General features: G+C 39.2%; 2 protein-coding genes across 3 annotated transcripts; one reads left to right on the top strand and one right to left on the bottom strand.

Annotated features, from left to right (window-relative positions):
• Positions 1 to 21081: 21081 nt before the first annotated feature.
• Positions 21082 to 37269, bottom strand: CDNF (cerebral dopamine neurotrophic factor). Its single transcript, XM_061181570.1, has 4 exons — positions 37085 to 37269; positions 26652 to 26779; positions 25442 to 25583; positions 21082 to 21469 (listed from the first exon to the last, which is right to left on the bottom strand). The coding sequence occupies exons 1-4, from the start codon at positions 37197 to 37199 to the stop codon at positions 21291 to 21293; spliced, it is 564 nt and encodes a 187-aa protein (XP_061037553.1). The 5' UTR covers positions 37200 to 37269; the 3' UTR covers positions 21082 to 21290.
• A 273-nt stretch (positions 37270 to 37542) lies between these two features.
• Positions 37543 to 71669, top strand: LOC133081910 (heat shock 70 kDa protein 14). 2 transcript variants are annotated; one of them, XM_061178232.1, is made up of 14 exons: positions 37543 to 37744; positions 38928 to 39008; positions 39084 to 39166; positions 47338 to 47386; positions 47507 to 47612; positions 48730 to 48820; positions 49756 to 49860; positions 50942 to 51103; positions 52313 to 52468; positions 54364 to 54466; positions 67744 to 67956; positions 68366 to 68539; positions 70557 to 70627; positions 71495 to 71669. In XM_061178232.1, the coding sequence occupies exons 1-14, from the start codon at positions 37688 to 37690 to the stop codon at positions 71571 to 71573; spliced, it is 1530 nt and encodes a 509-aa protein (XP_061034215.1). In that variant the 5' UTR covers positions 37543 to 37687; the 3' UTR covers positions 71574 to 71669. The 2 variants fall into 2 exon arrangements, with proteins under 2 accessions (XP_061034215.1, XP_061034211.1); XM_061178228.1 differs by lacking the exons at positions 37543 to 37744; positions 38928 to 39008; positions 39084 to 39166 and adding exons at positions 41301 to 41984; positions 42494 to 42992.
• Positions 71670 to 72089: the final 420 nt, after the last annotated feature.

Genomic DNA, 72089 nt, shown 5'->3' with positions numbered 1-72089 from the left:
TCTGTTTGAAAATTTGTCAAAGAGCGCTCAGATACGACGTGCTTTCTCTAGTCCCTGCAGCCAAGGAACTGCTCCCTCCTCATCCCCCACAGAAGACTAGACTGTTATTCGCTGGATAATTAAATCAGAAAGTTTCTGGGCTTGAGTCTAGGGAAAGAGGAATGCATGGAAATGAACAATAAGAGAAAAGACAGAAGAAAATGAGAAGATCAACCCAGGACGTTTAATGTCTGGTGAATAGATATTCCAAAAGGAGAGAACATTGAAAATGATGGATAAGAAATTATTAAGAAAGGAAGGAAGAATGAAGGGAGGGAGGGAGAGAAGAAAAAATGAACTCTCAGCCTTTCATTGTCTTTCTCCAAATCATTGATTTTCTCCAGCAATAACTACCTCTTTCCATATTCCTTATAATTATTAATCCCCCTTTTTAAAAATGCCTAAAACATTGCACACACCCCATTATCACAGAAAGTTTTTATCAGACAGCACCATTCTAACTATTGCTTTAGATGTGACCCTCAGAATTTTTGACATATGCTGTTGCCATTGTTTTTCATTTCTAGGTATCTCAGAATTTCCCTATTTTTCTTCTTACCAGGTTATTGGTAATATGTTATTTAGTTTCTAGACATAGGTTTGTTTGTTTTAGATATCCTGTTGTTACTGATTTCTAACTGTTTTTCTTTTTTTTTTATTTTTATATTATTTATTTATTTTTGGCTGCGTTGGGTCTTCATTGCTGTGTGCGGGCTTTCTCTACTTGCAGCGAGCAGGGGCTACTCTTCGTTGCGGTGCGCGGGCTTCTCATGACGGTGGCTTCTCTTGTTGCGGAGCACGGGCTCTAGGTGGGCGAGCTTCAGTAGTTGTGGCTCATGAGCTCTAGAGCGCAGGCTCAGTAGTTGTGGTGCACGGGCTTAGCTGCTCCGCCGCAAGTGGGATCTTCCTGGACCAGGGCTTGAGCCCATGTCCCCTGCATTGGCAGGTGGATTCTTAACCACTGCGCCACCAGGGAAGCCCTCTAACCATTTTTCATAGTAGTCAGAGCACAAGATTTATATGATATTTGTTCTTTGGAATCTACTGAGGTTTCTCTCATGACCTAGTATGTGTTCAGTGTGTATATATTATATGTGTACTTGGGAAAAGTGTGTATTCTCTGCTAGGTAACAAGTTCTAATTATGTATCTAAGTTAGGCTGAATAATGGCCCCTAAAGATATCCATGTCATAATCCCCAGAACCTGTGAATATTATCTTACATGAAAAAAGGGACTTTGCAGATGTGATTAAGTTAAGGACCTTGAAATGGGGAGTTTATCCTGGATTATCCATTTGGGCCCTGGATGCAATCACAAGTGTCCTTATAAGAGGGAGATTTGAGTACAGAAAAGGAGAGGGCAGTGATGATGAAAGCAGAGATCATAGTGATGCTGCCACAAGCCAAGGAATGCCAGCAGCTCTAGAAAGAAGCTGGAGGAGACAGGGAACTGAATCTTCCCTGGAGTCTCCAGGAGGAACAGGTTAAAGACATCTTGACTTCAACCTCCTAAGACTCATTTTGGATCTCTGGACTCCAGAACTGTAACAGAATTCAGTGGTGTTGTTTTATACCACTAGGTTTGTAGTAATTTTACAGCATCTAATAGTTTGGTTCTTATTTGCATCATTCTGATCTATATCCTTCTTACTTTTAGTCTGCTTGTTTTTTTATCAATTTCTGAGATAATAATTTTAAAACCTCTAACTCTATGTGTTGATTTATATATTTCTCCCCCCGACACTATCAGTTGCTTTTTATACTTTGAGGGTATTTTGTTAGGTGCATATATATTCATGATGATTATATCTTCTTGCTCTATTTATTCCTTTTGTCAGAATATAACATCCCTCTTTTTTCCTTAATATGTTTTCATGCTTTTAGTACTATTTTATTGGATATTAAAATTGTCTCCCATGTTAAAAGTTTGGCTACCCTCACTAGAACAAATTTGAGGTAGTATCTACTTCTTTACTCCACTGCCTTCCAATTCAAACTCATACATACATACAAATATACACATATGCACACACAAATAGATACAGAAATAAATACATATATGTGTGTGTATGTGTGTATATATGTATATGTTTATAATAATTCATATGTATACATGAGTTAGTATAAATACAAATGTTTCTTGGCTCTGCCACTGAGAGGACCTAGAAGTAGTGACACCCTAGTGGCAATGAGCACACCTGGTTCCAACATCCTGGTTTCTAAGTACCATTCTCCAATAAAAGGAAACAGGGCTCTTTACAGGAGTGATTGGGGCCAAGAAAATACCAGATGAGCCTAGAGCACCTCAAGGTGCTAGAAAGTAAGGAAGTACTAAAAAGGATGGTGGCGTATTAAAAAGAACACAAAAGTCAACTTGGAAGAGCTCTCAATGGCTAAAGCTGGAATAAATTAAGCAATAAAATAAATAATAATAATGTTGGATTATAATCCAAAAATTAAAATTAAGATTATACTAATATAAATAACTGAATAAATAAATAGAAGAGAAGGAGCAACTCTTTCTTATAGAAGAACACAAATTAATAAAGATAGAAATGAGGGAAATAGAAAATTGCCATTAGAATACCACATGGATTAAGGAGAATTACTATGGAATAAAGGATTATAATTTCCCAAAGGACAGGATTGTCCACCATAACATTTACCTTTTCCCAAGGCAATATATTTTGGTTACTGTATCAATCAGGGTCTAAGCAGGCAACAGATGGTATACTCACAATGTGATATTAAAGGGACTGAATGAGGGACCATGTACAGAGATGGGGGCAGGTTTAACAAGGGGAAGGCAAAGCATCCTGACCCATGGATTTGAAAGGTCAAGGGGAGAGTGCCACAGGCCAGAGATAGCTAGAGCCCTGGAAGCAGGGTTGCCTGACAGCAGCTGTGAGAAATGCACCCACTGCCAACACTGAGGTGACACAGGCAGGGAACAGGGAAGATAAATACCCGACCTCTCACTCTCCTGCCCTCTGATCTCCTGCTGGTGCCTCCCATTGGCCAAACCCAAGGCCAACAGGAAGCCCAAAGGCAGACAGACCACAGAGGCCTGTCTCCTGGGATACATGACAGGGCAAGACGCATAGAGAATGGTTCTAGGAGGACAAATGGAGAATGTTTACATAGATAAGGGAAAAAATCATGAATTTTAATTTCATTAAGATGTGTATGGGTTGAATTGTGCCCCCCCAAAAGATATGTTGAAGTCCCACCCCACCCCAGTACCTCAGAATGTAACTTTATTGGGAAATAGGGTCATTGCAGATATAATTAGTTAAGATGTAATCATGATGAAGTAGGGTGGTCCCTTAATCCAACATGACTGGTGTCTTTAAAAGAAAAGAAAAAGGAGAAGAGACACAGAAACAGACGCACAGGGAGAATGTCACGTGACCACAGAGGCAGAGATGGGAGTGATGTATCGACAAGCCGAGGAACAACAAAGATTGATGGTGAATACCAGAAGCTAGAAGAGCCAAGGAAGGGTTCTCCCCAAAAGGTTTCAGAGGGAACATGTCCCTGCCTACACCTTGATTTTGGACTTCTAGCCTCCAGAACTGTGAGACAATACATTTCTGTTGTATTTAAGCCACCCAGTTGGCAGTACTTTGTGATGGCAGCCCCAGTTAAAATACAGTGTGTTTACATGAATCAGGAAAGAAATCAGGATTTTTAATTTCAGTCACATAGAAAACTTTTCATCTAGTGAAACCCACAATTTTCCTGATAGTCTTTATATTTCAGTCTTGGGACAGCAGCATTTGAAAAAATAAATAATTTCCAAGACTTCAAGGACGTATTTTGAAAGCATATTATCATCTAGGTTTTGCATGTACATCATCAGTATTGTGCAATGAGAATTAATATTCATATTAATCTCTGTTAGAGAATCCTTTGCTTCATATAGCAAATTATACTTCACATACTTCATTTACTTGTGCAGGAAATGGACTGAAAAACACATCTCAAACATCAACAGCTAAGTTTAGGATAGAACGGCTTTTTATGTTTACTCACATTTAACCAGAAAGTTTTAAATTTTAAAACGATTGCCCACAAAGTTAATAACTATTATTATATCACAGCTATCCTCACTCTTTATTTGATGAGGTGTTGCTTTTTTTTTTTTTTAATTTATTTATTTATTTTATTTTTGGGTCTTCGTTGTGGTGCGCGGGCTTCTCACTGCGGTGGCTTCTCTTGTTGTGGAGCACGGGCTCTAGGCGCGCAGGCTTCAGTAGTTGTGGCACGCAGGCTCAGCAGTTGTGGCTCACGGGCTCTAGAGTGCAGGCTCAGTAGTTGCGGCACACGGGCTTAGTTGCTCCGCGGCATGTGGGATCTTCCCGGACCAGGGGTCGAACCCGTGACCCCTGCCTGCATTGGCAGGTGGATTCTTAACCACTGCACCACCAGGGAAGTGTTGCTTTTAACATCGCAAGCATCTTGTGATGTCTGATAGCATAGCTGGAGAGAGGACGGGGCCAACCACAGGCTGCATCTGCTATCTATGGGAAATAATCAGAGTAGCAAACTATCAACCTAGAACAGGACCAAATACGTTTTTGAGATTTCTCAGTAGATTGCCACCTGCTGGTTGGAAGATCACATCTCTGTATGAACTTGTTCCTCTTACTACGCAGATGAAAAATAAAACAAGTGTGGCTGGGGCCATAGTAATGCGTTTCAAACAGCAGTGGGCTATGAGTCAGAGATGTCACAAGGGCGTCCCAACTCTGTCTCTGCAGAACTACTTGACCATGAACAAATCGTGAAGTGTCTGTTGGCTTTCATTTCTTCAGGTAGAAAATAAAGGTCTAGTGCTACTTCTGCTCTGGGACCATTCTGGGAGGGTTTCTCTGTCAGAGATCAATGAATTAAGGTCCATTATTAAATAATTTTAATGAATAAGATTATATCTAAATCCCTGATCTGTAAATACACCAGCCTTCAATTGTTGTGATACATGAGAAAATCAGGGAATTATGATGTGTGTGGATTTTCAGACGCTTAAGAAATGCTTCAGACTGACCAACAGACCGTGCTCTGAGCGTTAGGGTCACTGAGGTCGCCTTGTCGAGGACAGCTGTGAGTTTGTCCAGGAGATCCCCCTTCTTTACCTTGGGGGTTCCCAGTTCCCCCTGCCTTTAGGAACAGTCTGTCAACCGGTTAGCCTGCTTTTCTAAGATCACTTTCATATCACCTTTAAGAGTTGAGCTCAGAAAACAATAACAGAAGCACTCTTGCTTTTTTTTTTTTTTTTGGTCTCAATATCCTTGGCTTTCTCTTCTTCCACCTGAATTAATTGTACCAGAATTAATTCTGTAACCAGAAGCATATTAGGGGGGCCGTCAGGCTTCTCAAGCAGCCTGAAGCTTGCTAACAGAGACTGTAAGTGGATGCAACGAGCATCTATTAGATTTCCTCTCACATTACTGTACTTCAAAGCCCCTTCCTCCACTGCCTTTGTAAAAGTGTCTCCCCTGCACATTGAAAGGTCATTGCATCAGTTTTCATAACCGTCAGTTATAATGGTTTGGGCAGCAAGAGAAAAACAGCTCAAGACAAAATGTGTGCAGCAAAATAAGGAATTTGTTGGCTCACATAGGAGAATGTAGAACTGGCTTTGGACGAGGTTATCCAAAGGGAATACACAGACGCACTCCGCTCTCCCCCGGCCATTTCCAGCCACCACTTGAAAGCTCTCAAGTCATTCCCATAAAGGAAGGAACTCAAAATTTTACGCTTTTAGGTACTCAGTAGTTAGGCGCCCTTTTCTAAACTTGTCCTGGGTATCCAGGATCTAAATACACCTTGTGTCTGAAGGTTACTCATAGAGCACTTCCCCGGTTTAGCTTTTTGGATCTTGGCCAGCTTCTCACTTCTGTCAGAGTAATCTATCTTTGCTCACACATTAGCAGACCTAGCTTCAGATGTTACCAATTGTGACCAAGGTTATACTGAACTCTGTACTGAAAACTAATATTATTAGGAGGGGAAAGAAAAATATAACCAAAGGAAGGCTAGCAACTCCTAGCCTTATTCTCATCCATGCTAAGAATTGTATTCCGGGGGGCGAGACGTGGGATGAATTGGGATTGACATATATACACTACTATGTATCAAATAGATAACTAAGAAGAACCTGCTGTATAGCACAGGGAACTCCACTTCGCTGTACAGTAGAAACTAACACAACATTGTAGAACAACTATACCCCAATAAAAAAAATTTTTTAATTTAAAAAAAGAATTGTATTCAAGATACCAAAACAAAAAACAAAAAACCAAAGACTCAATAAACGCCAGAGCAGAGAATGGGAATAGGAGGCAATATCTATTCATTTTGTTCTCTGATCCCAAAATATCCCGAAAATAATTTTAAATACGTATTTTTGAGTTTTAAATATACATGTACCTACATATATATCTACACATATCTCTACATTTTTACATGCAGAGATAGAGAAAATTCTGGAATACGTGGAACCAGAACGTGTCAGACATAGAATAAGTCACCAAAGTTCCCTTGAACTATTCCCATTCCTTTGTGGTGTTATGTTGCTTAAGATGTTAACGGGATCACTCAAAATAATGCTATAGGTACCTCCCACCCTAATACAGTAACAACTTAATTACTTCCATGATGTTGCTATATAATTTATAAAAGCACTTTTGCTTCTTAGAGCTGTCTACTTTCTTAAATATTAGATATTTCTAGTAAATTTTAAAATTATTTATTACATATTTAATGTTACACAATCTAGGAAAACAGGTATTCAAAACATCTGTAATTTCACCACCCTACAACGAATATAAATTCTAGTCATTTTATTTTAATAATTTCTCCCATATCATAGATAATATACAATTTTATAATCCTATTTTTTCACTTATTATAGCATATATTTCACACTGCTACAAAGTCTTGACATAATTGTTTTCAGTGGCTGCCTGTTACATGTTATATAGCTACTTTCTGCTTTTCACTATAATAAATATACTGGGAGGAGAATTTTCATGAATACTGCCTTTTCTCTATATTTTAGATTACCCCAAGATAATAGCACAAAGTCTATTAGTCAAGATATTAGCACAAAGAATATAAACATTTTCATGGTTCTTGAAGTTGTCAAATCTTCTCCAGAAAGAGTGAATTTTATTTCTTTTTAACAGTAGTGAGCGGACTCATTGGATAAGACAAAAGCACTAAGGGGAGGGTTGCAGAACAAGATTCTGTCAGCCAGTAATGCTTTTTTCTTAATGTGACTCAAATTCTAGGTTTTGAAAATATTTTCATTTTATTAAAAATAATAAAACATGTATTAGGTGTTTAAAAAATTTTTTTTTATTGAAGTATAGTTGATTTACAATGTTGTGTTAATTACTGCTGTACAGCAAAGTGAGTCAGTTATACACATGTATACATTCTTTTTTTTTATTCTTTTCCATTATGGCTTATCATAGGATATTGAATATAGTTCTCTGTGCTATACAGTAGGACCTTGTTGTTTATCTATTCTCTATATAATAGTTTACATCTGCTAACCCCAAACTCCCACTCCATCCCTCCCCCAACCCCCTCCCCCTGGCAACCACCAGTCTGTTCTCTATGTCTGTGATTCTATTTCTGTTTCATAGATAGGTTCATTTGTGTCATATTTTAGATTCCACATATAAGTGATATCATATGGTATTTGTCTTTCTCTTTCTGACTTACTTCACTTAGTATGATAATCTCTAGGTCCATCCATGTTGTTGCAAATAGAATGATTTTGTTCTTTTTTAGGGCTGAGTAGTATTCCATTGTATATATGTACCACATCTTCTTTATCCATTTATCTGTTGATGGACATTTAGGTTGTTTCCATGTCTTGGCTATTGTGAATAGTGCTGCTATGAACACAGGGGTGCATGTATCTTTTCGAACTATAGTTTTGTCTGGATATATGCCCAGGAATGGGATTGCTGAATCATATGGTGATTCTATTTTTAGTTTTCTGAGGAACCTCGATACTGTCTTCAACAGTGACTGCACCAAGTTACATTCCCACCTACATTGTAGGAGGGTTCCCTTTTCTCCACATCCTCTCCAGCATGTTATTTGTTGACTTTTTAATGACGGCCATTCTGAGTGGTGCCAGGTGGTACCTCATAGTTTTGATTTGTATTTCTCTAATAATTAGCGATATTGAGCATATTTTCATGTCCCTATTGCCCATCTGTATGTGTTCTTTGGAGAAATGTCTGTTTAGGTCTTCTGCCCATTTTTCAATTGGACTGGTTGCTTTTATTGTTGTTGAGTTGTATGAGCTGTTTGTATATTTTGGAAATTAAGCCCTTGTGGGTTGCATCATTTGCAGATATTTTCTCCCAGTTCATAGGTTGCCTTTTTGTTTTGTTTATGGTTTCCTTTGCTGTGCAAAAGCTTGTAAGTCTGATTAGGTCCCATTTGTTTATTTTTGTTTTTATTTCTATTGCCTTGGGAGGCTGATATTAGGTGGGGTTTTTTTTTTGTAATTCAGAGAAATACTAAGGGAAAACAAGCAAGCAAAATTAGACCACAATTGACCTGCTCAGATTACTCTTGTTGACATATTTTAATAAAAGTAATATAGGTGTTCAGTTAGAAAATGCAAACTGCATTTTAAAAACACACGCAGGGATGAACATGGACTGATTTTGGTTTTGTTTTGTAACAAAAGAGGAAGCAAAGTGTCTGTTACAAAGGCAAGGAGGTGGGTAGATTTGGTGGGGAAAATCCAGGCTGTTCTCTTGGGATCACATCTATTTTATCAACTGGAGTCAAGGTCATCAGCTGAGAGGGTGGACCGGTGAGGAGATGCTAGAATTTCAGGAAAGGACAGAAGATGTGAAGTGGTCTTCTCCGAGAAGAGAAGAGTTCATTGACTAGGGGAATGAGGTAGGGCTGCCAGGTGTGTCGAGGGCTCCCTAAGGTTAACAGTCATGCTATTAATGTGAAGTAGTCTTCACGGTTGGGAACATCTCTGCAGCCACATTCAGTTGCTCAGGTGCAGGGGGAGAGCCCGCCAGAGAGAGGTTTCGTCAGGGTCTTCCAGAAGAGCACAGGGCAAAGCATCGATTATAACATTGCTAAGCTTGGGGAGAGGGGAAGTAAAGACACAGGGCAGAGGTAATGGATTTGAATAAAGTAATGAGCTACATCCAAATGTTTGCTAAATGATGAAACCACATGATGCTTGGCTTTAGTTCCTCCTGGGTCCCTATCACCGCCTCCCTTGGTGTGTTCCTCCCCTCCTTCCCTCCATGTAGGCCCTACACAGAGCTTGTATCAACTAACACACAACAATGCATTCGCTGAAAAAGCTCAAGGGCTATTTATGGTTTAATAAGACACTTGCTTTTTGGCCAATAAAATCTTCTAGACACAAAGGTCTCAAATCTCTAAGGGTGAAAATTGAAAACACTAATAGATAGTGAGGAACAAATTTGGGGCAGAATACCTAGCACAGATTAATATGTTTATTAAATGAATCAAAATATGAAGATGTCAGTGCCAGAACAGGGCCCAGACTGGTGAGTTTTGATGGACATAAGTGCTGGGAAGATCAGTGGATCCTTAGGGGAGCTGCTTGAAGGTTCTTCAAAGCCATCTTGAACTTGGACTAGTATCTATTCATTAGTTATATGGTAAAAATTCTGAGGGAATAAAGCTCGCTTTTATATATTCTCCCCCTTTTTCTCCCCAGGCACCAATATAGTGTTAGGCAATCTTTGAGAAAATATTGACAAAATGACCAAGTGTATGGTCAGTGGACCAGCCAGACAAGCTGACACCAACATCAAAGGAAGGGCAGAAGGGATGGGAAGCCCGTGAGTCAATGTGTGCACATCTCTCAGAACGATGACCCTCCACATCCTCTGAACCTATCCGCTTTCCCAAACACCTCAACCCAGAGAAGCTGCCACGGGGTAGCCCTCGAATAGAAAAGGCTTGCACTGCTATTTCCCCTGGAATCTGGGCTGCAGGCAGCTGCCGCAGCAGGTGACTCATTATGATCAAAGAGTGAGAAAACCTGTTTCCTGGCCTCCAGCACCTGGGAAGGAAGAAGCACGCCACCACCCCCGCCCCGCCCCGCCCCGCCCCGCCCCGCCCCAGGAGGCGTGCGCGGTGCGAGGTACCCTGGCTGCACACATAGACCTGGCCTGGCCTGCCTGCTGCCTGCTTTGTGGGGATGTTGTACTGCTGGGTCCAGGCCGCGAGAGGCTCAGGGGTATCCGGGAATGGTCCCCAGAAGGAATCTGGTCCTCACCTCGTACAGGGAGAAGAGAAGGGAGCGGGAACTCCATAATCTTAGTACCTTACGACGATGTGCCCAGAAATAAGACTGGAGGGACATATTCCCAAGTATAAATGGTTATCTTTGCCTGATGGGGTTACCAGTGACAGCTAATACCTTATTTTTGCTTATATTGGTTTTCTAAATTTTCTGCAGTGAATATGTATTGGATTTAAAAGGGGGTAAGGGTGGGAAGTGTTCTTTAAACATCTCCCACTTCATGCACTGGGGAGCACTAGCTCAGTCGAGCCTCACACAACAATTTCCTAAGATCGGGAAGCCCAGAGCACCACCCTCAGTTTGCGGATGAAGAAACTAAGGCCGCGACTGGACATGATTCTGCACTGGGTTGTAGTTATCCCAAGTGTATTGATGCCATAGGCAATCCCTCTTTATGATACTTGGTCCACCTGGACAGCCGCCCACTCCCCGCAAGCCCTCTCGCGCCCCACCCCCGGGGCCTGCTGAAGGCTGCCGCTCCTTGTTCAGTCAATGGCTACTTGACCAGCGAAGGCAGAAGCCTTTATTCTGAGACTCCGGATCTGTACCCAAGTCAGCAAGAAGCAGCAGGGTGGCCTGCTCTCTCCTGCTATGGCCTGTCTTTGAAGAGAGGGATCTTAGAGACGAGAAGAGGTTAACTAGTTTGCCCAGGATCACACAGCTATCAAGTGGCCCAGCTGTTCTGTAAACCTGACATTCTGACTGTAGAGATCTCACACTTAACCACTAGATTATAGCCCCTCAGTAAAATAGTCAAGATTCATTCAAAACCATATGGGTGAGGGACTTTCAGCTGGCATACCACCAGGGCTGGGGGGAACCTCTTGGCTCTCGCCCTGCACTGGCCACTGTCAGTCAGAAGCACTGGAGATGAGGGAAATGCCTGGCGGTCCAGGGGTTAGGACTTGGCACTTTCACTGCCGAGGGCCAGGGTTCAATCCCTGGTTGGGGAACTAAGATCCCACAAGCCGTGCAAAAGCGTGGCCAAAAAAAAAAAAAAAAAAAAAGAATCACTGGAGATGAGTGGGAGTTACATCTGAAAGAATTAATCAGATACGTTGAGGAAAATGGGAGCCAGGCTTCTCACTGTTGGAGAGAGAGGTACAAATCTGGGAAATGAAAGACTAGAATAACTAACCCGTGTAATGTTGGATTGTAATTGGAGGCATTGGCATGAACATAGGGTTTCCAGAATACATAGATATAGATAATGTATGTATGTGTATATATAGCTCTACCCATAGAGAGGACATGGAAATGATGACACCCTGGTAGCATCGGGCACTTTCAATGCCTAAATCTTGATTTCTAAGTACCATTCTCAGCTAAAAATGACTAGGGCTTCTTGCAGAAATGGATGACTCCAAGGCTGGGGCAGCAAAAGTATCAGACGTGCTTGTATTTCTTGTGTGAGGAATAAGGAAGTTCTCCAAGAATGATGGAGACTGTCAAAAGTCACAGGAGCTTGAAAAGGCTCTCACTGGCCAAATCTGAGCCAGCTGAAGCATCATAGTAAGTGTAATAGTAATAGCAGTAGTACCAGTAATGGATGATAAATCATTCAATGAAACAGGAATCCATGAATCCATACTGACATAGATAAATAAGAAGAGAAAGCTTTACCTTATAGTAGGATGCCAACGAATATGTAAAGAAGGAATGGTAGCATATATAATTAATTACCAACCATCTTAATAATGATTGGGTCAGGTGAAAAGCATCCGTAGATGCCAAAATTGATGGATAAAGGTTTAATGAGGGATTAGATATTTACACAGTCTTAAACTATCTCGCCACAAAATACTTACTAACATTGTAATGAATATTTATCAATACTTATTAATATCCCACCACAAATTTCTTATTAACTTTACTGTGGAGAAACCCGACAGACACCATCTTAACCAAATGAGAAAAATTAACATCACCAATAATAGGTTAAATCAACATCACGTACCTGCTGATAATACGTACTGAGAACACAGAGTCGTTTCTGAGACATTCCTGTGATATACCTGAATGTAATCATGAGAAAACATCAGACAACCCCAAATTGAGGGACATTCTTCAAAGTAATTAGCTTGAACACTTCAAAAATGTCAAGATCATGGAAGACAAGGGAAGACTAAATAACTGGTTCCAGACTGAAGACGACTAAACAGACGTGCCAGCTTCATACAATGCATGATTCTGGACATATAAAGGACATCATGGGGACAATCAGTGAAATTTGAATGGGGACCTGCGATCCCCATTGAAGATTGTACAATATCAATGTTAATTTCCTGATTTGGATGGGTGTCCTGCGGCTATGTAGGGAATGTTCTTGTTACACGTTGAAGTATTTAGAGGTGTAACAGAGCATCACACCTTTTGCAACTTAATTTCAAAGGGTTGAGAAGAAATAATATGTGTATATGTAGAGAGAGACGGAAAATATGGTGGAATATTAACAAATGGTGAATCTGGGGAAGGGTATATAGGACTTATGTGTACTATTCTTGAAACTGAAATTTCTCTGTGTTTAAAATTATTTCAAAGTAAAGCCTACCCCCAAAAGTATATGATACTAAGTCACTCTAAAAATATTAAATCATCAATTCATCATCATTCTTACAGCTGGGGAAAAATTCCATCTCGGTTAATTGCAATGATTAGTGGAAGCATTATGTGGCCTTTTTTATATATATAGAATTATATATTTTAATTTTATATATATATAAAATTATTTATATAATTTTATATATAAAATTATTTAAATTAAATAAATATATATAATTATATATATAATTATTTAAATTATAATAATTTACTCATAGAAGGCCTAAGTTTAAAATTAAGGTGTAAGTTGGCTTTTAACCAAAGCATATTTATAAATAATCATTTATTTTCCTGAACACTATATTACACATTTTCCCCTCTCTCCAGCAGAGAGATATATAATTTAGAGTGTGTTCCAATAGGTGTAGGTCAGATGAAAATAGTTGATATTACTGTGAAAATAGGAAAAGGATATCAACCCTTACATTTCTAACAATTTAAACAAGTGAAAAGCAACTCTTCAAAACAGAACAATAGGTTATCACATTCTGGTATATTATCTTTTTTGTCTAACAGAAAAAGGAAGGCAGATGGGAAATTTACTAATAGTCAAACTCGTCAAATCAAGCACAACTCACAAAGTGCTTCATTTGAGATTGCTGAGTTTCAAAAGTTTTTATAGGCTTTCTAGAGACATGCTGATGAATAAATTTTCCAGGTGTTTCCAGAGAACTGGTAGATGTGGCTGCAATAAAAATACCCATGAACATACTCAGATTTTTTTTTTTTTTTGGACAAGATAGTTGACCTATATTTTCCTGCATCCTGCAAAATGCAACAGCGTCATGGAGGGGTGTAGAATTAAAGGATGCTCCAGAAATATCGAGTCACCCCAAATAAAAGAGATAGCCCACTACTGATCACAGGTGACATCCTAGACTACATTATATTCATCATTTATCGAATTCCAACCACTTTATTTGCCATCCCTTTAAGAACTCTAAGGCATGAGGTGTGAATAGTCCTACTTCCCAACAATTAAAGTCCAAGTTTCCAAATCATCAAACTCTCTCACCCCTGAATTTCTCAGCCTAAAAGTTACATCCAGTCCAGAAGCCGGGTGACCTGAATTCATTTCCTGGCCTCAGTAAACAAGTTGCTAAATGTCTCCTCACTTCCTCATCTCTAAAATGTCTTCACGTACAATGCTGTGACAATAAATGAAATCTTTAAAAGTGCAATTCAGATTCAACTAATATCTACTGAGGTGTCCACCCTGAGCTAGGCACCCTGTTACATATTTTACCTATATTTTTTTCCATTTAATCCTCACAATAATGCAATTAAGTAGATAGCTGAATCCTAAGATGAAAAACAGAGGGCCAGAAAAGTTGAATGACTCTTCTCAGGTAGCACAACCAGCCATAGGCAAACCTAGAATTCAAATTCCGATTCACTACTCTTTCCATCTTATTATTTCTATCTTTGTATAGTCAAGATGCTATTACAGTAATAAGATTTTCCAATAGAATGAAATTTGGGGGAACCACCAATAAACTATATTAGAGAAAGTAAAGGAAACTGCAAAGATCATTTGCAAAGTCTGGGTCTGAACTAAGCTTTTGAGCACTTACAGCCCAAGGTCAAGGTGCTATGACACTGAACTTTCCGGGGAGGCACAAACATAAGGAGAAAACTCTGGATTTCTTTTTCGAAGGAAACAAGGAACTTATTCATTTAGGATTCAGGAAGAACAGAGGTATATGAGAAGTAAATATCTGGCTGTCAGTGGAAGACTCAGAAATAGGGAGAAATGAATTCCTGGGCCAGACACACACATTCTTAGATAATATCAAGCAGGTGAGCAAGTTTACCTCCTGCTAGAAATTGCATGGTCCAAGATCCCTCAGAATGCATTTATAGCTGCTCCGTCACGAAGGCGCCACCATCTGATCTGTTCTTTCCAAAATAGGTTTTAAAAAATTCAAAAGGAAAAAGGCAAGAGCCTGTAAACAATGTCTTCTGCAGCTGATTGTAAGACAGGACAGTGGGTTGCAAAGTCTGAGCAGACTTTCAGTCTGAGGAAAGAGGGCTCTTAAGGCAGTGGGGGGCTGCAGAAAGGCCCAGCCGCTCCTTTCGGCTTCTTGGCTACCATGACCTGAAGAGGAGAAACCACTGCTGACCCACCTTGTTTGGAAGGAAGACAGCCCAGTGAGCACTGGTTTCCTGGGTGGGTGTTTCATGCTTACCACACACCATGCTCCTGGAAGGCGTGTGGCCAAAAAAGAAAGAAAGAAGGCACCAAGAGTCCTAATTTTCTGAGGCCCCCGGGTGCTTTTCAACTCCTTTCTAGAAGAAAGAAGTTCTGTCTATGGGAGACTAGTCTATGGGCAGTAGAGGTTTTATCAAAGAAGGGCTGAAGTCTTAATTCATGATTGATAAACCCTAGATTGGAGTCACCACAGAACTACAGTGCCACGCTCTCTCATCTAAGACTCAGAAATCCGAAAAGCTCTGAAAATACCAAGTTCTTTTTTGCAACTCCTTTGACAAGCAAAACCTGGCCTGATTTCTTCTAATGACAAAACCTGACCTGGGTTTATGGAAGGGCACAGCCACAAGCCCAGAGGAGATTATGAAATATTTAGTATATGCATCATATTATCTTTCCAGCATCAGAAAAATTATGAATTCCAAGAATACCTAGCTCCAAGTATTTTTGGTGATGGGTCATGGCCCTGTATTATATATTTTTGTGAGTCCTTTTTGCTTTCTTCTCTTGTTCTAAATGTGGGTTGATCCATCTCTTATGCAGTATAATCGACTAGGTGTCTTCAGAAGTAGGGATACATTCACAGAAAATGCACAACATGCCAGACTATGTATGTTGGCTCGCAAAGTCTGCCAGCAAATTCTGGAAGAGCTGAATGCACAGGCTGAGCTTCCCACAGCAAGGAACTATCACCGTGGGGAGGCAGATGTCAGAATTATGAGCAGAGAACCTAGGACAGCCTCACGGGGAAATCACCCAAGAAGCTTAAAAAATACTGCCTTAAAGTTGATCCACTTCATGGACAACCAACGACCTTCCCTCTCTTGACAATCACATTTAAATTTCTGATTTGTTGGTCCCACGCATTAAAATTTTAATTTAAATCCTGGTGAGCTTTAGAAATTCAGCACCGGATATGCCCACACAATCCCAAATTCTCAAAAGTTTTTGTCAGTGAAAAGCATACCAAACACAAACAAACTTAATCATACATACTACTCATTCCCTTTCCTACTTCTCTTTTGGTGGAATTGTTTTTCTTTCAAACACACTGTGAACGAATGGGCACCTGACAGTAATTTCTTCTGGATGAGACTCAGAGGATAAAAACTCAGATATCTGCTTAGAAAAGACTCTTAAGAAGAGCTGCTCAAACCCACAGATAGGGTCTCTGGATCACAAAATGCTCTGCTTTTTTTAGGGATCTGATAATCCAATATTTTCTTGTCCTATATGTCAAGGTAACTCGTTCTAAAGTTAACACTGTTTAGTGGAATGTAGATTACAAATATCTATACTCAAATGAATAACTACAACTTTTAAGTCGTGCTCTATCTAGCCTCTCGTGTGTATTTAGGAACCAAATTAAAGGGTCATCTGCTTGGAGTTTTTGAAATCTAGAGTAGATTAGGAATAATGTCTGCCCCAGACCACCACTGTTTAGATGAGAGTTTTTAGCCCAGAGTTTTGTCACTCTTTGAAGTCAGAATGTCTGATTTCTAACTTGTGTGCTTATAGATTTGGGGTTAAAAACACACCCCAAAAATGCACACACACACAAGAGGAAGCCATTTAAAATGAAAATAAAAAAGGGCACCCTCTTGCACTGTTGGTGGAAATGTAAATTGATACAGCCACTATGGAGAACAGTATGGAGGTTCCTTAAAAAACTAAAAATAGAATTACCGTATGACCCAGCAATCTCACTACTGGGCATATACCCTGAGAAAAGCATAATTCAAAAAGACACATGCACCCCAATGTTCACTGCAGCACTATTTACAATAGCCAGGTCATGGAACCAACCTAAATGCCCATGGACAGACGAGTGGATAAGGAAGATGTGGTACATATATACAATGGAATATTACTCAGCCCTAAAAAGGAACGAAATTGGGTCATCTGTAGAGATGTGGATGGATCTAGACACTGTCATACAGAGTGAAGTAAGTCAGAAAGAGAAAAACAAATATTGTATATTAACGCATATATGTGGAACCTAGAAAAATGGTACAGGTGAACCAGTTTGCAGGGCAGGACACAGATGTAGAGAACAAACGTATGGACACAAGGGGAGAAAGTGGCGGGGTAGGGGTGGTAGTGTGATGAATTGGGCGATTGGGATTGACATGTATACACTAATAAGTATAAAATGGATGACTAATAAGAACCTGCTATATAAAAATATATATAAAATAAAATTCAAAAAAATAAATAAATAAAATGAAAATAAAATAGAAAAACAGTAGCTACTTCTTGTCAAAAAAAAAAAAAAAAAGGAAAGACATAACTGCCTACATTTATGATAGAAGCAAATAGCAAGGAGGGAGAAGAGGTATCTAAGGTCTGATAACCAGGAATTATAACTAAGGTTCACAGGAAGGAAAATGTATGCTGCGTGGCAGAGATAGCTTGTGGCCACAAACAACTCTTTCTCCCTGCCTCCTCAGTAAAAAAAAAAAAAAAAAAAAAAGAATCCTGATTTTATTTGGGCAGCAATGAACTCAATAAAAGATGTTGTTTCCCAGACTTCCTTGCAGCAGGGTTTGGCATGTGATCAAGTTCTGGTCAATGACATATAAGCAGAGTGTTGAGTGGGAGGTGGAACTTGGGGGTTGAGGGTGTGGGAGGAGGGGAAGGAGAAGGGAAAGGGAGAAGACGAAGGGAAAGGCTGCCCTATGGAGCCTGGCCCAGCTTAGAGACAGGTCTTTTTATGCCTTCTCCCTTCTGGAACCAGAAGTTCCAGCAGCCAACTTGGACCATGGGTTAAGAATGGAACCCACCACTAGGAAATGAAGCAAAAAGTTAAGAGCTGAGTCCCTAATGACTTCATGGAACTGCTGTATTTACTCTGGACTGGCTACTTCTGGACTTCACTTATGTGAGAGAATCAACTCTTCTGCCTTTATTGTTATTTGTTTTGTCATTGTTCTATTCAGCTGTCTCTATCGAAAACCTAACTGATTGAGTCTGGCTCAGGATCCATGACTTAGGCCCCGGCTACTCAAAGTGTAGTCCCTGGAAGAGCAGCCTGGAAATGCAGAGTCTCAGGTCCCACCCAGCCCTACTGAGTCAGAAGCCACGTTGTAACAAGATCCCCAGGTGATTTGTATGCATGCTTGGAGAAGTTTGAGCAGCACTGCCTGAGAGTAAATGCACTTCGAAAAACCAGACTAAACATCATGGATTTGAATGACCTGCTGGGCAGTGTTCTCATTACCTAGATTTATATCCTGAAAAGATGACACAGAAATATGACCTGATTTTGAGAGCAGACATCACACATATTATTTTCAAATGACGAGTTTCTCAATAGGTTCAAAATGCACTAAAGAAAAACAAACATAAAGGTTGTAAATAGCCTAAATTTGGACTTTTTAAAAATATAATTCATAATAAAGTAGGGTGCTTTACACAAAATGACCAAGCTGCCAAAATCCAGAAACAATAACCCTTTTGGCTATTTATTACACCAAAGCTTTTTTATTCTCATTTTTAAGTTACTAACCACTAATTCTCTGACAAGTTCAGTTGTATCCCAACTGCCCAGTTGGAAATGCTTTTACCTATGAGGCATTTAAAAGTGAAAATTTTACTTTCATTGTATACTTTCAGTCTGGAAATTTTCTCATCCACTCCCCAAAAGAACTCCTAGTAAATAAATGCAATTTTTTTTATTTTATTGAAGTATAGTTAATTTACAATTATGTGTTAATTTCTTCTGTACAACAAAGTGACTCAGTTATACTTATTTTTTTTCATATTCTTTTCCATTATGGTTTATCACAGGATATTGAATATAGTTCCCTGTGCTCTACAGTAGGACCTCGTTGTTTATCCATTTTATATATAATAGGTTGCATCTGCTAACCCCAAACTCCCCATCCATCCCTCCCCCACCCCCCACCCCCTTGACAACCACAAGTCTGTTCTCTATGTCTGTGAGTCTGTTTCTGTTTCATAGATATGTTCATTTGTGCCATATTTTAGATTCCACATGTAAGTGATATCATCTGGTATTTCTCTTTCTCTTTTTGACTTATTTTGCTTAGTATGATAATTTCTAGGTCCATCCATGTTGCTGCAAATGGCATTATTTCATCCTTTTTATGGCTGATAATGATAACCACTAGTTTGTTCTTTGTATCTGTGAGTCTGTTTCTTTTTTGTTATATTCACTAGTTTGTTTTATTTCTTAGATTCCACATATAAGTGACAGCATACAGTATTTGTCTTTCTCTGTCTGACTTATTTCACTGAGCATAACACCCTCTAGGTCCATCCATGTGGTTGCTAATGGCAAAAATGTCCTTTTTTATGGCTGAATAGTATTCCATCGTGTGTGTGTGTGTGTGTGTGTGTGTGTGTGTGTGTGTGTGTGTGTATTTATATATACCACATCTTCTTTATTCATTCATCTGTCAATGGACATTTAGGTTGTTTCCACGTCTTGGCTATTGTAAATAGTGCTGCTATGAACATAGGGATGCATGTATCTTTTCAAATTATAGTTTTGTCTGGATATATGCCCAGGAGGGAGATATACCCAGGAGTGGGATTGCTGGATCATATGGCAACTCTAAGCAAATGCAATTCTTAAAGAAACAAGATGTTTTGAATCAATTGATTTTACTTAATTTTCAAATAATTTTTCTACAGCAGTATTTTAGGTATAATTTACATACAATAAAATGCCCATATCTTAATTGTACTGCTGGATGAACTGGACAGTCATATTCACCCATGTAACCATCACCCCAATGAAGATTCAGGACATTCCCATCACCCCAGAACGTTCCCTCCAGCTGCCCTGCCGTCATTCCCCACCTCCACCTGCCACAGAGAGGCAGTCTTGTCTACAGTGGGGTTCTTATTCTTGTGTGGCCAGAAAATGGAACCAAAAATTATTTTACAATTTAAAGCTGATAAAATAGCATTAAGAATCATAAAGCTCCATGTTGTCCGCAGGTGCTCTTAATATTCTTTAATCCTCTATCAAAAGCTTGTCTAATGTGTGATAGGAAGAAGGGCAAATGACTTTGAGCTTGGTTCAGTTAACAGTGTGAGTGTGGATACAATTCGCTAAAACGTTGGCTGTACTCGTGTGGATTCTTGATCTATTCTAAGTAGGTTTAAATAGGTTTTAAAAAGGTTTCCTTCCCCTGGGAAACACTAATTTCAAGTAGTGCTTCCTGCCCTCCTATTTCTGATAACAAAGGGAGCTAGAAGGTAGAGTGATTTACAGTTAAAAACACAAAGTTTACTTTTTAAAAGACTTTTGATTGTGCCAGGTTATCATTTGGGTTGAAGTTGGGAGTTAGATAAGCTAAACATCATTTCTTTTGTCATAATCCAACATTTTTTTTTATTGGAGTACAGTTGATTTACAATGTTGTGTTACTTTCAGGTGTACAGCAAAGTGAATCTGTTACACATATACATGTATCCACTCTTTTTTTAAGATTCTTTTCCCATATAGGTCATTACAGAGTATTGAGTAGAGCTCCCTGTGCGATACAGTAGGTCCTTATTAGTTATCTATTTTATACATAGTAGTGTGTTTATGTCAATCCCAATCTCCCAATTTATCCCTCCCCCCACTTACCCCCTGGTAACCGTAAGTTTGTTTTCTATGTCTGTGACTTTATTTCTGTTTTGTAGATAAGTTCATTTGTACCCTTTTTTTAGATTCCACATATAAGTGATATCATATGATATTTGTCTTTCTCTAATCCAACATATTTAATTAAAAATTAGTGCACAGATAGGAGCCTCTGAGCACTCTTCCTGCTTAGAATCAATTTACTACACCGATTTTTCAGTGGTTCACTTTTCCCCATTTTAGGAGATAGGCAATGATAACTCACATACAAGAAAATCATGAGAAAGGCACTTGTAGGTTTTGGTACACTGCAGATTTAAGAAACCACTAATACTAGCAGTTCTACTTATAAACCCAGGTAACCAATTCTGAGGTGTAATATCAAAACAAGTCTGAGACCACACACATTGCAATTCCTGGTTCCTCTCAACAAACGCGTCCATATCCTAGAGAGGCATTTTGTCTCTAATTACAATCAGTGGTACACCAGCTTCCGGGGGTCAGAGTTCTGTTTTGGGGTACGTCGCTGTGTACTTGGGTGCCAGTTCTTTGATGAGATTCACATAGTCGGTTTTTTCCGCACAGGCCCTGCATTCTTCTCCCCAGCTGTACAGTATCTGTTTCAGCTCTGCTACTCTCATCTTGGACAGGTCCACTGATGCCAAATCCAATTTTTTTTCTTCATGACAAAAAGGAAAAGCACAATTTTTAAAAAACAAAACCAACTATGAAACACTTAGAAAGGCAAATAGTGTTACTTATCTTGGTGCTGACTACCCTGTGATTTAAAGTGGGGAACAGTTCCAGTGTCTATGGAAAACAGGACATACCTAAGAAAAATGTATCATATGCAAAGCTATTGGGATAACTCATGATCTGTTGGACTTTCTTTCCATGGAATTATACTCGCTTCAAAACAGGGCCTGTGTAGCTTTGCAGTCTTTGCTACCACTCCATGGGTTCTCAAGACCAACGTTCATAAAACAAATAGCACCGCATCCGATTTGCTGCTCCTAAGGTAAGAAGAACGGAATCAATAAAAGGCGGTACCTTGGGATGGCCCTGTGTGTGTGGCCAACTGAAAGCCATAGATTGTAACTAGCTAGAAAGTTACGATTCACTTTTATATGAGATATGTCTGTGGTAAAACAGATGAGCACACATATTACAAAGCACTAATACAAATTAGTTTTTAAATACAAATTTAAAGAAACCCAAACACATGAATAAAATTAGGAGCATTATCACTGATCCTTAATTGTTTTGGATCTCTGCTTAAACTCACTTGATCCCTCCACCCCTACTGGGATTACCAAATCATCACAGGGTTTACTTACAGACCTTTGGGGTATAGCCACCTCTCTAACGCTGGTGCCTCGGTACGAGCCAATCTGGCTCCTAGCATTCTTGCCAATAATACCTGTCACCAACATCTAACTCCTCTAGTAAGACTATTGTTTCCCTGTTTACAGATTATCTGCAAAGGATGTCAAGAACTCAGCTACTTCTCTATTGCCAAGCCCAAAAATAGAAAAATAATTAAGCTCATCTATAATATACTCGTGATTCTGATTTCCCCGTGAGAAAGGGGCAATTTTTCTCTTTCGAAGGAAAGTCTCCTTCCCTCTCCCTCACCACCAGTGGTGTGCTTGAACATAGATACAGCATTTAAGTTGACTTGTTTAACAATTAGTGGCAGCCTAGGACTTTTTCAGCTTGACCTCTTGAAGCATTCCTTTTGTTCCCTACATAGTAGAACATGGCATTTAAAAGCCTTTCAATAACCTAACATAGTTGTCAAGTGATTTTTCAAAAACTTCCTGTCAGTGTACCCTAAGTTAAAAGTTGGATTTTAGACTTAGGAACAAATTTAATCAGGAGGTAAAAGATCTATACACAGAAAACTACAAGACTTTGATGAAAGAAATTGAAGAAGACACAAACAAATGGAAAGAGATCCTGTGTTTATGGTTTGGAAGAATTCATAGTTAAAATGTCCATACCATCCAAAGCAATCTACAGAACCAATGCAATCCCTACCAGAATGCCAGTGGCACTTCTTACAGAGATAGAAAAAAAATCCTGAAATTTGTATGGAATGACAAAGGACCCTGAATTGCCAAAGCAATCCTGAGAAAGAACAGCAAAATGGTGATTATAGTTAAGAATACTGTATTACATATTTGAAAGCTGCTAAGGAGTAGATCTTAAATATTCTCATCACAAAAAAAGAAATGGTAATTATGTGATATGATGGAGCTGTTAGCTAACATGGTAATCATATTGCAATATAGAGGTATATCAAATCAACGCATCGTACACCTTAAAATTACACACTGTTATATGTCAATTACATCTCAGTAAAGCTGGAAATAAGTAAATAAAAGTTGGATTTTAAAGGCTTTTTTATTTGGAGGGTCAGCTACACTCTGCTCCAGAAAATCCTTACATTTTTTAATAGTGATTCCCATTCTTTTAAAAAACAGAGCAAAGGGCTTCCCTAGTGGCGCAGTGGTTAAGAATCCACCTGCCAATGCAGGGGCCACAGGTTTGAGCCCTGGTCCAGGAAGATCCCACATGCCACGGAGCAACTAAGCCCACGCACCACAACTACTTAGCCTGTGCTCTGGAGCCCTCGAGCCACAACTACTGAGCCCGCGTGCCACAACTACTGAAGCCCACGCACCTAGACCCCATGCTCCGCAACAAGAGAAGCAACTGCAACGAGAAGTCCGCGCACCGCAACAAAGAGTAGCCCCGCTCACTGCAACTAGAGAAAGCCCGCGTGCAGCAACGAAGACCCAGCGCAGCCAAAAATAAAATAAATAAAATAAATTTATAAAAAAAAAAAAAAAAAAACAGAGCAAGTGAAAACATTCTTTCAGGTCAAAAACCAAATAACACCTTCCTAATTGAAAACATAATCCAAGTCTACACTTACCTTGTCTGTTAATTTCCTGCCTGACATGACAAAATACCTTTAGGAGTAGAAACTTTTATAGCCCAAATTATTAATACTCCACAGCTCAAAGGCCCCTGTTCAGTCTCAACTTTCCTGCCAAACATAAGCTGGGAAGAATTTAGAACTAGTGGTCTATTCAAGATAAATGGTTGAAGGAAAAAAATAGTTTCTTGCAAGTGTTGGTAGTTTCTTCAGGTTATTCTAGAGAACTTGGCATTTGGCATTAACTTTAAAAGGGGAAAATCCTCTATGACTCCCTAAAACTACAGGGAAAAAGTCAATACCAACAGTAAATCTAGTCCATGGCTCCCTAAGAGCCTCTAGTGGCCAGCATTGCCAAAACATTAATAAGTACTCTCTTCTTCTCAATAATATCTGATTAATTTTTCTATTATTCAAGAAGCCCAGTAAGATCCCTTGCTCATAGTAAAAGCTATTCAAAAGAAACTTGTTGAAGGGAAGAATCAGCACAGTTTTGTCCCTTTGGGGGCTATCGTTTATATGGACTCAGCGATTCCTGCCTCTACTTCGTTACTTGGAAGCCAATAACAAAAAACATCTGCTTCATCACCACCCTGGAAGTTTGGGCCTGCCCTTGGCCATTTGAGAAACAGCTTGTCTTTGGTATCTTCTGACCTTAAACCTATTTAAAGCCATCTGTGTAGCTATAGTGCATAGGCTTATTACACAGCTATGCTGGAAAATAAGACTAAAATAATTCAGAGTTGGGTGCTAATTACTTAGGTAGTTTACAAAGACTATGCCAGGTATGTAACATAAAACAATGACATAAGCAAAAGAAATGGATTTCTACTGGTGGAATTACAGGTATTAGGATAGGCTAAGTGGGGAATCCCCCAGCCTTTTATTTATTTATTTATTTATTTATTTATTTGGCTGCGCTGGGTCTTAGTTGCGGCACTCGGGATCTTCCTTGCAGCATGCGGGATCTAGTTCCCTGACCAGGGATTGAACCCTGGCCCCCTGCATTGGGAGCACAGAGTCTTAACCACTGGACCACCAGGGAAGTCCCCCTCCAGCCTTCTATGATACCTAATCAATCTACCCAAAAGACTGGCCCAGATACAAATCCTCTGTATAAGAATAGATCTATGTATGTAAAATTTATAAGGCCAAGGATAATGTTTTAAATAGGACATCTTCCTTTTCTGGCTGTTTATTTTAGGCACCCTTGATAAGGCTCTTTCATCAGGTAAAACCTGCTTTGATGTGAATGACCTATTTCCTAAAAGTTAAAGCTGGCAGAATGATAGCTCTAGGAAGAACGTTAGAGTCCCATTTAAAACTTCAAAATCCTTACATCACCTTTGAATAGATGCAACTTTTGTCTTAATAGGTTACCAAGAGCTAATTCACCACGAGTAGCTGCTCCCTTGAAATTTTGAACTCTTCCTTGACATATGTAGTTGACAACGCCTTAGTGATTTAAGAGGTTAAACTTTGCCATTTGGGTGGGCAGTTTTACCTAATGCTGACTGTGCCAGAATTCATTTCTCTTCCCCCAAAGAAGTTCACATGGCACTAGGCACCACGCAGCAGTCCAGCACCCTATTAGCAAGTGTAGAACTTCTTTCTTTCTAACACTGACTTTTTAGAAACTGGCCCTATGTTTAGAGAATTGGCAATATGCTGGACATTTGGGGAAAAAAACATTTGACTCCGTTATACCGTATTTCAGCTCACAGATCTGACTGTCCATCCTCTTCAGCTTCTCGCAAATCTTCACTGCAGGCATGTGCACACTCATTGGGCGAGTGACCTCACTTAGGATCTTTGTGGCCGCATCTTTTGTTGCTCCTAGATAGTAGCACTGAAGGGGAATGAAGAGACTTTAGGGGCCCAGACACTGAAAAAAAGCAAGTAGTATAGTTTCAAGAAGTGAGAAAGAGGTTAACCTAGTTTTTGTGGCCCAGCTTTTAAATTTAACCCCTGCTAAGACACCAGAAAACAAACGACTCCGTTCCCATGATCAGCCTAATTAGAAGTGCCCTGCAATTCACATGATGCTTAAAGACTACTGATAAGAGCTAACACTTGCTAAATGTTTTATCTGTGCGACACACTGCTCTCAGGGCTTTAAAGGTATTGATGTATGTAATTCTCATAACAATCCTGTGACGTAAGTACTAGGATTTTACACCCAAGCCAACTGGAGGTCACCCAACTAGCAAGAAGAAAAGACCGAATTAATTTAAAAATCTAGCCTTTTGGCTCTGGAGTCCATGCCCTGTTCCATCACGTTCCACTGCCTTTCAAGCTCCCTGACAAGCATTTGACATTTAAAAATATAAAACTTAATGGTGCAGACAAATGCTGAGACTTTTACAGTGTGTCAGTGGTGAACAGTCAATGAGGAAAATTTAACTGACAAATTCAACATGACAATTTTAGGCAAAATGAATTGGCCCAAGATTGTCTTTAGTGCTGTAAAAACAGTATATTGAAACAGGTCATTTGTGTATACCCAGGAAACACCATTACAAGATAATAAAAGTACTTCATTAATTATGCATAAATAATGATGTAAAAATATTTTGATAGATTTCACGAATTGTCTTGATAAGAAGTGGAAAGTATACCCACTCTTAACTCAGGACAGTAAATTCTCATTAGGAATTCAATTGTATAATTTCCTTTAAGAAATTGTGGAATTGGTTGCCTATGGTTTTTTCAAAAAGCCAAATGAAATGAGACATACTCTAGATGAAAATACATTGACTCCATTTCCCTGAAAGATCAATTTCTGCTCGCTTTCTGCAGTGAGCAGGCTTGAGGCAAGCATCGAAGAAGGAGAACATTAAATTCAAGATGAGAAATGAAATGATGAGCAGTTTTCTCCGAGCACAGGGAGAAAATGAAAGGTGAAGATTTACCATACCAGGCGGTTTTCTTTTCCTTTGACATCCAAGCAAAAGCTGATCAATTCTTTTTCTATGGTGTCCAGAGAAAAGTTGACTCCTCTGGCTATCAAGGAGTTGTAGAATCGGTTCAAGAATTCTTGACACACTAGAAGGAACAAATAAATTATGTATTTGTGTACAATATCACCACTACCACACCTATGTATATGTTTCTCCCACCAAATAAAAAAGTAAGTATGATTCAACGCATTGTGACAAATTAAATTCATATTTTAAGTAAGAATGGTTTCAGGCCTGTAGCTTTTAGCTTAGTCTTGGGCCTTGAATAACATGAGCTTATTGAATCAATCCATCAATCTATGGAACCAAGTTCCACTTAATATGAGAACTTTCCCACAAAATGTCACTAACCCTAAAAGAAAATATTGCCTCCTCTGGGATATGATGCTTGGGACAGCTTTGTTTAAAGCATAGAGAAAAAACAGAATATGTGTCTTGAATGAAGCCCCTTGGTAGTCTGCATCTGCCTGCATGTTCCAGTTTGAACCCCCGTCTGAACAATCGTATTCAATCACAGGTTCCAGAGTCAGTGAAGAGATGACACTCAGAAGAGGCACAGGCAATAAGAACAACCATAGTTACCATTTGTTAGCACTGTTCTGAATACTTTATGTGGATGAACTTATTCAAGTCTCAGAACAAAACTCTGATGTACATTACTATCCTCATTTTACACATGAAGAACCTGAGTCAGAGAGAGGCCAGTGAGCTTGCCCAGTAAGTGGTAGAGGGAGTTTGACCCCAGATGGTCTCCCTCTGGGCCCACATGCTTATCCACTAGGGTACTCTGAAATAGAAGGAGGCTGCTTTCCCACGTTGTTGTCCCAAAGGGGAAGTGTCCAAGCAATCAGAGAAGGACATGGAGGCCAGAGCATATGCTGGAAAACAGCAGCCCTCATATTAGAAAGAATTTTAGGGAAATAGCATAAGGAAGAGTGGCGAATTCTAGGGTAACCAGGAATAAATTTAATAGTATAGCAAGACTTTGAAGGAAAAAAATTACAAAACTTTATCAAAAGACCTAAAAGTAGACCTAAGAAATGGGAAGATAAGCCATGTTCATGGATGGGAAGATTCAATATTATGGATGATAATTATTTTTAAGTAGATCAATAAACTCAATGCTCTTCTAATGAAAATCTCAATAGGATTTTTTATAGATTTGATAAACTGATCCAAAAATACATATGAAAAAACAAGAGCAAATGAAAGCCAAGAAATACTTGAAGAAGAAGGAGTTTGGGGAGTTGGCCTTATCGGATATCAAGACCTAATTCAAAGCTATAGCATTTGAAACATTGTGGGACTGGCACAGAAATAGACCAATGGAACACACTAGTGAGTCTAGAAACAAATCCACAAATCTAGAGGAGCTTGGTATAGTACAGAAGTGATGCTAAAAATCAGTGGGGGAAAAATGGACTAGTCAATAAATGGTACTAGGACCACCTGCCATGGAAAAAGTTAAACTTAGACACCTATCCAAAGCTACACACAGACGTGAATCCCAGGTGAATAAGGACATATGGGAAGAGCAACACTGCAAAAGTTTTAGAAGAAACCTTAGGAAAACATCTTTATGGCATCAGGATAGAGAAGGATTTCTTAAAGAAGAGACCAAAACACGGATCATACATTTGATTACATCAAAATTAACCAGTTTTTTAATGCAAAAGAAATCGTAAGCAAATGATAAGACAAGCCACAAACTGGAGGAAGATATTTACGACTTATATAACTGACGAAGGATTAATATCCAAAATACATGAAAAATCACCATGGTCATACCCTCAGGTCCAGTCATTACCAATGACTATAACCTCTATAATCTCAGTGGAAACATCCCATTGTCTGATCATCATCTCCCATCTTTCCAGCTCACATCCTCTAACACCCCAAGGTAAACAATTCCCTGACCCTGCCAGGTCATACTATTCATTGATGCCGCCACCATTTCACCCTGCTTCCTCACCCAGCTTAGATTCCATGGTTCAACATTATAATAACTCCTTTGCACACAGACTGAACTCCCTTGCATCTCTCTCCCTTGTTGGACTCACCCAGCAAAATCCTAACCCTGGTTAAAACTTTGCACCTATACTCACTGAACGTGGCTGGAGGAAATAGCACAGCTGTACTCACTGGTCTCACTGTAAATTCATGACCGCTCATTTCAGTGAGCCATCAGTGCTCCCAACAATCCTACTACATTGACCTCATTCTCACTCTGTCCCACTCCCAAAAGGACAATTGCGCAGCTGCTCTCTCAAACCTTGTGTCACACCTCCACCCCATCTTCAGTGATGATGGTGCTTCCTATTTCTCTGAGGGAAAAAAAAAGCAACAGGAAAGAACTCTCCCTTGCTCCTGCCACCACATCTACAACACGTGTACCAGCACAGTCTACCTTAATTCTATGAATGAACTGTGACAACCCTTCCACCTGCTAAAGTAGATCCTATCAACTCCCTGCTCCTGCACCTCTGCCCTCTCTCTCCCGTCTTGTTCCCATTAACATGCTGTTAATTCTCATATCTTAAAAGCAACAAAACCTCTCTCAACATCACATCCCACTTCTCCACTCCTGTTTAAGAAAAACACTCTAAAATAATTTTTATACTTGTGGTTTCCAGGTCTCTTCTCTCTCCCTCTCTGTCCCTCCCCCCACACCAAGTTTAAAGCCAGTGAGTTATAAAAGGTTCAGTTTGAAAAATAGTGTCCCTTGTCTCCCCTTCCCCATTTCCCCCAAGCTCAAAGCTTTCATTTTCAACTCTTTTAGCTGATTCCTTTGGTATTTACAAATTTTAAATAACATGTTTGTGTGGCTAATTCCTAATTTTATTTTTAGTCTTAGATATTTATTATAGTTTTTTCCTGTGGAAGAGAAAGATTTAACTCTTTTGCCCAAACCCATCTCTTGTAAAAAGCATTTGGTTGGATGTTTTTATGTAGCCTCACAATCTTTGTCTTTTAACTTGAGCATTTACTACTTAACTTAGTACTTGAAAAATATAATAATGCCACCTGCAGGAAAAGAGCTACAACTTTTTTGAAAAGATAATAATAAAGTTTAAAATCAAGTTAGTGGAATTATTAAATTATCAGTGGGCTAGGAACATTATTTTCAGCAGTTCCATCCACACCTTCTAGAACTGAAATCAGTCCTACATTATCTGCTCCAGCTTGATTTTGGAGGGAAAAAAAGACACCAGATTAGTCTTGCTGGTACCAGTACTAGGGGAGAATTGCTACCTAGGAATAAAATACATGTTATAATGAGTTAAGACTTAAGAATAACCAGAAGCTCTTGAATAATTTGTATATTACTTCATTGTTCCAATTTTATTTTTAATATTGCCTTAAATAAATTAGTTCCCAACTCCACACTCAGAAAGCAGTATAGGTAGGGATTCAGTGCTTCGGCTCTGAAGCCAGACTCTCTGGGTCCAAATCCTGGCTTTACTATTTAATATTTACTAGCTGTGGCTTTGGGCCTTTCAATGTTGACTCACCCGACAGTCTAATTGCCATTCCCTTTAAGTTCATCAGTCTTCTTTCTCTGTGTTTAAGATTTTCTCTTTTCTCCTTTTGTGTTTTGCAATTTCCTTCTGATATGGTTAGATGCGGAATTATTTTTATTTATACTGTTTGGAATATACTGGACTTCCAAATCTGTGGATTGATGACTTTCATCCGTTTGGAAAAATGAGCTATCATCTCTTTTGCTCCACCCCTACACTCTCTCTTCTCCTTCTGGAAGTCCAATTAACATATGTGGGAATTTTTCTCTTGATCCGCATTGTACCTTTATCTCTGTTTCATATTTTTATTCTCTTAATTGCTCAGTGATTCCTTCTTGACAATTTCTTCAATCTTCTAACTCACTAATTCTTTTCTCAGCTGTGTCTAGTCTGTGGTTAATCTCACTAATTTCTATTTGTACATGTTTATTTGGTTCTTTTCCAAATATGTTTGGACATTTTTAATAGCCTCCTGCCCTTTATTCATATTTTCAATCCCTTCCTTTATTTCTTTAAATATAATAAACATATTTTATATTCAGTGCCTGATAATTCTAAAACCTGAAGCCTGTCCAGGTATGCTTCTTCTGTCTCTTGTCTCAACTGGCTGTCTCTTATGGTGCTCTTCTTCCCATGGGTTTGTGATTTTTCTGAATGTGAGCTTTCTTAGAACTTTGTGGGAATTATTAGAATTTTGTGGGACTGGATTGAAGGTGGATTCCTATGTGAGATTAACATTTGCTGATGCCTACTTGAAATCCCTTTAAACTAAATTCTCAGTTTGACATGTTTTGGATCACCCAGGTTGGCTGTGTCAATTTGGGCTTCAGTGCATATGTGTGGTAGCTTGTGAGTATGAGTGATCAGGAGACATTTTTGTTTTACCTTTTATTCAGTAAAAAGTTCAAGTACTACAATTTCTTTTAGTCTCTAAAGAATGGTGGTAGAATTGTGGTTATTTCCAGGTCACCTTTTATAATGAAAGTCTAGCTCTCTGGGGTTCCAAACTAATTGGGGGAGGATCCAGTATTACACACCTAACTTGGGAAGGTTCTGGGCTATGTCATTATTCTCTTTATTTTATTCATTCTCTTTATTTTACAGCCATGAAAATCTAAGTTTAAATTGCCTGGGTGGCAAATACCCTCAAGAAAAATCCCAGCTTCAGGGGTCCCTTTACCTCTTTTGGTTTCCACTTTCACATTGTTTTTGGCCTCTGGGTATGCCTTACTAACTTACACTTAACATTTTCACATTTTTATTTTATCCAGTGTTTTCAGTTGTTTTCAGCTAGACGACCAGAAATGTCTATTTTTAGAACATGAAGTCATATTCATTCCTAATGCTATTTAATAGGAACAGAACACTAAATATAATATAGCCATGTCGTGGTTTTAACAAATATTTATTGAGCAATTAGTAAGTGCCGGACAGTATTCTATAGGTTGTTGGAAAAACAAAGCTCTTACTCTCAGGGATTACATTCTGGTGAATAAATAAAAGTATCTTGTGGCTGTGAAGAAACATAAATTTGGTAAGGAGGATAGAGTAATAGTATAAGGTAACAGTATTATTCTAAACGGGGTGGTCAGGGAAGGTCTCTCAGATAAAGTCGTATTTGAGCATAAACCTTAAGGAAGTGGGAGAACAGCTTAAGTGGAGTGCTTGGGAAGAACTCTCCAGGCAGAGGGAAGAACAGCATAGGCATGTCCTTGGCAGGCCCAAGGACCATAAGGGAGCCAGCATGGGGGAAGTAGGGTGACCAAGAGGGAGGATGGTAGAAAATGAGGTCAAATGAGCAGCAGCTCATCTGCAGGTCATCTAGGGCTTTGAGGCCATGGTAAGGGCTCTGGGTCCTACTCTGAGAAGGCATGCCGTTAAAGGTTTTGAGTAGAAGGGTGCAGTGGTCTGACACTACTTTTAAATTATGCCTCTGGAGGTTCTTTGGAGAATAGACTGCAGGGGAGCCAGAATGAAAGCAGGCATAACCATTTGGAGGTTCTTAAAATAGCTGCATATCTTGAACCAGGGTGGGAGCATTGGAGGTGATGAGAATGGTTGGATTCTGGATGTATTTTGAAGGTAGAGCCAAAAGAATTTACTAATGGATTGGATGTGGCATGGTGGGGGGTGGGGGGGGCGGTGGGCGGAAACAGAAGTCAAGAATGACTCCAAGGATTTGGGCCTGAGAAAATGCAAGAGTGGAGTTGCCATTTGCTGAACTGGTAAGACTGCAGGAGAAGCAAGTTTGTGGAGACCAGCAGGAATTCAGTCTTGACATGTGAACTTTGAGATACTTCTAGACAACTGTGACGATTAATTTTATGTGTCCACTTGGAGGGTGTTTTTGAATGAGATTAACATTTAAATCAGTGAACTCTGGGTAAAACAGATTGCCCTCCATAACGTGGATAAGCCTCATCCAATCAGTTGAAGGCCTGAATAGAACAAAAAAAGATTGGCATGAATAGAACAAAAAAGCATGAGGGAATTCTCCAGCAGACAGCCTTCTGCACCATTGGCTCTCCTGGGCCCCCAGCCTGTTGGCCCACACTGCAAATTTTAGACATCTCAGCCTCCATAATCAGGAGAGCCAATTCCTTATAATAAATCTATCTGGATGTATGTATGTATGTATGTGTGTATGTATGTATGTATGTATCCTATTGGTCTGTTCCTCTGGAGACCCCTAATATAATGTCTGACACCGCAAACAGTAAGGAGCTGCTGAGTATATAAATCTGGAGTTCAGGGGTGAGTTCTAGGACAAATACTAAATTTGTAATTCATCAACATTAAAATGATCTTTGTGGGATGAGACCACACAAAAGGGAGAGATCCCGGGTCTCAGTCTTGTGAAACTCCATTGTTTAGAAATTGGAAAGATGGAAAGAACCAGAAAAAGACTGAAAGGAGCAGCCAGTAAGGGAGGATGAGAACAAAGAGTGAGGGTGTCCCAGAAGACAAGCAAAGAAAGTGTTAAAAAGGGACTGACTGATCAGCTGTGTGAAATGCTACTGATAGAATGAGGAAAACGAGACATTTGCCAACATGTATTTTGCTAAGTTTAATTAGCAAAAGACCAAGTATGCAAGGGAGACACCTGCTGTAATGATCCATGCATAAACCATCGTTAAAGCCTCCTGGTGACCTGTAATTCTCCTCTCCCTGAAAAAGAAACCCTGTGTCCTGATGGCTCAAAGCTCTTTCTCTACTCCCACAATACACCTTCAGATGATTTCTACACCTTAACTGTTGCTCTGTCAATGTATTACCTAGATGGTGGGTGTTGGGAATTCTAACTTGTACTTTGAAAGATACACTTTTGACTCACTAAAAGCTATATAATATTTTATTGCAGCATATGTGCATACATGTATTCAACAGAATTGAGTGCCTACCTTATGCCCCACACCATGGTAGCCACTGGAGATGATGTGGTGAGAGAAACGGTCTTGACTGTCAAGGAATGCACACATGGAGGAGACCAAAACGATTTCTCAACACTATGAAACATGTACTAGATACTGTGAGAGAACAAAGGAGAGGCAACTCCCTGGAGGAAATTGGGAGACCACTGAAAGATATTTAGTGAGGGAATTACATGATCACCCTGCCATGGGAAGGATGCTGTTGTGACAGTAAGGCAGTTGAAAATGGTGAAGGTCTGTAACGAGGCACTGGAGTCGGGGAAGGAGAAAGGAGCAGAGTCAGCCAGAAGGTAGAATCAATGGACCCAGTGTTTGATGGGTTTAGGGCATCAGGGAGAGACAGAAGTCTAGTCTAGTGGACCAGTTATGTACTGATGCCATAAGTATAACAGGTTTGGGGGACTGAGAAGGGAAGGAGACGATGACTTTGGTTTGTGACTCTGTTGAGTTTGAGGTATAAGGTATCTAAGTAGGTATGTTCAGTCATCAATGGGATGCAAGGTCTGAGACTCTAAAAAGGAGGTGGGGTGGATATAAACATCTGGGATTAATCAGACTATAGATATTCTAATATTGAAGCCATGGCTAAAGAATTAGAAGCCTACAAAGATACTATGAACAAGTGGTCACAGAGACAGGAAGCAAAGGCAGGGAAAAAGCAGTATCATAGCCATCAAGAGAAGAAATTTTCTGAAAAAGAAAGAAATCAGTGGTGTCCCATGCCACAGAGAAGTCACAGTAAGAATGGAAATTTATTCCTTGGGCTTACATGAAGAGACTAATCTCACTATAATCTCTTCAAATATTTTCTCAGGTCCTTTCTCTCTCTCTTCTCCTTCTGGGACTCCTATAACGTGAATGTTGTTTAATGTTGTCCCAGAGGTCTCTTAGGCTGTCTTCACTTCTTTTCATTCTTTTTTCTTTATTCTGTTCAGCGGCAGTGAATTCCACCATTCTGTCTTCCAGGTCACTTATCTGTTCTTCTGCCTCAGTTATTCTGCTATTGATTGCTTCTCGTGTATTTTTCATTTCAATTATTGTATTGTTCATCTCTGTTTGTTTGTTCTTTAATTCTTCTAGGTCTTTGTTAAACATTTCTTGCATCTTCTCGATCTTTGCCTCCATTCGTTTTCTGAGGTCCTGGATCATCTAAACTATCATTATTTTGAATTCTTTTTCTGGAAGGTTGCCTACCTCCACTTCATTTAGTTGCTTTTCTGGGGTTTTATCTTGTTCCTTCATCTGGTACATAGCCCTCTGCCTTTTCATTTTGTCTATCTTTCTGTGAATGTGGTTTTCATTCCACAGGCTGTAGGATTGTAGTTCTTCTTGCTTCTGCTGTCTGCCCTCTGGTGGATGAGGCTATTTAAGAGGCTTGTGAGATTAATCTCACTATAAATCACCTAACAAATTAGTAATTTAAGGATCCTGGCATGCATTTATTGCTATAACCAGATAACCATAGTCTTTTTATTTATGTCATAGGGTTTTGTTTATTAAAATTAGTCCCATAAATGAATGTATAATTATTTCAAAGTAAAAAATAAAATTTAATAGCCCCATAATACAATCCTTTTAAATAAATTCAGAAACGTTTGCATTTTTTTTTTTCAGTAAGCTTCACATGACCTAAAGCAGGCAGAAACTTGAATATTCACAGGGCCCAGGCAAGTAAAATGAATGGGTAAAGCAATCCAAGTCTAGGAAAAACAAAAACAAAAACCTAAAGAACACATGTCCTTTCTAAAAAGAGCAGCCACCATCAGTTCCCACTATATGGACATATGGGCTAGTCTTGACTGGTCACCTGGTTTTCAAGATAAGCCAGAAATCTGAACTTTTTAAAATGACATCTCCCAAGTTTAAAATATAGCCAATTAATTTAGATGTTTTTTTCAAAATACTTTGTGAACTTAATAAAATACATTAATAGGTCCCAGGTGGTTCATGGACTATCAGTTTTTTACTGATAAAAGAAGTCATTGGTGTCCCATGCCACAGAGTAGTCAAGATAAGAATGGAAATTTGCCCTACAGTATGTATAGAATTTTAATCTTATACATTGAGGGAAAATTAATTGGCTAGTGACAAAGACTCATAAGCAGAAACAGAGCCAGAACTAGACTCTATTTCTTTTTGTTCTAAAACCAGTATTTCCTTCGTTGTGATTCTACAGTGTTAACAAAAGGAAATATACACCCAGGTTACTCAGACATGCAAGTTAATAATCACAATATGCTGTAATAAATTCAAGAAAGACGTTAGAAGCTTCACAATTAATCCAGATGCTCTGGCTCTTCTGAAACGTTTTTAAGTAGAAGCTCCAGCAGTTAAATTAGTGATGATTAAGCCAGTCAACTGTTTATGCCTCACAAATTCTGCTTTAAACGTATAGTACCCAGTTATAAGGGATCTTTAACTGAAAATTATAACTTGGCTGAACAAATATATCTAAAGTTTGACAATAACATCATGTAGGTATTTTAAATTTCTGGAGAAAAGTTTAATTATTGCAGGGCTGATAGAAAACTGGACTCCAATTGTGAAGTCTTTATTCAGTTATATTACAGTCTATACTCACCCATTCATTAAAGGTATATTGTGAACCTACCATTTCCTGTTATGTAAGAATAGATTCGAAAGCTCAGGGAAGGATGAAGCGGATATACATGTAACCTAATTATTTCAATGAATGAAACTCGGAGGTAAGTGCTACAGTAGTCCAGGAGGAAGGAGGTAGCACAGCTAATTATCTCCTTTGACCTCGTTACCAGCCCTCTGCGGTAGGTATTATCACGTTGATTTTGCCAGAACCGGGTACAGTGGCCTCAGAGCCAGAAGGCTGGGTGGGATGTAGACCCACCTGTTCTGAGTGCAAGTCCACAGCTGAGATTCTGTGAACAGAAAAGGAATCGTTTTTTTGTATTCCTCCTCTAAGGAGTTAAGGTACTCCTTTGTAAAGAAACTTTTCCCTGTAAAGTTCTAACAAATGTTAGTTATGTGCTCTGATTTAAGCCATTTCAACTCAATTACAGACAATTTGTCATGTTTTGTTTCTTGGGGAGTTATAAACTAATTTGAACTTGAAAAGCTTCTGTGCAAGGAAAGGCAAGTCTCGCCGGTTAGGGCAGCAGAATCATTTTGGAGCCAGGGTCGTCTGCATCTAGGTGCGTTTGCACAAAATCGAATCCAAATCCAAACCCACCAGCTTTGAGGCAGTTTAATCGAGCAAGACCAAGAACGCGGCCTGAACATGTCCCTGGGCCCGGCTCGAACTTTTTGCCTAGGCTTGGGCGAAGGCGATCGGAAACCACGGCCAGGGCCCGTATTTCCTGAGTGAAATGCTATTTATAGGCAGGCCCGGGAGAAGCCAAAGCCGACAACAGCTGCACTGCGACGCGGTGTCACCGCCATGCAAGCAGGTCTCACACCGCTCACCTTCACAGTCGGCGCCCAGCCGCCCCCCGGCCTCCTGGCCCTGCGCCCGCCCCGGGTTAGAGACCCAAAGCCCGGCGCAAAAGGCCACCACTGCGGCTGGGCTCCCGCACCACATGCTGAGCCAGCTCCAAACGCCTCGCCACCTGCGAAATGAACCGCCGCGCTGCTATCGCCCGGGGCTGCTCCAGGACGCAGGAGCGCAGAGCCAGGTTTAGAAAGAAATCTGCCTGGAGTTGCTGGGACACATGATGCAACTCAACCGTGAGTTTCCATTGGCTCTCAAGAAAAGGGCATGGAAGCGGGCGGAGCGAAGCAGCCGCTTCCTGTCCCTCCCCGACCTGCGCGTGCTCACTCTCGCTCACGCGGTGCCGCCCCAGCGGCGCGGGGAGAGACGCAGTAAAGCTATTCGCTGACTGCTCGAGAGGAAAGGCGGGACCTTCACGCTGATTGGCAGGGACGCGGGAGGCCGCGGCGGAGGGACCGGACGCAGTGGTCGGGCGAGAACGTGAAGTCTCCGCGGTGCCTGATGGGGTTGTTCCGCGGCCTGGCGCTCTTGCGGCGGGGGCGACCGCTCGTTACTGCTGCCGCCGTCTCTGCCGCCTCATGGCGGCCATCGGGGTTCACCTAGGCTGCACATCAGCCTGTGTGGCCGTCTATAAGGTGAGGGATTCGGGGACCTGGGCTGCGCGTACCCAGTTCTCTGGGTGCGAGGCCAAGTCCTTTGGTCTCCTGCGGGGCTGTGAACGGCGTGTCGCCGGCCTGGGGACGTCGCGCGGAGAGGTGATTCTGTGGGGAAGTTTCGGGGCTGAGAGCTGGGCGGACCCGGCTTCGTCCCCCGCGGCTCCTCAAGAAAGGCCGCTGCGGACCCGGGACCTCGCGGGCGCAGGAGGCCCCGAGGCGGGGCGGACCCGGGACCTCGCGGGCGCTGGAGGCCCCGAGGGGGGGGGCGGGCCCGGGACGTCGAGGGCGCAGGTGGCCCCGAGGGGGGACGGACCCGGGAGCTCGCGGGCGCAGGAGGCCCCGAGAGGGGTTGGACCCGGGACATCGTGGGCGCAGGAGCCCCCGAGCGGGGGCGGACCCGGGACTTTGAGGGCGCAAGAGGCCCCGAGGGGGGCGGACCCGGGACATCGCAGGCGCAGGAGGCCCCGAGCTGGGGCGGACCCGGGACATCGCGGGCGCAGAAGGCCCCGAGGGGGACCTGAACGTGTGGTACCCGGAGGTTTCTGGACGTTGGCCAAGAAAGGGCGGCGTGGCCGCGTTCTGGAACTGGAGGTGTTGATCCCGCGAAGCGTGTGAAGCCAGATGATGGTGTGTGCTCTACTCTGTTGTCCTTTCTGGAAATGAGAGAGCCTGACTAGGAGTTAGGGGCTTCCTGTCATCAATGGGCAGGTGGAAGGAACAATAATGAGGGACAGCCCTGATCCTAGTCTCACGTTTAAATGTCAAATGATTTGTAAGGAAAAGCCAGAGGGATTAATACTGCTTCATCATATGTAGAGAAAGGGAAGAAAGATGCATCTATAGGGAAAGGAAGAGAAGTAGGAAGTTTAACGCAGTAAGGCTTGTTACTGTACATAGATAGGTTGTTATTATGTATGTTCTGTTACCCACTATGCAGAGCAGACTGAAAAAAATGAGGTAGTTCTTCATGGAATTCTGGTCTTAATTAAAATCTGGGAAATTGATAAGGACAATTAAATCTACGTGTTTAAAATAATGATAAAGCCGTTTTTCTCTCCACATATATGTCAGAGTAACGCTGGCCCACCCGTGTCTGAATATATCTAAAGAGACTGTATATTTCATCCCGAAAGAACTAATAGAGTTGCGTATTTTTCTCCAGGATGGCCGGGCTGATGTGGTCGCCAATGATGCAGGGGACAGAGTCACTCCAGCTGTTGTTGCTTACTCAGAAAATGAAGAGGTACTGTTCCCCTCCTTTTTGAACTTTGAAATAAGGAAAAAATGATGCGCGTTGTAATCTACTGCTCTTTTTCAGGTTGTTGGATTGGCAGCAAAACAAAGTAGAATAAGGAATATTTCAAATACAGTAATGAAAGTAAAGCAGATCCTTGGCAGAAGGTATGGAATAAAATAATACTTTTACCCATGGTAATAAAAACGTGTTTATACATTCTAAGTGTAACGTGAAATGAAACTAGAAACGCCAGTGTGTTTTTTCATTGTTTTTTTATGACTGGGTCATTTCACAGAATACTCCAGGAGGCTGTTATCTTCCGATATTATCTTCTGCTGAGTCTTCTCAAGGATGGCATTCACTCAGACATTTGTTTCTTGCTCTCAGATCTGTTAGTATTGATAGATGCCAGCATACATTTAGTTTTGATCATTTGTGTCATCCAGAGGTGGGAACTTGGACTTATCACATTTTTACAGTACTTTTTTAACTGAGGGAACTTGAGAGATTGTGTGCGAATTTGAAGATTTCTTTGCACTGTAGTTGAATTTCGTGGAATCTATTATAATTGGTGAAATATTTATGTAGAAGCTATTGATTTTCTTCCTCAGATCTTTTTGTGACACTTTCTGGGAACTAACTTTAACAGTTGGCTTTCACATTTAAGCATTAGGGAAACAGCTTAATTAATGTCTTAAGAATCAGGTTAATCAACTGTTGTAACTTTAATTAAAAGATTAAAGAGGCTTGCTTCCCCAGACTTCTGTCTCCTCAAATTATAGATTACCATGATAATTAGGGGTTTTCATTTTCAGTGGAGTTGTAGTACTCGATATAGTGTTTTTAAATTTTCAAAGTGCTTTCACATCTTATTTTATTTAATCCTCTCAAATCCCTGTAAGATCGTCAGGCAGGTTTTATCCCTCGCCATTTCTAGATGAGAAGATCAAGGCACACAGAAGTCAGATATCCCTAAATTAGTTAGGGGGTAAACTAGAGAGGACTGCAGTCTAGGACGCCTAACCGTTAGCCCCAGGTTCTTTCCTTTCTACTTCGTCAGTTAAGAATTTAGGTAGAAATTTCCTCGTGTTGATTTTAGGATTTGGGGATCATGGATTAAATTTAAAATTTATTTCTTTTATACATACAGATATTTTTTGCTATCCCTTTGCCTGTGTTTAGTTAAACTGAACTTGATACTCATTTTTTTTCCTTAGGATCTTTATGCATTACGTCAAAACTTGTAGTATTTCAGAGAGAATTCAAATATTCTCTGATGATACATATATTCCCATATCCATTTATCTGTTGACAAAATTTAGTACTGAGCGTATTGGAAATATATTGAGTTGGTATCAAAAATTTTCAAATTATAGACTGAAAAAAAAAGCAGGGAGTTGTAGAAGGTAGATTCACTCGCTGTAAGCAGCCAACAATGTATTTTTTTAAGTAAACTTTTTTTTTTTTGAGATAATGGTAGATTTACATACTGTTACCAAAAAATGATACAGAGAGATGGAATGTATTATTGGATTTACCATTTTCTCCCAATGGTAACATCTTGCAAAACTGTACTACAGTATCACAACCAAGGTACTGGCATTGATATAATCAAGATACAGAGCAGTTCCACAGATCCATCCCCTTGGTAGCCCTGTTGGTTTTTTTGCTGCTATTTTGGGGCAGGTGGTCGAAGTAAAGATGTGGAGGTCTTCTGCCATATTATGCAAGAAGCTTTGTATTAGCAAGGACGACTTCAGCTCGCTTTTCTGGCCCTGGAAGTTACCTTTTAACAAAAGAGTGCAATGGTGACAGTCAGCTGGGTAATACATAGCCACAGCATGCCACTTAGGCCAAGGTTAGTGAGGAATGAGCCCCTTTAGACATGTATTGCTGTGCCATGGTCCTGCTAGGACTTCTCCAGAATGAGCTGCCTCATGGTCCAGGCATTTCTCCGCCTCGGTCTGTCTACTTTAGAAGACAATGGTTATTTTTACAGATACACAGTTGTACCAGGTCTCAGCCTTGGAAGCATTCTGCCCTTTGTGGAGGAGCCAGTCCCCTTGTTACCAAGCCAGTAAGGCCCTTTTTAGCCCTTGATCCATTACCCATCCTGAGTGAACTCCCGAAGTTGGGCTTTCTCAGTGCTGGCGTCCTGCCTCTTTGCAGCCTACTTACAGGTAGCACCGCTTAACTTGCTGCCACAATTATCCTTACCCATCCCTGTAACTTTCATTCCCCTGTGGCCTTCCAGCCAGAAATGCGGTCCTTGGACCTGGCTTCTCAGCAATTAGCCCTGAGAGGGAAGAATCAGCTGGCTCCTGGAGATAGACCTGAGCACACAGAGCCTCCCCACACCTTCAGATCGGCACCTTGCTGCCCAGGAGCCTCCTCCAGCTAGCCTTCCTTCCCAGTCCGCTATGGCCACTTCCAGTAGCAGCGCAGGCATCCGGTGGTCCAGACAGGAGACACGGACGCTTCTCTCCATACTAGGTGAGGCAGAGTATATTCAGCGCCTCCAGACCGTGCATCACAATGCAGACGTCTACCAGGCTGTGTCTAAGCGGATGCAGCAGGAAGGCTTCCGCCGCACCGAGCGTCAGTGCCGCTCCAAGTTCAAAGTCCTGAAGGCATTATATTTAAAGGCCTATGTGGCCCACGCCACAAGTATGGGTGATCCACCACACTGTCCCTTTTATGATACGTTGGATCAGCTTCTCCGCAATCAGATAGTGACTGACGCAGACAACTTAACGGATGAGGCCGCGTGGGCCCAGCACTGTGGTCAGAACTTAGCGGCCCCTGACACCCCAGGGGAAGAGGGAGCCAGCGTTCTGGGAGCAGAAAGGACTCAGGCAGCAGATCACCAGCCCACCTTGAAAACAGTTAAGGAATCAGATGAGGATTGTCAACTGAGGATCAGTGACCAGACGCGAGAAACCAGTGACCTTGAGGACTCCTGGGATGAATCCTCGGGTGCAGGTAACTCCCCAGCGTGTGAAGGATCAGGGTCCCAGAGTCACTTGGTTCTAATCGTTATATGTTTGGATGGTGACCTCGTCAACATCGTCCCTATTTCTGCCCCCTGCCCTCTTTTTTAAATCTAATGGTAAGATAAAGGGCTTCAGGTTTTTAAGAGGTATGACCCTAGGTATGTAAGATATTAGAACTCCTTTAAACCTAGAAGTACTCCTTAGAAGCAAACTAGTTTTGGCATTGTTAATAATGGGGACTTAGGAATTTGTGGCTGTAGAGTAGGTTGGATAGCTATGTGGAAAGGGGCTCAGGAAGGCGAGGGGAGAGGTTTTGGACGTATGATTGCAACAGAACAAAATGTCCAGATAAGGAAGTGACTTCTTCCCCATCCCTTGCGGAAAGAGGCCTTGCTGGGAATACCGTAGCTTTGTCACTGTTCGTCAGCTCTGCTGCTGGCTCCAAGCATTCCCTTGGCAGGAATGTAATCTCTGCAACATTGTTGCTTTGTTTTTCAGGGTGCTCTCAAGGGACCCCCAGCTACAGCAGCTCCCACCACCTTTTCAGAGGTGCAGCTGCTCCCTGTCAGAGCAGCCCCGTGACCAGACTGGGGGTGTCCGGTGAGCCCAGCCCCTGCACCAGCTCCGTCCGAAACACTCCCAGGGTGGCCTCGGCACAGCAGCCTCCGGTCTCCTCCTCCAGAGTTCCTTTGGTTTCTGGTGGGGATGGGCCTTTGACCAGTGAGCCCCCTCCCAGGTGGGCAAGGCGAAGAAGGCGGTCCGTGGCCAGGACTATCGCAGCCGAGTTGGCAGAAAACAGGAGATTGGCACGAGAACTTTCAAAGCGGGAGGAGGAAAAATTGGACCGGCTGATTGCCATCGGCGAGGAGGCCAGCGCTCAGCAGGACGCCGCCAACGAGCTGCGCAGGGATGCGGTGGTCGCCGTCAGACGCTTGGCCACAGCGGTGGAAGAGGCGACCGGCGCTTTCCAGCTGGGGCTTGAAAAGTTGCTTCAGAGGTTAATTTCAAACACCAAAAGTTAGGAGCTGATCACACAAGGGTGTATGTCCTACTCTGGCAGAGGCCCGGGTCCAACGGCTGCCTTCTGGTAGCCTGCCTCCTTTTCCGTGTCCTCAGAAAAAAAAAGAGTAGATGGACCATTAATGTGCAGAAGGGTAGGAATGCTAGAATATTCAAGGGTAGAATACTTGCTTCTCCCAAGCGTCTCCACTAGTTGAAAGGCCTTTCAGAAACATGAGAGGTGGCCTAGTAGACAACGGAAGCGGCCAAGTCCAGAGAGCTAGTTAGCCCTGGCTTCACCACTGATGCGCGACAACTTAGTTTACCTCTCAACACCAGTTTCCTCGGCTGTTAAAAGGGGGCAGCCTGCCTACCTCACAGGGTTGTTGTGAGGATCAGATGGCTTAAATAGATGTGAAAGGGTTTAAAAGTTTAAAAGCACTATACACATGTAAGTTATTAAAGCAGATGACCTTGGCTGAGGTCAGGCTAGGAGAAGGCACAGTAGCTGACAAGATGTAGAATTAGGGCTGTATACCAAGCCCTCATTGCTTGAATCTACTAGTTTAACTTGACTGCTTCCTGGAGTTTACAATCTTCACTTCTTTAAATCTCTCTGTAGCTCATGAGGCTAATAATATAGACACAACACGTATTGGTACCTTTATCTCATATTTTCACTGCTGTGTCTGTGACATACCGACTAGCACACACTCAATAGTCAAACCATCTTTCCCTCCATTTTACTAGTCCTTAGTCTCTTACCACTATGGATATAATTCACAACTGACAGGGAGCCACAATCGTGCGTTTTGGTTCATATTGATAATCTTTGATATAATGAGAAATTGGCTGTCTTATAAAATATTACATGTAAGTAAATTCTTTGCATTCCATATTTTTTAGGTTCCTTGATTATGCATAATTATATATCTTTAGCATTGGTTTGCCATTTGGACCTCGTGGAAACAATTCAGATGATATCAGTTTCCCAAATGCTTTTAGCTAATTTTGTTCTTCTCTGTTAGCCTTTTTTCTGTCTAGTATGTTACAGAAGGCAAGCCCTAGAAAACTTTTCTTTTAGGGAACTTTCCCAAGTCACATTTTCTCACACGTTATAGACAAAAGTTCATCTCATTAATGGCATATGATGGAATAGAACAGCTTTGGGAACAGTTGGGTGGTGTGGATAAGGACGGCCTGCGATAGCTAACTCTTTTTAAGCACCAACCCTCCACAAATCCATCCCCTTTTCCCTCCAAAACACATACACTTCCTAGAGGAGATATGATGGTGTTGAGCCATGCTTCCAATTTACTCTAGAAGGGAAGCCATTACTGGCCATCGTTAACCTAACTTAAAGCTCTTAGCGGTTATTTAGTACTTTCAGAAAGTACAAAAAGGAGACTTAGCACGTAAAGAGCTTTCCTCTAATCAAGAGCCTGGAAAAAAAGTGCAGGCATGTTGGGAGAGGTTTTATTTTCTATTTTGCCAGCTTGGTTGCCTACCTAAATGCTGGAGATAGCAATAGGTGGAGAAATGGTCCAGACCACAGCGGGAACATACAGGGAGCAGGAATAGATGGCAGGTTTCTCTGGGGAATGGGCCATTCTGTAGGAAGCAGCGCGACGTCGAACACACTGGAATCTAGCCAGAACCCCCAGATTCTAATGCTGCCACACTTTGTTACACTGAGCAGATCACTTGCCCTTTTTGTGCCTCGGTTTATCTCTAAAATGAGAGGTTTGTACTAGGTGACGTTTCTCGTACCTTCCAGTTCTAAAAAATTAGATGAATAGCATAACAAAAGGCAAAGTGAAATTCTGATTGCGATATTTTCAGTCAGAGCAGCGTGTTAATGTATGTGAAATCCTGGTAACAATTGTGTTTTAAGGAAGCATTCTATGGCATTAATATTTATGAATGTACTTGTGAACTTCTGTAAGCACCACACCCAGACACAGATTCCGTGCTTTAGAGGAGCATATGTTTAAGGCACGGAAATGGAGATACATAATTTTTTTTTCTCAGTTGTTTTAGGCCCTTACATGGAGGGGTCCATGTCAGTTACAACTGGATAACACTACTGTAGATAGGTAGACTTTCTGGAAAAACAAGGAAGTACTTGAAAGAGTTAGGCCTGTACTATATTAATCTATTAACGGTAGCAAAGTACACAGGCAGGGATTTATTTGAGATAAGAGAGGTGCTAAAGAGCAGAAGTCAAGGTGAACTTGGGAGGTGGTAGTGTGCACATCTAATGGGCAGAGTAACTTTAAGGTTAGGAATAAAACTAAAGGGAAAAATCTTTAAAAACAGAGAAAACGGGCCAAATCTTGTGAAGAGGAGGGAAGTCGTAATAAGGGGAGGCTGTAGAGAAACAGGCCCAGCCGTGACTCCCTGTCAGCCTGCAGGCAGGTCACTTGACCATTCTGTACCTCAGGCCCCTCACCTCTCCAGTGGGAGGCCATCCCTGCTACCTCGCAGGAGCTGTGTGAGGGCCCAGTGGGCAGATGAATGTAAAGACAGACGCTTCCAGACCTGCTGGGCTCTGTACTGGGAGAGTGGGGGGAAGAAGCCCGGTAGTACGTGAGTGCTGGTGAGTGTGGGGCAGGGCCCTTCAGGAGGGAGGAGGAGGAGGAGGAGGAGGATGAAGGCCCTGGTACCATGGTAGGAGTGATGCTCTGCCTGCCTCCTGAAGCCCTCGACGTAAATGGTGCTGTGTATGCCAACCTGCCACCACCCTCTGTCTCTGTTCAGTAACTCAATCCTGGTGTGGACAAATAAAGTTGTCATCTGTACCTGGCTGTGGTCAGTCCACTACTTTCTGGCGCTACCGTGATCATTTGTCGTCACCTCCATTCTCTGCTTTCTGCTTCTCCGCTGGCTAACCTCCAGGGTCTGGCCTCTCTGTGGCCCTCAGAGCTACGTGTGCTTCTGACCTCACCTGAGCGAGGCCCTCTCTGCATGGCAATTGAGAATTTTCCATTTCTAAGAGTTCTATAAATTCCATTAAAATATCCTTTTCTGGCAAGTTATCTTGTCTGAGTGATAGATAGCTATTTGGTGAAATTATCCTGGTTGACTTAAATTCTGTTCTAAAGGAAACAGAACCGCTAAGTGTCATGCCAAAATTACAGTATTGGTAGGAAAAAAAAATTACTGTGGGCACACTTAATCTTTTTTTTCTTACCCTTAAAATATTTTTCCAGGAGCTAGTATAAATATTGGGTTTAGAAAAGGGGCGGGGGCAGGGGAAGGCTAGTGGAAAGAATATTAAACTTTGCGTTAGAGATCTGGATTCCAGCTAGTTGTTCTATTAATTAGCCATGGACTTTGGGCATTTTCCCCTTTTTTATACAGATTAGGGTCCTCAGATGTTCAGTAACCCCTCAGCAATTAGCCAGTGTTAATTTTCACCTGCTCTTACTGAACAGTTAAGACTGGTCTCTGGACAGAATAGCCACTGCCCCTTGCAAGAAGGGTTTAGTGAAAGGGTCTACCTCATCTTCGTTTCTAGATGAAATTAAGCCAAAGATCAGACTCCTATCCCTGCTCATGGCAAAAGTACCTTAGTCATTTAGCATCTCACCGCGAGGCAGTCTAAACCCTAACCTGGTAGAGAAGGCCTGGGATCAAGTACTGACTCTGCCCCTTATAGTGTTGGGAATATCAAGTAAGGTAATATATGTGAAAACATTTTGTAATCTGCATTAATTCGTATTACTATTTCGAGCAACATAACACCCATTGTTTTAATTTTTCCATTGCCATACACAATTGTTTAGTACCTACTTTGTATAGGACGTTATATATCTACCTGTAGTACTCTGCACTTTTACATATATAATATTCATACTTTTGTTTAGTCCTTTCAGGTTTCAGGCATTGATTCATAGTCAGAAACCAAGCAGCAAAGATGGTGTTAGGTATTCTGGTTCGCCGTTAGTTTGTGGTCCTTTTGTCCTTTTTATCTCAGTGGTTGGGTCTTCAGGATCAAAGATACAAGTATATATGACATAAAATCATTGGTATTATGAAAATCATCCCCAAATGTATAACATCTGTTGATAGTAAGATCAGAACAAGGAAGAGCTATTTACTTTGAAATGTGAAGATTAGCACTTTAATAGAATTACTCTAAACGTTGTAAATACTGCATCCATTCAGTCCTACCGTCTAAACCTACCGTAATATTGCAAGATTTTTTTTAATATTAAGCAACTTAATTTTGTTTATATTTTTATATTTGTCAAGTGGTATTGAAGAATATAGTCTTCTTTAAAACTTATATGTCAACAATAGTGATATAAATATTTAACTATGTTTATCTCTATGGACAGCTCTGATGATCCACAGGCTCAGAAATACATCAGGGATAGTAAATGTTTAGTGAGTATGCTTCTATTATTATTTCCCTATTACACAAAGTAATTGCCAATTATGTTGATTTGAAACTGTATTTTTATTAAAATCATTCCTTATTTAACACACTCATAATTTCCTTCATAGGTCATTGAAAAAAATGGGAAATTACGATATGAAATAGATACTGGAGAAGAAAAGAAATTTGTCAGCCCAGAAGATGTTGCCAGACTGATATTTAGCAAAATGAAAGGTATTGAGCAAAAGAAAAGATCTTTTTAAAAACTGACCTTTTTTGATCTGGGGCTAAGCAGGGTGATTGAGCGAATGAGCAGTGAGGAGACCTAAATTATGCTAGACCTGCCCGGGCCACTAACTGGCTATGTGACCTTGGTTAAATGACTTATTTTCCCTGACGTTGGTTTCCCTAGAAGTAATGTAAATGGATGGGGCCAAATTAGCATTTTCAAAACTTCTTAAGATGAAGTGACCAGGCGGTCCAGTGGCTAAGACTCTGCGCTCCCAACGCAGGGGACCGGGTACAATCCCTGGTCAGGGAACTAGATCCCACATGCATGCTGCAACTGAGAGTTCGCATGCCGCAACTAAAGATCCCACATGTGGCAACTAAGACCCAGTGCAGCCAAATAAATAAATATTTTTTTTAAAAAGATGAAGTGGCCAATAAGCTTGGCGAATAGTGAATATCGTATCTCCTTCAAGATTGACAGTGCACTCTCCACGGTAATTTAGGCAGATTAAGTAGGTCTGGTTTTATCTCCACTTCAGGTGAAGGCTTGGAGCTGAGCAGCCTTCTGTGGAGCAACTTGAGGGATTCTGGAGTAGATTACCGACAAGGCTTACTTACTTCAGCTCTGGAATGTGTGATGGATTTGTGGGATGGAAGGCAGCCTTTCAACATGGTAGTTGGTCTGCACATTGGTGCATTAGAAGCTCATTGTCTGAGAACCTGTCTAATTTGGGAGATGGTTGAAACTTGGAAGCCTAAGAGCCAGGCACTTCGGAAAGTACTTAGTTCCATGTCCACGAACTATACCAAAACCACAAAAAAGTAGTGCACAGTTTAAGAGAGCAAGAGAAGATCATTGGGGTGGAGCAGTCAAGTGAATTGGAAAATCCTTATAGTGAGAAGGGCTTTGGCTCAAATTAACAAACCTCAGAGTATCACTTGACATTTTTGTATATCATCAGAATTTATTTTTATATATGTTTTTTTCCCATTTTATTGAGATATCACTGACATACAGCACTGTATAAGGTGTACAGCGTAATGATTTGACTTACGTATATCATGACATGATTACCATAGTACATTTCGTGAACTTTTAAAATATTTTTTTCACGTACAGAAACAGCACATTTTTTCTTGGGCTCAGATGCAAATGATGTAGTTATTACTGTTCCATTTGATTTTGGAGAAAAACAAAAAAATGCTCTTGGGTAAGTATAATATGGGGTTTCTTTTACTTGCTTAGTTAAAGGAAGTAACAGATTTCACAGTATCACTATATAGTGAAAGGTAAAATTGCGTTTGAAAATAACTTACACAATAAAGTTGTATTTGTAAATACATGTATATTTACATATGTAAATCGTGTGGTAAAAAGTTATGGTAATAATCATTAATAGTTCCTTTATTTTATGAAATGTCAAAAGAACATAAAATTAAATGTAACCTTCTTAGCTATTTTGATTGGAAATGTTTTTGATTACCAGGTTAAGTTGATGTTTATGAATCACTTTGCCTTAGTGTCATGTAATTAAGGCTTACGTGGGAATTATATAAAAATAAGCAATTTTAGAAAATATTTGCGATTATTTTTTCACCTTAGATTAACATCGAAACAAAAAGTTGTATTTAGTTTTTATAGGTTGTTATGCAAATGTAATTGGCAAGCACCCAGTCTTTTGCTCTGTGGATAGAGTTCCCTATGGGGCTTTGCTGAACACCTGAGTTGCTTCTGGGGCAGAGAATTGCTTTATTTACTTGCACTTGTGGGGTGTTAAAACTGTGACCCTAAATTAAAGAAGTTGGAAAATGCTAAAATGTATTATAAATATGTCCTAATCTCTTTCTAAAGTTTGTAAGCTTGAGCATTTGGAGAGCTTTCTCTTCCTTACTCAGTACAAGCACGTAATTTTCTTTGGCAAGGAAATAGACTCAACATTATTATTTTAAACAGAAAGTGATCTACGCTTAAAGACTTAGGTCTGTTTCTTATGTTCTGTTATCTTGCTTCTAAAGATCATTACCCTTCATGTTCTACTTGCGAAGTCTTATATGCTATTGCATAAAATCTTTAGCAGAGCATTTCTAAAAATGTAGACTTGAACATGTTGTGATACTAAATGTATTAAAAGTAAATTGTCCACAGGGAAGCAGCGAGAGCTGCTGGGTTCAATGTTTTGCGGTTAATCCACGAACCATCTGCAGCTCTTTTGGCTTACGGAATTGGACAAGACTCCCCCACTGGAAAAAGGTAAAAACCGTATTTGCAGCTTTAAGTTTTTCACTGCAGAAAACATTTTAGATTATAGCAATTATTTCAGTAGAGATTGTTATATAGCACAGTGGTTCCAAGCCTTTATGGATGGAAAGACATCGAAACTCTCACCTAGAGTTTTTCAAATAGATGAGAAAGACGTCCTCAGAGAGCAGAGAAAGGATCTAACAGGCAGGAGGGAAGGTTGAGCTTTTCCGCCCTTCTCTTATCACCTACACTTTGTCCCCTTAGTGGAGGAAGATTTGAAATTTATAAGCCCAGCCAAGTTCCAACTGAAGCTCTAGGGCACTGTTAATTTTACTACCAATTCTAATTATTAAACATGCTTAGAAACAGTGAGGTCTTTTATGTACATTTGTCTTGGCAGGAGATGGGGGAAAAGCCAGTATGGGGATTTAAGACTTCATTTGATAATGAAATAGTAAGACATACTCCTAATTTAATTATAAAACTTGTCTTAATAGATCTGACATATCGTGTAATTTTAGGGAAATCAATTCAGATGTGTTAATTTCCCCTAATTGTGTCATTTCATTCATATCTCACAATTAAACTAATATGTATAAATTACTAGGAGATTTTTTTTTAGGTAAACTAAAATATAGAATATAAATTAGGATATCAGAAATTTTGGATTTTGATACATAGGAAATTAACTCCTAGTTTTGCATATGTTTTACTTTTGTAGAACATGTTATTGCTGTAGTAACAAGGATAATATTAACATAAAATTTCTATGTTTAATTCTCTTACAATTCACTTTAATTACAAATCTCTTCTTTATTTACTTTGAAAAGTTAATGTTTTGAACTCCAGTTAGAAGAATACAGTTTTACCAGTACAACTAAATGAAAAAGAGCTTTGACTTAAAATCAGATCTGGTTTCTAGGCTTAAGTCATCACTGAGTGATGACCATGGACAACTTAGTTACTCATGTGAGATTTTCAGTTTCCTGATATGTGATTTACAGTGACTTGTTAGTTTAAGAAGTCGAACCTGGCTTTACAATGCTGTGATTCTCTCATAACTTACTCATGTTATCTTTTTTTTTTTTAGCAACGTTTTGGTATTCAAACTTGGAGGAACATCCTTATCTATCAGTGTCATGGAAGTTAACAGTGGAATATATCGTGTTCTTTCAACAAACACTGATAATAACATTGGAGGTACACATTTCACAGAAACCTTAGCACAGTACCTAGCTTCTGAGTTTCAGAGGTGAGTATAAAGGGACTTGATGATATATTTCGATTGAAGTTTCACTTCAGGTTTAATTTTTTCCTAATTTATTTGAAATTGCCCTTCAAAGGAGGACATGTTTTTTCCAGTGCACTGGATATTTTTGTGTCTAAAGTTCTAAGGTCTGTTCTGGTAAACAGGGGGAAGCAGAGGCCAAGCTGCCCAGTGCAGTGTACTTGGATTTTTCCCTCAGTTCTTCAGTGGTTGCTTTTATGTCTGGATGAAGGAGGGTAAAAGCACTGAGGCCTCACTACCTTCTGAACAGTTTTTACAGGTAGAAGATTATGTTATAGTTACATTCCAGTAAATGAATGTCTTGCAGAGTGTTTATTTTATTACTAATCTACTACCACAAGGAATATTTTAGTTTTGTTGCTGGATGTAATTATTCCATTCAAAATTCTAATTCTGTTTGGCACATCATGAGTCAAATATATAAAGGTTATATTTGGGACATTCCTGCTGTAAAAAGAAGCTGAAATAGCATTTTCATCAGTTTGACTAAACTGGGTAAAAAAAAGTCTTGAAAAAGTGATAATTTCTCATTTCTTTAATAAAGACCTATACTGCTTTTTGTTGTAAAGGTGTTCCAACTCAAGGAGGGGCATTGTTAATTTTACTATGGATTTCAGTTTTAAAACATGTTTAAAAACAGGGCCATCAATATCACCACTTAGCAAGCAGTTTTAACAATTAACTCCCCTTGGAGGTAGAGGAACTGTAATTTTACGTATTTCGTTATGTTTCAAATTTCTCTGAAGAAGCACTTTTGGTTCTTTTTTTTTTAATGCTGGACAGATAATTTTGTGCCATCAAACAATAATCATGCTGCGGTTGTAAGGGGTGAGGTGTGAGACTTGACCCAGTTGCATAAATCTCCTTCAACCTCCTTTTGTCTCATCTGTAAAACGATGACAGCTCCTGTACTTCTTCAAAGCACAGTCCATTATTGTGGTTACAGAATCCAGCAATTCAAAGCGTTGAGTATATTGGTTATTCATTTTTCTTGAGACACTTCTTTAAATTGCAGAGAATTTTCTTCGGATATTTTGGAGATACTAAAATCTGGTATTAATATTGATTCATGAGCTTATAGTTATCCTAATAGGGATTATCCAGATTTTAGTTACAATAAATTCTAAATGACCTAGTAATTTTTAAACTTCAAAGATTGTATTTTTAATTTAGATCCTTCAAACATGATGTGAGAGGAAATGCCCGTGCCATGGTGAAACTGATGAACAGTGCTGACACTGCAAAACATTCTTTGTCAACCTTGGGAAGTGCCAATTGTTTCCTTGACTCATTGTATGAAGGTCAAGATTTTGACTGCAATGTGTCCAGGTAAAACTGCAGTTCAAAAAACTTAAACAAAAAAATTCCAAGTGTATTCACATTTAGGTGTAATTTTCTCACTTTGGGTTTTTCGTTTGCTCATTTGAGGTTTATTAGCCCTCTATAAAAGGAGAGCTTTCCTGTCTTTACTTCTGGGGTCCAACTCTTGTCAGACTAAATAACTGTTCTCAAAGTAATCATGTCAGCTGTGATTGCCCTGTTATTTTACAGCTACAAAGAGCAGTGTGTGAAAAGGGCTTCCTAGATCTTTGAAAGAAAGATGAGAGAAGACTTGAAGTTTGAGATTTGCGAGTTTCTCTTACTGAATAGCAGTCCCACCTGTATAGTCCCTAGTTCTTTGTGGGGCTTGCACATGTATCAGTGGTTGTTTACTATAACTTGATCGTTACCCCTGTGTGGCAGGCTGTATTCTAAGTACTTTCTATGTATTAACTCTCAAATTCTCCTAACAACCCAATGAGGTAAGTACTGTTATTTTCCTTACTTTACACAGGAGGAAGCTGAAACACAGGTTTCATTTCTTGTCCGAGGTTATCCAGCTAGTAAGTGACAGACCTTGGATTCAAACCCAGCTAGTTTTGACTCCAGAGTTCCGTTGCCTATCCCAGTACTTTGAGGATTGATCTCTTTCTTGGTTTTATTTGCTCTGTCATCCATTGGCAACATTGTAAATTTTAATAGCTTTTATGACATTTAGTAAACACAGGTTTAATGTACATAAAATTGTTTTTAATGCTCATATCTTTTACATAACCCAAAACATTGCTTACAAATGATTGCACCTTCACCCAGGAAGTCCAAGGGAGGCCGTTGTCCTATCATCCTATCATTTTGCATTGCATATTACTCACAATAATAATAGCTACCGTTAGCACAATTTAAACCTCCCAACAAGCTAACGGATGACTTGGAAGCATAGTGAAAATGTCCAGAATTACAGTATTATATTATTTTTAGGCTTTTACTGACTCTGGTTAAATTCTCTCTTCATCTGGCCCTTGTAGTTTAGCTTCCTCACTCTCCCTGGGCTTTCCCGAAGACTCCAGGTCAGCACTGCCACCTGTGGCTGTTTAAATTTTTTAATTAATTACAGGTAAATAACATTAAAAATTCGGTTCCTTAGTAGCATTAGCCACAGTTCAAGTGCTCAGTAGTCTCATGTAGCCAGTGGCTCCAGAAAGTTCTCTGGATCTTTTAAGTGAGATTTCAAGCTACAATCTAAAAGATAGAAAGTTGTTAAACTGAATTTAAATCTCTTTTGTGGCAAGAGAGTCTTTATATTAACTTAGTGCTAAGTTTGTCCAAGTACTCAGTATATGTTTGCTTATTAATAAGGAAATAGAAGTAAATAGAATTTATTAAGAAGGAAAAGAAGGAAATAGAATTCATAATTTTATTTGCTAGCATTTAAGCTTCTCAGGTGGTGCAAAAGAACTAAACTTATATGCAGCATAGGCTCAGACTATAAAGAAAAGTAGTGAGAAACAATTTTTTAAAACTTTAACACATAAAAATAGCAAAAATTTCCAAATGATGGTTTGATTTGGATCAATAGATTTATTGTCAGAAATGCCATACACTGAGTATTTATTTTTAGGTGTTTTGAAAGCTTACAAGCAGGCTATGGGTAAGATAATCTTCCACTTGAATTTAATACTAAACATCTTCATACATTTGTAGATGGATAACCTAGACTTTTTCACCCCATGATATTGCACTTCTGGGTGTTTAATATCCTGTTCTGATCATAAACCCATTCTAAAGAGATTCATCACAGTAGGTTTTGGCATTAACCTTCACAAGAAAAAGATGTCTTGTTTGACTTTTTTCTGTGTCTTCTCTTCTCTGTGTATATGTGCATTTGTGTATGTGTGTGTGTACAGAGCAAGATTTGAACTTCTCTGTTCTCCACTTTTTAATAAATGTATAGAAGCAATCAGAGAACTCTTAGAACAAAGTGGATTTACAGCAGATGATATCAACAAGGTAATACTTTTGTATTTTCTTATTTATGTTGGGAGTAATTTTCGATTTGGAATTTAGGAAACAGCCCCTTGGTACTGAAAGAATATTTTTATACATTTAAATATTTTCTTAGCTTATATTAGGAAGTAAGGACATTGATTAAATTTTGATTAATGGCTCTAATGAACTCATAGTTCTGTATGTTCATTTTCTTAGCAAAAAAGACTAATTCCTTTTCAGTATATATATATTTTTTTTAATAAATTTATTTATTTATTTATTTGTGGATGTGTTGGGTCTTAGTTTCTGTGCAAGGGCTTTCTCCAGTTGCGGCGAGCGGGGGCCACTCTTCATCGCGGTGCGCGGGCCTCTCACTGTCGCGGCCTCTCCCGTTGCGGAGCACAGGCTCCAGACGCGCAGGCTCAGTAGTTGTGGCTCACGGGCCTAGCCGCTCCGCGGCATGTGGGATCCTCCCGGACCGGGGCACGAACCCGTGTCCCCTGCATTGGCAGGCGGATTTCCAACCACTGTGCCACAGGGAAGCCCCCAGTATATTTTTTTATATGTAAGCAAAAACGGACAGATATTAGAACATTTGCTATGTGTCAAGCACTGTTTCTAAGCGTTTTACATGTATTAACTTGCTGAATCCTCACCAACAGCTCCATGAAGTAGGTGTTATTATTTATCCCCATTTTATAATTGGAGGCACAGAGGTACAAAGGTATAAGTAACTTCATGGTAATTGTGTGCTTAGTGGTAGAGCTAGGATTTAACTCAGTGTGGTTCCCAAGTCTGCTCTTAACCAAACTGCTTCTCTCTGCTTGCTGAGAAATATTGCATATTTGCTTGCATAAGAAAAGATTTTGAGACTTTCAAAAATATTCCAACTGTTTAATGTTATCTTTTCTCCCAAGATTATTTCTACTCATTTAAAATACATATAAATTTTTTTCATTTTTGTTAATAAAGGAATTTTCATATAAGAAAACTCAGAAAATAGGTAACCAGTGTTTTATTTTATAATAAACTAGTCTAATTTGTATGCACAATTTTGAATTCTATGTTCCTTAAATAATAATATAACCAATTTCTTTCCCATATTACTGTGTAGTCTTCATCAACACAATTTTAAATAGACTCAATATCCTAGAAAAGGAAGAGCACCATAGATTATTTCATTGTTCTGTTTGGACTCCTAGGTCGGGTCTTCCCCTCCGCAGAACAGTGATGCCCATCTTTTCCCATATTTAAGGTTATTCCTTGGGATAGATTCGCATAGTAAAATCATTGGGTCAAAGAGTATAAATAGCTTAAACCTATTTTTACCTTCAGTTACCTTCCAAGAGAGTTGAATTAACTCATACTTTCATCAGCAATATGAGAACAGACATTTTACTGTAACCTTGCTGACACTGAGTTTTATCATTTAAAGATAAATTTTCCATTAAGTAGTTGAAAAAAAGATATATTTTTACTTTATATTTTATTGGCTACTGTAGGATTCTTTTAAAATATTTATTATTAATATTATTAAATAATAAATGTTTAATTTTGTGTTTCCTTATGTGTAAATATTTCATATTCTTTGCCTGTTTGATCAATTAAATCTTAGTATTTTTTAAAATGTATTTGTGTAAATGCTTTATATAATCAGAAAATTAACTGCTGTTTACTATAATCTTCTTTTGAGGCATGCAGTTTACTGTTTAACTTTGGTCTTGTTATGGAGGAGGGTATTTGATACACTGAGGTTTCATTTATTTATCTATTTAAATCTGTTGGTCTGTTACTCTGATTTCTTCAGCTGCTTCTAAGTTTATAAATTCCATCTTTGTTCAGGTGTATTTAATACTATTTTCTTTTTGCTATAGTTTGAAAGTTTTTATATTTTCACTATTTTGCTGTATGCTCTAAGATGGAAATTGCATTTTTTTGTCTTTTGGTGGAGGTTTTCCCTTCAATTTAGTTCAGTAAGTATTTTTTTTGAACACTTATAACATGCCATGCGTTGTGCTAGGTGATTGGGAGGTGTGTGTTAGGTGAAGGTGGCTTATAAAGATTAAGGCGCGTGGAAGAGTGGTACAAGGCAGGGGTGGAAGGGAGTGAGCTTGGAGACAGACCCGCCTGAATCGGAAGGCTCTCAGTGCTGATAGTTCCAGAACAGACAGATCACTTAATTTCCTGAGCCTTACTTGTCTCTTCTTATTAAGGAGGGTGATAATACTTAACTTATAAGTATATAAGTATAACTTACTCTGTAAGGTTGTTATGAGGATTAAATGAAGTATCATGTATGGCACAGGGTGTGGTGTATTGTAGATGATAGTTAATGTGAGTTCTCTTCCTTCATTAACTGGTCATACAGCCCTCACATTAGATACCACAAATGGTACAATCCTCAATTGCTTGACTAGAGGTCAAGTACATTCTTAGGATTAAGAATATTGTTAAAGAGATACTTCTAAAATACAAGCTTTTGAGAACTTAAAAATATAGAGTTGTCTCTGTAGTTTGTTGACCTTGCGGCAGTAACAAACAACCCCCAAGTCTCACTGGTTTTCTACTGTAGACAATTTTTTCTTGCTAGCGTTTCACGGGGGCAGCTGAAGGTGGCCGTAGGTCTACTGCTATGGCTCTTTTCCGTGCTTCTCGTTCTACGACCCAGGCTAAAGGAGCAGCTCTCTGGGACGTGCGGTTCTCACGGTGGAGGGGAAAGCGGAAGAGAGCTGGCGGAACGTGCAGGGCTTTCAAAGCTTCTGCTTAGATACGTCGTACTTCAGTGTATTCACATTCATTTGGCCGAAGCTAGACATGACCAGGCCTGAGTGTGGGCAGGGAAGTCTCCACCTGCACGGAGGGGTTGCAAAGTCAGGGCAGTGGCAGTGGGCGGGGAAGTATAATCCTCTTATGGGGATGGAGGGAGGGCTTCACAGCCATTGACACATTTAATCCTCACAGAGGCATCAGGAGATGGGCACTGCTATCTCCATTTCCAGAGGAGGAAACTAAAAAGTTTCCGAAGAGGTTAAGTGCTTTGCTTAAAGTAGCACTGGCACGCACGTGCCGCCGCTGGGATTGGAGCTCACAGTCTGCCCCCGCAGTCCGTGCTCTTTCTTTACTCTTATGCCCATCGCCTTTCCCATTTTAGTATCGGGCGGTCTAGTCTTAGGAGTATTTGGTTGTTCCCGAAGGAATCCTCTCATCGCTTGCTTGAGAAGGACACGTCTGATCTCTGAGGAGAGGGAGCGTCAGGGTTCCTACTCTTCATTACGTTAGACTTTCCTTTATCCCCCTTGTGTTCAGCACCGTGCTCCCCTCTCGCCCCTGCTGTCCCCAAGCTGGGCCGAAGCCCCGTGTCTGAGGGGGGACGAGGCGCTGCTGGGTCAGGGCCGAGGTCTGGGGGTCTGCTGGCCCCGTGCGCGTGCTGGTGGGGCTGCTCTCCACCCGGTGTCCCGCTTTCACCTCTCGGCTTGGCCCTCGCTTCCTGTGGCCTTTGGTGCTTCGCAGTCCCAAGCCGCTCTGGGTTCTGTGACTCAAACCACCTTGCTTCCCCTTTGGTTATCTCAGGCCATGTCAGCTTTAAGACAGTTACTTCTCTCCCTTTCAGCTTCCAAAATTTGCTGAAATCTCAAGCTCAAGTTCTCTCCTGCATTTATTTTGCCATTTATATCTTCTTAAACTCCCTTATTGTCTACAAGTGGGCTTGTAGAAGGGTACGTAAATATACCGATGCAGTTAATTCTCGCCATTTTTACCAAGCATCCAGACTCTTCAGCTGCAATTTTAATACCTGCATAGTATTTTGTTGCATTGATGTATCATAATTTACACAGCCAATTATTTGTGTTGAGTGTGTACGTTATTTTGGTTTTATAAATAGCAGTCTTTGTGGCTTTGTTAACATCCTTAATTTCCTTGGAATAAGATTTGTGAGTAGAATCCCAAATTTTAAGACTTTTAATATTTATCAGATTGCTCACCAAAAGCAATTTACTTTCTGAGTAGGTGTAAACCCTCATTATTAACGTTGCAACTTTTAAAAATTCTTTTTATTCATATTGGTTTTTTTCAGGGCGCTTTAGAATTATTTTTTCAACTTCTTAGATAAAAATCCCATTGTGATTTTGATGCAGTTGCATTAAGCCTGTAAAATTTTGGGGGGTGATATATTAACTTTATAGTATTTAATTTTCCTAACCACAAAGTTGGTATCTCTCTCTGTTCAGATCTTCTTCAATACTTTCTTGAGTTATGTGTTTTCTTAATCGTGGGATTTCTGGCTGTTGTGAATGAGATGTTTTTTATGCTTTTATTTATCAATACTAATTTGGTTTTGCTGATAGAATACTTACTGGTTTTGCCTCTTTATCTGATACTCTGCCACTTCACGAACTCTTGGTATTAATAATTTTTCAAGGAGTCTTCTGAATTTCCTAGGCATGCATTCAAATTCATTTACTAGTTAACACACAACTAATTATTGAGCACACCTGCCCCGTGCCAAGCGGGTTCTAGGCACTTGGGACACAGCAGTAAACATAACAAAGTCTTTGCCGTCAGGAAACAGTTAAAATAATGCCCAGTTGTGATAACTGTTATGAAGAAAAATAAAGCAGGATAAAGGCATAGCTAGTGACAAAGGGTGATTTTGCAGATAAGAATCCCATCTAAGGAGATGGCTTTTGATCAGAGCCCTGCAGGGACTGAAATGAAGGAACAGACTGGGTGAGTATCTGCCGGTTTTCCAGGCAGAGGGAACAGCCAGAGGGGAGCAAGCTTGGTATGTTTAAGGGGCAGCAGTGGGGATGGGACTGAGTGAGCCAGAGGGGGTGGGAGGAGGGAGCAAGGGACCAGATCACTGGGAAAAGCAGTTGCAGTGGAGTTACGGAGGGAGACACCTTACTGGAGTGAGTTTAAATAGAAAAGAAGGTGAGGCCATGGACACGATGAATATAACTCTTGAGAAGTTCTGCTAAAAGGGCAGAAGGAAAATGGGGTGGTAGCTGGAGTGGGCTGTGGGTGTTGGGAGAGGGTTTTATCCGTGTGTGGTGATACTTTTATCTTGCATCTCTGTACCCCTCGCTGCTGCTGCTTTTTTTTTTTTTTTTTTTTTTAATTTATTGGAGTTTAGTTGATTTACAATGTTGTGTTAGTTTCCGGTATACAGCAAAGTGAATCAGCTATACATATACATATATTCACTCTTCTTTAGATTCTTTTCCCACACAGGCCATTACAGAGTATTGAGTAGAGTTCCCTGTTCTCGCTTCTTGTTTATATTTGATTGCCTTGGTCAGGCCTTGAATATTTTAGTTGACACTGGACCTCTTTCTTTTGTTCTCTTTATTAGGGGAATAGTGTTAGTCGTTTACCAACAGATTTAATTACTGGTAACTGGTTTGAAATAGATTCTCTTTATCATATTGAGCATTTCTCTTTTTTTCTTTTTAAAGGTGTTTTAATATGAAATAGGTGTTGAGTCATTACAATTGCTTTCGGACACCTGCAAGACAATCTTGTGGTTTTCTTTATATTTGTCTTCAAATTATTTGATGAATTATTGATAATTTCCTAATATGGAACTATCATTGTATTCCTGGGATAGATCTTATTTGGTTATGAGGAATTATTCTTTTGATATATTACTTAATTTTCTGTGATAATTCATGTATCATTTTCATGCTGTTCATGCTAAGTTAGCAGAAGTGAGATGGGCTATTTCGAACTTTCCTGCCTTACGCATATTGTCTGAATAAAGTAACCCCTTTTAACATCAGACACTGAAAAGGGGAATGGTCCTGTGCTTTGAGTTGCATTGGTCTAAAGAAGTGCCTTAGCTTCTTGCCTCCAGCTCGTTCCCTCCTTCCTGGATGATGAGATGGACCATGGCTTATCGGTATGTCCCCAAGGCTTCCGTTTAGGGAGAGTCAGAGGCACGTGGTTGAGTCTCAGGCAATGAGCGAGTGAGAAGCCGGAGCCAATGCTCAGACCTTTGCTAACCCTTCCTCTCCCCACCTCCCCTTTTTTTTCTGTCCACACAGCATGACCTGCTCTTTAACGGTCGGCCTCTTCTAAGGTTGTGTAACCTTGTAAGCAGAGGCTACTTTTCTCTTTTAGAAGCTCCTGAGACGTACTCAAAGAAATAGGGGATTTTCAAGTGCTTGAACTTACCTAGAATGACAAAATATCACAATATATCTAATTCATTTACTCAGAACAATACCTTCTAAACCAAGACATCCAGTGCTTTAATTTCCCTTTATTCCAAGGTAACATAATCATGCACGACGTTCTTCAGGAAATAGGCTGATAGTACCTTCCTTTTCTTCATAACCCAAGGCAGAGTGTGAGAGAGGGTCCATGCTCATTTCATTTCGTCATGAAAAATATCTACTCACAAAATAGGTTCGCATGACTACTCCAAAGATAGCTGTAGAATTCTCAAGTCAGTCTTCAATTCCACAATGTGGGAATATGATTTTAAGTTATCACTTTCATATCTGTAAATTAAGTTCAACATAAGAAAGTGTGCCAAATCCCTTGCCTTGTGAGTTTTCCAAAATACTCATTTCTCTAGGACTAAGCAAATCAAATCCTTTACAGGGACCAAAGTATCGGTAGTGTTTATATGGAATTCAGTGTCAGTCATAAGCACATCGTTGGCTCCATCGTATCCGATGCACTGATGCTGGGATTTTTCCCAAAGATGATATGAAAGAAGGTCAGTTTCTTTCTGCACATAAAAATACAGTATGTGTATCTTAGGCCCTACACCACAATTAAGCTGCCCAGATGCCATGTAGTACAGTAGACTCACTGTACCATACCATTCTTCCAAAAAGAAGTATGTCCCCTAACCATTTTTCTTGAAACACACAGTCCTGTTGATCTTTCTTGCATTCTCCTACTAGTTTGAGAACTGGGTTTAGAGAGTGAAGAGTTTCCCCTTGAACTCTTTGCTGTAAGAAAAGTAAGAGCACAAATACGATTGTAATTGGCAAGTGACCAGTAGCTGGTGGGAGGGCCACAGGAGGTGGTGGTGGGCTGGCCACGTGCACCAGGAGCTGTTCTAGCCCAGAAGGGGCAGCTGCTGCCCCCCACCAGTCACTGCCGTCCAGCGACGCAGGCCGGTGCTGTTGGAGCCTTGGACCTTTTAACAGACTCTCAAAACTGGGACTTACCATCAGACGTTTTAATGTTTAAATGTTAGTAGCTAATGCAGAACTTTTGAAAACACTATGTGAAGAGAGAAAATACAGCTTGCCTGATAGAATTTGCAAGTTGCTACTTGGCAACCTCTACTCCAGAACGTGTTGTTTTATTGCTGTTTGTTTTTGCTGTTTTGTTCCTGGGCTATCAGGTGCTTATAAAATGGAATTTGATACGTTTTCATCTTTTTAAGTATTCCAGATTAGTGCATAATGCATAAATATTCTCTGTTCCTCAAGAATTCTAAAGAATTTGCCTATAAACACATTTTGTCTGAAACTAATTTTTGAAGTATACTTATAACTTTCATAATTTCTTTTTATTGCTTCAATTTTGAATTAAAGTATTTTATAGACCTATTTCATAGTGATCTTAAACTTTTAACATACAACTTTGCATAATGTTCTTGTAATTCTTAATTTTACATAGCTTTTGATATTAAAATTTTAAAGTATAAAGAAGTTATTTAAATTAAAACTGGCCGATTTTTCTCTCTTTTTATTTATTTATCTTTTTCTTTTTGAGTTTATCTATTTTTTTTCTTCCCTAGGTTTTGTAGATATTTGTTTTATTTTTTTTGCTCCAACTCCTGGCACTACAACCCAAAAAAACTTTCTTAGATTTTTTTTTCAGGTGATATATTTCTCTTTTCTAATTGTTTTATTTCTGGTTTGCACTTTATTTCTTCCAGTCTTTCCAGGATACTTTCATTATTTTTATAAATGTTTATATTGAACATTAATTAATTTATTTCATTTTTTCCCTAACCAAAAAATTAACTACTATTTTACTCATTAGCAGCTTGGTTTTATTCCACAGGCTCTGATAGATTTTATTATTTTCTTTATTTTCAGAATAATGTATAATATTTTCAATTTTCCTCTTTAAGTTTGCAAAAGAAATCTCAGACTAAAGAGTAAATGTTTAAAGAATTTATTTAAATTAAAATTTTCTGGTTACTGTCAGCATTAATAATGACACACTATTAGTACTTTTTTACCCTTTAAATGAGAATACCAAAAAACAAGATTTTCCAGGGGTTTTTTTTTGTTTTTTGTTTTAACACAGCACCACTTATTGCTTATTTATAAAGCATTTCGATGTTGACTATAAGAAGTTCGTGAAAAGGCATAACCTCCATTTTTATTCTCATGGTATTTACGTGGGATCAGACATTTTAGAGAAGACTTTCCTTTTAACTTACCTCCAAAGCAGACTTTTGGGGGAACTCTGCCGAGGCAAACCTGCTTTTCTTTATTCTTTGTAGCCCTGAGTTGATGTTCCTCATGCCCTTACCTGCGGAGGAACGTGGTCTCCCTCCTCGTTTCACGGCTGATGTGAGCGGGGCCTCATTTTCATCAGTTGCTCATCTTCTCCACCACATGGAGCTTTGAGAACATCCATATATAGACTGAAATAAGTAGTGATTATTGATGATTTCCCTCCTTGAGAGAACATATTCAATATTCTGCATACCCATGGAGTTACAAGTGTTAAACGTATTAATTAAGGAGGAAATTAAAATATTTAGAAAGGAGCAATTTTATTCAGCTTTATTGAGGTATAATTGATAAATAAAATTGTAAGGTATTTAAAGTATACAACATGAGATTTAGTATGTGTATTGTGCAGGGATTATTACCATCAAGTTAATTAACACATCTATCACCTTATATATTAACCTTTTCTGCAGGAGGTGAAAACACTTGAGTTGTACTCTCTTAGCAAATCTCAAATATACTACACAATATTATCAACTGTAATCACCATGTTATACATTAGCTCCTCAGACCTTATTCATCTTATAACTAAAAGTTTGTATGTACCCTTTTACCATCCCCTCCCTATTTTCCCCACCCCCTCAACCCGAACCATTTTTCTGCTTTCTGTTTCTATGAGTTGTTTTGTTTGTTTTGTTTTAATTTAGACTCCACATATAAGTGATACCATGCAGTTTTTGTCTCTCTGTCTGGTTCATTTCACTTAGCGTAATGCCCTCCAGGTTCTTTCATGTTGTTACAAATGGCAGGACTTCCTTCTTTAAACTGAATAATATTGCATTGTATATCTGTACCACATCTTCTTTATCCATTCATCCACTGACACACACTTATCTTTCCATAGTATGTTTCCAAATACCTTGGCTATTGTGAATAACGCTGCAGTGAACATGAGAGTACAGATATCTCTATGAGATAGTGATTTTGTTTCCTTTGTGTATATACTCAGAAGTGGGATTGCTGGATCATAAGGTAATTCTACTTTTAATTTCATGAAGAGTTTCCATACTGTTTTCCATAGTGGCTATACCAGTTTACATTCCCAACAGTGTATAAGTGTTCTCCTTTCTCTCCATCTTCACCAATATTTGTTATCTCTTGTCTTTTTAGTAATAGACGTCCTAACAGGTATGAGGTGATGTCTCATTGTGATCTTTATTTCCATTTCCCTAATGATTAGTGATGTTGAGCACCCTTTCAGGTACCTTTGGCTACTTGTAAGTCTTCTTTGGAAAAATGTCTATTCAGGTCCCTTGCTCATTTTTAAATTGTGTTATTTGGTTTTTTGCTATTGAGTTAATGAGATTCTTGTGTATTTTGGATATTCATCCCTTTTTAGATATATGATTTACAAATATTTTCTCTCATTCAATAGGTTGCCATTTCATTTTGTTGATGGTTTCCTTTGCTGTGCATGCTTTTTAGTTTGATAAGTCCCACTTGTTTGTTTTTGCTTTCCTTTGCTTTGGGTGTCAAATCCAAAAAGCATTGCCAAGACCATTGTCAAGGAGCTTACCCCTTATGTTTTCTTCTAGGAGTTTTATCATTTTAGGTTTTACTCCAAGTCTTTATTTAATCCATTTTGAGTTGATTTTTATGTGTGGTGTAAGGCAGTGGTCCAGTTTCATTCTTTTGCATGTAGATATCCAGTTTTCCCCACCCCATTTATTAAGGAGACTCTTCTTTCTTTGTTGTATATTCTTGGCTCCTTTATTGAAAATTAATTGACTGTATATATGTGGGTTTATTTCTGTGCTCTCTGTTCTGTTCCATTGATCTATTTGACTTGTTTTATGCAAATACCGTACTGTTTTGATTACTACAGCTTGTAATATAGTTTGAAATCAGGAAGTGTGATGCCTCCAGCTTTGCTCTTCTTTCTCAAGATTGTTTTGGCTATTTGGGGTCTCTTGTGGTTCCACACAAATTTCAGGATTGTTTTTTCTATTTCTATGAAAAATGCCATTGGAATTTTGATAGGGATTACATTGAATATTTGGGGTAGTAAGGACATTTTGGCAATATTAATTCTTCCAATCCATAAAGCCGGAATATCTTTCCATGTATTTGTGTCTTCAGTTTCTTTCATCAAAGTCTTGCAGTTTTCAGGATACAGATACTTCACCTTCTTGGTTAAATTTATTTAAGTATTTTATTCTTTTTGATAGTCCTGTAAATGGGATTGTCTTCTTAATTTCTTCATCCAATAATTTGTAGTGTATAGAAAGTAATTTAAAGTAATTTTTGGTAGGTATGACTTTACTACTGCCATTTTGTTAATCATTTTCTGTCTGTTTTGTAGTTCATTTCTTTCTTTCCTGTCCTCTTCTTTCATGATTTGATGACTTTCTATAGTGGTTTGCTTTAATTCTTTTCTCTTTACCTTTTGTGCGTCTGCTACAGATTTTTGTTTTGTGGTTACCATGAGGCTTATATAAAACATCTTATACAGTTAAAATAGCCTATTTTAAGCTGACAACAACTTAACTTCAAACGCATACAAAAGCTCTACATTTTTACACTCCTTCTCCCCACATTTTATGTTTTTGATGTCACAGTTTACATCTTTTGTGTATCCATTAACAAGTTATTGTAATTACAGTTATTTTTAATGCCTCTGTCTTTTAACCTTTGTACTAAGGTTATAAGTGATTTATCCACTACCATTACAATATTGGAGTATTCTGAATCTAACTATATTTATCTTTACCAGTGAGTTTTATACTTTTATATGTTTTCATGTTGTTAATTAGCGTTTTGTTTAAACTCGAACAACTCCATTTGACATCTTCTGTCAGGCCAGTCTAGTAGTGGTGAACTCCAGCTTTTGTTTGTGTGAAAACACTCATCTCTCCTTCAGTTTTGGAGAGCAGCTTTGCTGAATTGGGTATTCTTGGCTGATGTTTTTTTTCTTACGGCACTTTGAGTATCTCTCTTCTGGCTTGCAAGATTTCTGTTGCAAGACCCACTTATAGTTTTAAGGGTGTTCCCTTGTATCTAACAAGTTGCTTTTCTCTTGCTGCTTTTAAGACTTTCTGTCTTTAACTTTTGGCAATTTAATTATGATGTGTCTCAGTGTTGGTCACTTTAGATTCATCTTATTTGGTACTTTTTGGGCTTACTGGATCTGGCTGTTTCTTTCCCCAGATTAGGGAAGTTTTCAGCCGTAATTTCTTTGAGTAAGTTTTCTGGCCACCCCCCCCTCCCCCACTTCTCCTTCTGAGACCCGTATATTGCATATATTGGCCCACTTACTGGTGTTCTGTAAGTCCCTGAATGCACCTTCATTCTTTTTCCTTTTTGCTCCTCTGAATAAATTCCTCTGCCCTGTCTTCAAATTCACTGACCCTTTCTTTCACTTTATTTAGTGTGCTGTTGAAACCCTCTATTGAGTTTTTAAGTTCAGTTATTGTATTCGTCAACTCTATGATTTCTCTTTGGTACTTTATATTTTCTATCTCTTTGTTGAAATTCACACTTTGTTCATGCATTACTCTCCTGACTTCATTGAACATCTTTATTACTGTTGTTTTTAACTCTATCAAGTAAATCACTTATCTTTGTTTCATTAAGATCAGTTTCTGGAAATTTATCTTGTTATTTTGTTTGGAACATATTTTTCTGTATCTGCATTTTCCTAGACTGTCTGTGTTGGTTTCTGGGCTTTACATAAAACTGCTACCTCAAAAAAACAAAAAACAAAAAACTGCTACCTCTTCCAGCTTTGACAGACTGGTCTTGTGTAGGAGATGAACCTTGTCAGTCAACCCTACCTGAGTTCCTGGTAGCTTCTCAAAATTTTGTGCCCGTCTAAGCTGCCATTTGTGTTCTTAGTGGCTCTCAGTATTTGAGGGTGTGCCAAGACCATCATGAGTGATGATGATCAAAAAAAAGAGGAAGATCAAAGGCAGCACCTAGATACAGGCTGATTAGAAACTGGACCCTCAGGCAGCAGCAGCTGGGAAAGCGTGCAGTCACACCCTTCCAGGGAGAAGCTGGGAGATGGGCATGCTCGCCTTCTCCCTCTGTGCTGAGCCCTGGTGTATAGCCACAGGGCAGGAGTTGCTCCTTTGCCCGTTTAAAAACTGCTTCTCTGTTTGCTATCATCCTATGGGACTCATGAATGCAAGCCCTGTTGGCTCTCAGAGCTAGAGATCTGGGGGCCCATCCTTTGGGTGGCAGCTATAAAAGTTGGGGCACTAGATGTGTGGGCAGGCTCATAAAGGGACAATTTTATATGGAGTTTTTGTGCATATTTAATCAAGTGGTACCTAGAGCTTAAAACGTAGTTGTATAAAAAACATCTTTTTCCTCAAGAAAATTATTATTCCACAGTGAAGACAAAATCTGTGGCATAGTTTTCACATAGAGAGATTGCCACTGTTTATTTTGTCACAGAAATGCTGTGATTTATGTAAACACTTCTTTTAGATAATGCTTGAACAGTACAAAATATTAAGTACAATATTTCCTATACAAATGAGTATTTATGGTTAAGCCTCATATGCCCAGTATTCATCATGAGCCACATATATGTTATTACATTATATTTTCTAATATGTGGTGAGATCTCCTCATTTTAAACTTTGTTGCTATGGGTAAACAGTACGTTAAATATAATGTATTAAATACATATTTATATGTATATATCTATATGGTAAGTATAACATAAAATAATATGTTAAAATAGGGCTTCTTATATTTTACCTTTTCATGTGATGAAGCTGACTCGTCCTGTTACACTTAATTTTGAGAAACAATCATTGTTCTAAAAGTAAAAAACTGAAAATTATTTTTATTTTCTAGGTTGTCCTTTGTGGAGGGTCTTCTCGAATCCCAAGGCTACAGCAGATGATTAAAGATCTTTTCCCAGCTGTTGAGCTTCTCAATTCTATCCCTCCTGATGAAGTTATCCCTATTGGTGCAGCTATGGAAGCAGGAATCCTTATTGGGAAAGAAAACCTTTTAGTGGAGGACACTCTTAAGATAGAGTGTTCAGCCAAAGATATTTTAGTTAAGGTATGTTGAGCTTTTCTTTACTTTTCCATAGTAGTATAAATTTATTGCCACAGGTTTACATACGTACTGTTTTTAAAATAAAACTTTGTGTACTGGTAAAAATTTTAAATTTCGAGCTATAAATTTACTTTTAATGAGTTTCGGATATTCTTTTAGTTAGTAATAATCTAATATGTTAATTTCTTAATTAACTGTGTTTTTAAGATTTTAATACAAGTAGAGAGGTGTATGTTTCAATTTATTTTTAAATAAAGTGGGTCGGGATTAAGGATCATTTCTGTTGTCTTCCCTTTGCCGCTGTGTAGTTTCCAGATTATCAACAAGGAATATATATTAATTTATAATAGGAGTGATTTTTTATAATTGTAATGATATCAAAGGATGTGCATATTATTTTCCTGCTTATTAGGGAGTCGATGAATCAGGAGCCAACAGTTTCAAAGTACTGTTTCCGTCAGGGACTCCTTTGCCAGCTCGAAGACAACACACATTACAGGCTCCTGGAAGTATATCCTCAGTGTGTCTTGAACTCTATGAGTCTGAGGGGAAAAACTCTGCAAAAGAGGAAAACAAGTTTGCACAGGTGACTACATCAGATTGGACTATGAATTAATCACTTGAAACTGTTTAGCTTTTCCTTCTGGATTAGACTCAGTTTAATATCAATTAATATAATATGCATATAGGACCTTTAACACATTTTTATGAATGGATTACTTGTACTTACTTATTTTTGAAAGAGAGAAGAAATAGGCAATTTCAGTTTGAAGGAGTTAGAGGAAAATAAAGTACAATGGTATTTCTGCTGCTTCTCTTTGTGCTCTTAACCCTCCTTGGTAATGACATCAGTGGCAGGGGAAATGGCATTTCTTTGTTTGCTAAATGCCAGGTGTGCTGTACGAGGCAATTTACAAACATAATCTCAAAATGCTGTGAGATAGACATTATTATGTGCATTTTATAGATGGTTAAGAAACAGGCTAACGGTAGTGAATACCTTGTTATTTTCTTGACTGAGCTGAGATTTAGCCTCAGGTTGTTTTCACTCCTGGGCCCATGCTCTTGCCATTATACCATGCTGCCTCTGACATAGGATAAGTTTGTTTTTTCAAATACCACATGCATATATCATAGGATATGGTCCTCCACATCCTTTAAAAAGAATGAGTGGAGCCATGTTATTTGCTTAGAAACATGCCCAAGAAATATAGTTTCATTAAAGCACGCACACAAGGACTGCAGAACTGTATTTACAGCATGGTACCATTGTGTTTAAGTAAAACGATTGAGAGCGTGGGTGTGTGTGAAGGAGGTGGTGTTTGGGTAGGTGTGTGTGTTTAGATATCCACGCGTGGATACAGAAAGTAACTACAGGTATTTGAACTGTATTGAGGAAACTTAACAGTGGGTAGATTTGAAGGTACAAAGAAGGTTTTTTTACTTTTTAACACTTTATACTGAATTTTTTACAAACAGCACAGAACATGAGCATTAATTACTTTTACAGTAAAAATAAAACAAATGTAGGTAACAAAAGAGAATATATAGTATCTTTAGCTTTATATCTGTTTTCTAATTTCAACAAAAGAATAATGAAAACACACACACATAATATGTCTGGGCTCCACCTCAGACTTAACATCTTAGGATCTACTGGAGAAGGGCCCTTTCAACTAGTAAAGGTTTCAGAGCTCCACCAGATGTTTCTGTGGTATATCACTATAAAAGCATTTTCCTGTGCACCAGATTTCTAAACTCAGGTGGAAGCCTTTAGTATTCCTCTCTGGTACATTTCTTACCTTTTCTCTCCACATACTACTCTTGAGACGCTATAGCTACTGTCACTACATCCTAACTTACAGATGCTGGAAAGAGAAAAATTAGTCACATAATACTGTATTTGGAAGAGAATCTTCTAGAGATTCCATCTGTTCTAACCTCCTCATTTTACAAATGAGTAGACTTAGTACTTACCTAAGGTCATAAAACTTGATTTTGGCAAAATCTGAAAAGTCACTTTCAAACTTGGTCTATTGGTATACCTTTCTTTAGGAAACCAAGGAATTTTATAGTAAATTCATTAGTATCTCTTACTTACAAATGTAGTCTTAGCTGCACCAAAGAATTTGACATGTATTTCTTTTAAATAGGTTTTCCAAGTGCATTTAAAATATTTGAATTTTTTAAAGTATATATAAAAGGCTTACCAAAATGTAATTTACATGTTACTGTAATGGTGCAGTTACCAAAAAGAAAAGCAGTCTTTATTTTGTTTTCTTTCTTTTTTTTTTTTTTAGTCTTTATTTACTGAGACAAACAGTACTTCATATAAATAATCATCTTAATCTAGGACATGACATTTAAGAGGGACAAATATATTAGTTATCTTACATGCCCTCTTTTTAGAGGAGACATGTCAGTTAAGAAAGCTTAATTCTATTTTCCAAATTATGATAAATGGTAGGAGAATTGAAAACGGCCCTGTTTTAAAAGGTTCATTTCAGTAATGAGTAAGATTTAGTCCATTGGAATAATTGATGCATCAGTTTATTAATATGTCAAAGTAGTAAATCATCTTTGTATTATTTTTGCCTAAACAGGTTGTACTCCAGGATTTAGATAAAAAAGAAAATGGATTACGTGACATATTAGCTGTTCTTACTATGAAAAGGTAAAAAATTAAACTACTTCTGATGTTAAGAATATTCGCTTTGAGACTTGACCTTTTTTATTAGTTTATTGATTCTTAACCTGTTGTCATTCTAGGAAAATCATTTATTAAAAACTTATAAAGATCTTATCAGTAACTTAAATTTTTGCCCTGTAAAATTACTATATTTACAAAGAAAAGTATATCTCAGGTCATTTGCATTCTGAATTTTTTATGAACTCTTTGATTATTATGGGTGTAGTCAACCTAAAAATCTGGTCCATGCAAGTTTGAGATATAATTTTCATCAACTTTAAATATAATTTTCTGAGATTTACATAATTGATTTTTTGTCCTATGAAAGGGTAAGTTTATTTCAGTATTGCAACAGGAAATCTGCAAGAAATAAATTACTAATTAAATCCAGCTATTATCATTTCCTTAACAGCAGTCCATCCATAATACTATGTGTTACAAGTAAATCAGTTCCAAATTAACATTAAGGACAATTCATTCCATAAACCATAATTAGCCAAAATGTAGAATTCATTAGGGTAGGTCTGCCATGGCCTGGGCTTGAAAACAGCTTGATACTTCTTGAACTTGCATAAAGTTTTCAACTTAAGGTATTTATCATCATGGGTTCTCAAGGAATACAACTTTCATCACAGTGATCTAGGAGGAAATTTTTAAGAACAACTACCTAATTGTGGCATACGGTTCTAAATGTAAAGACATAAAGTTGTGTCTCTTCTTTATCTCTTAATACTCTTCTTTCAAAAAGTAAAATGATCTCTTGTTTACTCAAAGTCCTCAAGTAATTTCTTAAGGACTATCTGTTTTTATAAATTGAGCTTATGAATTGTTATTTATTTTTTGTTTGCTTAGGGATGGATCTTTACACGTGACATGCACGGATCAAGAGACCGGAAAATGTGAGGCAATCACTATTGAGGTGGCATCTTAGTGTTTTAGAGAAGCCACGAATTTTTTAGAACTAAAATATCAACATTATTTGTTTTGTTTACAAATGATGTTTATATTAAAATACTTTTTGAATGAACTGTATGATTTATGTTTCTATTTTAACTACAGTATATTGGTAAGTGTTACAACCTGTTTTTTTTGTTTTCCATTAAAGATTTCCTTTATTAGTGAGAAATACAAGGAACTTTTTCTACCATGGAGCTATTTAGAATTAAATTGTTTGAGTGGATTGAAGGAAACTTTACCAGAAATTTTAAAATTTTTTCTGTCTTTGGAACTTCTGATTTTAAGAAGTCATTTGTTAATTCTTAATAGATAACTAAGAACAATTTAAAAGTCTTTGGTATTAAATGAAAAAAAATTGCAGAGCCATATGCAAAAAGTAAGATACCATTTTTGCTTAAAAGAAAAAACTATACTCATAAACTCAATAATTGTTTATAAATATGCATGTGACATATGTAGAGAAAAGTATAGAAGACTAAACACCAGACTC

Source organism: Eubalaena glacialis, chromosome 2 (assembly GCF_028564815.1).
Source record: "Eubalaena glacialis isolate mEubGla1 chromosome 2, mEubGla1.1.hap2.+ XY, whole genome shotgun sequence".
Lineage (NCBI taxonomy): Eukaryota > Metazoa > Chordata > Mammalia > Artiodactyla > Balaenidae > Eubalaena > Eubalaena glacialis.
Note: the sequence above shows the minus strand (reverse complement) of the source record. Positions and strands in the feature narration are given on the sequence as shown.

What these genes read in the sequence shown, in the direction of transcription:
- CDNF (XM_061181570.1), bottom strand. Translation starts at nt 37,199, where the DNA reads ATGTGGTGCGGGAGCCCAGCCGCAGTGGTGGCCTTTTGCGCCGGGCTT. An exon ending in GCTGGGCGCCGACTGTGAAG is followed by an intron (nt 26,780 to 37,084) that starts GTGAGCGGTGTG and finishes TGTTCCTTCTAG; the next exon opens with TGTGTCAAGAATTCTTGAAC. An exon ending in AAGGAAAAGAAAACCGCCTG is followed by an intron (nt 25,584 to 26,651) that starts GTATGGTAAATC and finishes ATTCCCCTTCAG; the next exon opens with TGCTACTATCTAGGAGCAAC.
- LOC133081910 (XM_061178228.1), top strand. Translation starts at nt 41,423, where the DNA reads ATGGCCACTTCCAGTAGCAGCGCAGGCATCCGGTGGTCCAGACAGGAG. An exon ending in TCAGGGATAGTAAATGTTTA is followed by an intron (nt 47,387 to 47,506) that starts GTGAGTATGCTT and finishes TTTCCTTCATAG; the next exon opens with GTCATTGAAAAAAATGGGAA. An exon ending in GATATTTAGCAAAATGAAAG is followed by an intron (nt 47,613 to 48,729) that starts GTATTGAGCAAA and finishes TTTCACGTACAG; the next exon opens with AAACAGCACATTTTTTCTTG.